Source organism: Hypanus sabinus, chromosome 14 (assembly GCF_030144855.1).
Source record: "Hypanus sabinus isolate sHypSab1 chromosome 14, sHypSab1.hap1, whole genome shotgun sequence".
Taxonomy (NCBI): Eukaryota; Metazoa; Chordata; class Chondrichthyes; order Myliobatiformes; family Dasyatidae; genus Hypanus; species Hypanus sabinus.
In genome coordinates, this window is record NC_082719.1 from 65,497,716 (window position 1) to 65,558,663 (window position 60,948).

The 60,948-nt window shown below is 40.8% G+C and overlaps 3 protein-coding genes across 6 annotated transcripts in view; all 3 read left to right on the forward strand.

Moving 5' to 3' along the window:
- elovl7a (ELOVL fatty acid elongase 7a) overlaps positions 1 to 244 on the forward strand; it is a 70,819-nt gene extending 70,575 nt beyond the window's left edge. For all 4 annotated transcript variants that reach the window (XM_059989350.1, XM_059989347.1, XM_059989348.1 and 1 more), the window contains one exon: positions 1 to 244. This exon is cut by the window's left edge and continues 1,879 nt beyond it. The gene's annotated coding sequence lies outside the window, so the exon portion shown is untranslated.
- Positions 245 to 8,454: 8,210 nt separating this feature from the next.
- Positions 8,455 to 60,155, forward strand: LOC132404830 (DEP domain-containing protein 1B-like). The gene is made up of 11 exons (XM_059989352.1): positions 8,455 to 8,541; positions 19,074 to 19,339; positions 21,372 to 21,498; positions 27,481 to 27,608; positions 40,257 to 40,387; positions 40,989 to 41,036; positions 48,203 to 48,343; positions 52,023 to 52,189; positions 53,215 to 53,391; positions 53,576 to 53,758; positions 57,179 to 60,155. Exons 1-11 carry the CDS (start codon positions 8,497 to 8,499, stop codon positions 57,338 to 57,340), a joined length of 1,575 nt encoding a protein of 524 aa, XP_059845335.1. The 5' UTR covers positions 8,455 to 8,496; the 3' UTR covers positions 57,341 to 60,155.
- On the forward strand, positions 10,264 to 11,607 carry LOC132404425 (transcription factor Adf-1-like). Its single transcript, XM_059988558.1, has 2 exons — positions 10,264 to 10,786; positions 11,120 to 11,607. Exons 1-2 carry the CDS (start codon positions 10,430 to 10,432, stop codon positions 11,528 to 11,530), a joined length of 768 nt encoding a protein of 255 aa, XP_059844541.1. The 5' UTR covers positions 10,264 to 10,429; the 3' UTR covers positions 11,531 to 11,607.
- Positions 60,156 to 60,948: the final 793 nt, after the last annotated feature.

The following is a 60,948-nucleotide window of genomic DNA, read 5'->3' on the forward strand; positions in this document are numbered from 1 at the left end:
TTTAAAAAATTGTTTTCAAATATGAAACCATAATTGATGGAATGTCTAATGCAGATGTAAATATTCTGAGGTAAAACAATGATGGGTCCAGAAAGTTGCACCTTGAAGTTTCTCAGATTTATTCTTGGCACATGAGAACCATGTTGTATTCCAAATTTGACAAGTGTTTCTTGTGAATGAATTATTGTAATTTTATGAATGGTAATACTTCCATGTCTTAATGTACATCCAAAAAATAACTTTAAAAATGTGATGGTGTTTTGTCTAATCATTTTGCATTGATTCAACCTTCACTAAACTCATAAGCTTTGAGTTTTCATGCATGCACCATTTGATGTCAGCAACCAGTGCGGGGAAAAAGTGTAACGTTTGTCAACCGTGAATGTTTTATATTTCCAATCTACTAATGGAAAAACACACTAATCCAGCCATTACATGGACATTTATGGGTAGATTTAAGTAGTCGTACTTGTACAATGTGGAAACAGCCTTCTGCCTACAGTGTCTGTGATGGTCATTAAAAGTATCTACACATGCTCCATTTCTTAATGTTGAAGCGTTTTGGCCACGTCTGAAGTGTTCATTCTAAATGGTTATTTAGATGAACACTTGAAGTATACTGCAGAAGGCCATGGGCCAAATGCTAGGCAATGTGGTAAGTGAGCCTTCCTTTACCAGACGCTCAAGCATTGCAATCAGATTTCAACTGCCCTCAAGGTGGGGACAAAAATGTTCCTCCGATCACCCTATAAATTTCCTACATTGAAGTCTATGTCCTTTTACAGATTCCCATGAGAAGTTTTATCTACCCCATCTGTGCCCTTTATAACTTTACTAATCTGGCCAAAATCTACCTTCCACCTTTTGGATTCTAATTTACCCAGTGTCTCTCCATAGCTATAATGTTTCATTGCAGACAGAATCCAGGTAAATACCTGTGAATGCAATCATGTATATCCTTCCCGTGGGTGCTGATTAGAAATGCAGACTGTACTTCAGCTTGGCTCAGTGTTTTGTATATAGCCTTATAAGCTCCCTGCTCTTGTACTCTGTATGCTTGTCCAAGCATACAGTCCAAGTTAATACTGGGGAAGTTGAAATTGCTGCTGTTATCTTGCCTTGCTTCTGTTGTTTGTGATTTACCTACAGCATGTATCTATCCCTCTCTCTCATGCCATATTTTTCATTTGGAGGCCTATGGCGTGTGTATATGGTGTGCCACTGGACCACTGTTGTCATTTGTTTTTAAGCTCAGTCTGTATGACTCGTTTGGAGAACCTTCTCAGATGTTTAGCTCTTTTACAGGTCCTGCCCAGCTTGCAAATACCTGACTTATAGACAACACGTATACACCCATGAGTTCTTGAGACCATCAGGATGTATTTACTGGCAGCTACGGTGATACACGCATCTTCTGCCAGGTGGGAGTAGGGCATTTGTGTGCCTTTTATTCTTCATCTCTTCTGGATAAATAAAAGCAAACTGGTTCTCAGGGCTTGGCTATTGCAAAGCAAACATTTTTAAGGTAATTAGATGAATGGTGGGTGTTTCTAAAATTTAAGGAATTTTTCAACTGACCACTTAAACCGAAAATACCAAGTCACTTAATTACAGATATTCTTACAGATTTCAGTTGTGGAGGAAGTATTTATATAACGCTTGATGATCACAGAGCTAGCCTTCCTGTTGGCAGAACTAACGAAACAGATAATTGGTGTTGAATTAAGGCCACAGGAAATCCTAAAAGAGCAAAATGCAACACTTAATCCACTCGTTGTTTCAAAGAACAATAAAGCTACTGACATTTTCCTGCAGTTTACTTCAAATGCCTGGATTTCTTTTACTTAAACACATCCATTTTGAATCTTTAGTCAGTTTTTGAGCAAAATTCACTCATTAATGCCCAATCTTTCCATTATCTCAGTAAAAGATGCAGTAACCCACAATCAATCCATTTAATGCGATAAACTGCACCAGTGTTACACCGCCAAGCCTGTACTCGTAAATCTGTTATCAGATACAAGATATTCAGTGATGTATCAGTTCTTTGAATAAAAAGGAAATGGTCTAGAGTGCCTAGTTGCGACTCAAGTAACAGCGGTACTCTCAATGGATGTGATTAAATATTCTTGTTTCAGCCTGATAACGGCTAAAAAGCACAACTGCTTCCAAGGTCAGTACTGTCAACGAAGATGTCTTAATGCATTTAAACAAACTATCGCTGCTTAAAACGGTCGGAAACAACAGTTTGCGGTCGGAAGTGCCCACATAGGATAGCATGCAGGAAACATGGGTGCAGAGTGGGGTTACAAGTGCATTTAAGGAAACGGGGTTTTACATTCCCAATACTATCTTGCTGGCAAATGTGTGGAACCTGGTGAATCAGGGACATTAGGATTGCATGTGTCCTGTGTTTCATGGAATCCTGGTTAACCCCTTCCATACCAGATGCAGTGATTCATATTGACAGCTTTACTATACACCGGTAGGATAGATCAAGTGTCTCTCAAAAGCAGAGGTGGAGGAGTATGCCTCATGATCAACTCTTCTTGGTGCACCAATATATCAGTGCTGTCCCAATTCTGCTCACCAGACCTGGAATATGTAACAGTGAAGTGCTGTCTTTTTTACCTACCACGGAAGTTTGCCGGGGTGATTTTGGTAGCAGTATACATTCCACCTCAGGCCAGTGTCAATGAGGCTTTCTGATGGGCTCAACATGCACAAAACAATGCATCCTTATGCCTTCACCATTGTTTAGGGAGATTTTAACCAGGCCAGTCGGAAAAAAAATCACTAAGCAGCTACCATGAACAGATCACTTGCAATACAAGAGGAAACAACACACTGGACCATTGCTACACCACCATCGAGAATGCTTACCATGCTATTCCACACCCTTACTTCAGGAAGTCTGAGCACCTGGCTGTACTTCTACTCCCAGAGTATAGGTAGAGACTGAAGACTGTAGCACCAGCAGTGAGGACCAAGAAAGTATGGGCAAGGGAAGCATAGGAGCACCTATAGAACTGCTTTGAATCCCTGGACTGGGCTGTATTCAGGGATTCATCTTCAAATGTGGATGACTATACTGTAGTTGTTACTGACTTCATTAAAACCTGTGTGGATGATTGTGGGTCTATAAAAACTTCTGTACATTCCCAAACTAAAAGCCTTGGATGAATCAGGAGGTACACTGTCTGCTGAAGGCTAGATCTGTGGCATTCAAGTCTGGCGACCCAGGCCTGTACCAGAAAATAGGGAATGATTTGTGGAGGGCTATTTCAAGGGTGAAGAGACAATTTTGAATGAGGTTGATGGCAACATTGGAAGCATGATAACTCTGGCAGGGTTTGTAAGACATTACTTCCCACAAAGTGAAACCCAATAGCATGAATGGCAGCGATGCTTCACTACCAGATGAACTCAACGCCTTCTATGCTCACTTCAAAAGGGAGAACACATTGTGAAGATCCCTGCTGCACTTGATGATCCCATGATCTCTGTCGCAGAGGCCAATATTAGGTTGTCTTTAAAGAGAGTGAACCCTTGCAAGGTGGAAGGTCCAGCTGGAGTATCTGGTAAGTCTCTGAAACCTGTGCCAACCAACTAGCAGCAGTATTCAAGGACATTTTCAACCTCTCATTGTATGGGCGGAAGTTCACATTTGCTTCAAACAGGCAACAATTATGCCAGTGCCTAACGAGCAGCCTTATTGACTATCGCCCAGTAGTACTCACATCGACAGTGATGTAATGCTTTGAGAGGTTGGTTAGGACTAGACTGAACTCTTGCCTCAGCAAAGACCTGGACCCATTGTAATTTGCCTATCACCACAATAGGTCAACGGCAGACATAATCTCAATGGCTCTCCACACAGCTTTAGACCACCTAGACAGCAGAAACACCTATATCAGGATGCCTTTCATTGACTATAGTTCAGAATTTAATACCATCATTCCCACAATCCTGATTGAAAAGTTGCAGAACCTGGGCCTCTGTACCTTCCTCTGCAATTGGATCCTTGACTTCCTCTCTGGAAGACCATAGTCTGTGCAGATTGGTGATAACATATCCTCCTCGCTGATGATCAACACTGGTGCACCTCAGGAGTGTGTGCTTAGCCCACTGCTCTACTCTCTATATAGACATGACTGTGGCTAGGCATTGCTCACGTACCATCTATAAATTTGCTGACGATACAACCATTGTTGGTAGAATCTCGGGTGGTGACGAGTGGGTGTGAGATATGCCAACTAGTGGAGTGGTGCTGCAGCAACAACCTGGCACTCAACATCAGTAAGATGAAAGAGCTGATTGTGGTCTTCAGGAAGGGTAAGACGAAGGAACAGAAACCAATCCTCATAGAGGGATCAGAAGTGGAGAGAGTGAGCAGTTTCAAGTTCCTGGGTGTCAAGATCTCTGAGGATCCAGCCTGTTCCCAACATATTGATGTCGTTATAAAGAAGGCAAAACAGCTGCTATACTTAGTTTGAAGAGATTTGTTATGTTAACAAATACACTCAAAAACTTCTATAGATGTACCACGGAGAGCATCCTGACAGGCTGCATCACTGGTATTTGGGGGAGAGGGGCTTCTTCACAGGACCAGAAGAAACTGCAGAGAGTTGTAAATCTAGTCAGCTCCATCTTGGGCACTAGCCTACAAAGTAACCAGGACATCTTCAGGGAGTGGTGTCTCAGAAAGGCAGCGTCCATTATTAAAGACCTCCAGCATCCAGGGTATGCCCTTTTCTCACTGTTACCATCAGGTAGGAGGTACAGAAGCCTGAAGGCACACACTCAGTGATTCAGGAACGGCATCTTCCCTTCTGCCATCCGATTCCTAAATGGGCATTGAACCCTTGGACACGCCCTCACTTTTTTGCATGTTTTTAATCTTCAACATATGTATACTGTTATTTATTTATTTTCTCTTGTATTATGTATTGCATTACACAATGCAATAAGTTAACAAATTGCACATCACATGCCAATTTCTGATCATTGTAAATACTGTCCCTTTTATTTTCATACATCCCCAGTAAATTGTAATCTGCAGGCATGAGTGCTAGAATCAGTCATGTGTGGACTGTCATATGAATACTCTGATTATGATAGAACATAGAATTCTACAACACATTACAGGCCCATGTTGTGCTGACCATGTAACCTACTCTAGAAACTACCTAGAATTTCCAGAGCTCATAGCCTTTATTTTTCTAAGCTCCATTTATCTATCTTACCTACAAAAGACCCTACTGTATACACTTCCACCACCGCCACCAGCAGTGCGTTCCACACACCCACCACTCTCTGTGTGGTAAAAATTACCCCTGACATCCGCTTGATACCTGTTTCCAACCACCTTAAAAACTATGCCTGCTCAATTTAGCCATTTCAGCCCTGGGGAAGAAAAGCCTCTGGCCATCCATGCGATCAACGCCCCTCATCATCTTATACACCTCTGTCAGGTTGTCTCATCTTCAGCTGTTCCAAGGCGAAAAGGCCAAGTTCACTCAACCTATTCTCATGAAGCATGCTCCCCAGCCAGGCAACATCCTTGTCAATCTCCTCTGCACCCTTTCTATGGCTTCCACATCCTTCCTGTAGTGAGGCGACCAGAACTGAACACAGTACTCCAAGTGGGGTCTGGCCCAGGTCTTGTATAGCTGTAACATATGATGTGATTTGTATGACGAGTTTGCTGACTGAACAGAACTGTGACTTCTGATGCAGATGCACATTTCAGCTATAGTGTTGAATATTGTTAATCATTTGCATCTCATGACCAAATAATCAATTGAATGGAAAGGAGAATATTAAACACACCTTTGGCACAGTGATCTGACTCAAATATCTGTAAGTGTGCGGATTGCAGTTGGTAAGTGTAACATTTGGTTGGAAGGTTTGTAATCACAAAGAATTTTATTCCTAAAAGTTGTGGCAAGTATTCAGGATGTAGTGGATATTATTAAAAGTGGAAGGCCTGTATGGATAGAGTTGGATAACCTTCACACTTGCATCACAGGGACAATATTTATTTAAGTTTTTATTGTGCTTTGTGTAAGTCCTACCTGTAATGTTTTGGTGAGATTGGGGATTAAAGTGGGAGCTTCCTTCTGCTGGTTATGGAAGAAAATACCATCATTGCTTTTTAGGCTTTGTAACTCCATGGAAATTATTGACAATTCCAGTTTGGGTGCATTGGAAATTATGGGTATCACATTGCTGAAGTCTATTCAAAAACACTTTAGCTTAAATGGTTCTGAAAATGTGCAAGTAATTTGGTAAGAAGGAAGATTTGATTGTAGACTGAGTAACTTGATCTTGTCTCCTCATAATCATTTTGCTGCATGTTTCCCTTCTGCTCTGCTGGGGTGGCTGCTGCTCTTTGCCTTCACAATGGGCAATGGTTGAAGTGAATTGATGGCAAAAGTACACATTTTACAGCAGAAATGCTGCAAAGAATGCTATCCTGACTACTAAATATCCTTAAATTACATTAAGATATTGACTCAAAATCTCATTTTCAGGACCTAATTTGTTCATTTCACTAATAGCCTAGTGTGATTATAACTCCCCACATAATGTGTTTCAAAATTCTAATTGGAAGGAGCAAGCAGTTGAGCAGGGGCTGAACTTTATTCTCCAAAACCCACCCTTTGTCTCAGCCTGGTCCCCAGACTGAATGATACATGTCCCAGAAGTGATTATTAGAAAAATGATCTACAATCAATTGCAGGCTGGGAGATGGTCTACTTGATCCTCCTAGACCAGGGAATGTTAATAATCTTAATGAAATCTGACACATATTAACAGTTGTAAGTAGCATGATCTTTAAGCTAAGAAAATGAGCACGATGATAAAGTTAACAGTGACAGCAGGAATAAGTTAGGTACATTTAAGACTTTTTTAAGGTTTTGGATGTTTGGCTCACTCTATCAATGCTGATCATTGTATACCATTCCCTTTTTCTAACACTGGCCCATAGCCTGATATAGTGATTCACCATGTTCATCTAGTTTTTTTGCTTCCATAATCCCTCTGTGTAATCGAGTTTACTTTATTGAAATGTTGCCTCTGCTCTCCTCATTTGTCAAGAATGTGACGCCATGTAATTGTTCGCTAAGAGGGTTTCAGTGATCAGCCCTGCTGCGTTTCCTGTCCCTTAGTCCCCAGTCTTGATGGACAATGAGCCCCTTTTCCTTTCCTTTTTACACGCCGTTTAGTTTTTTTTTATTTCCTGCCGTAATTTGTAGTGTTTTTAAAATTATCATTGCACTGTGCTGTTGCCGAAACACAACAGGTCACGACTTGTGCTGTGATATTAAACCTGACACATACTGATTCTCTATTGCGTGTCAGGTGGCGAGGCAAACTTAACCTTGCGGCAAAATGTCTGAAAGTGCAAGGAATGGTCATTATTCTGAGAGAACACCATAACCCTTTGGCAAGTAGAAAGAGGTTTAATGCCGTTCGAAATCAACAGAAGCTGGTTTTCCTGTGAGTCAAAAATAACCGTTTTGCAGATCAGCTGGTTGAAAATCTTGGCGTTCATTTTGATGTTATTTTCGCCAGAAACTGGCAACGAAGGTGAAAATCTCAACGGTAATATTACCAGCGCTACACCCGGAAACATGCACAAAATTACTCCACTGTCCGTTAACATGATTTTCTCCAGCACACTTGTGCTTCAATTGAAATTAAGAAGAATTGTATTACATGAGCAGTTCAGTTGTTGATTCTCTGGAATACTACCATCCGCCAGACAAAACTTTAAAAAGTGGATTAATGAACTGGTAGTCGTTTTTTCAAACGTGATAAGAAATCAATTTGAACTTGCAAAGAGGCGGCGCAAGCTTTTGGTTTGCATTTAATATTTTCAAAAGCTATTGGGTTTAGGGAAGCGTGTATAAACACCCAGGCTGGAGTTTGCAATCCAGCGCCGGGGCGGGGCAGCGCTTGCCCGACTGTCAATCACCCTTCCTGCTTCCTGATTGGTCGAACCCTGAGCACGAGGTTCCCAAACAAACCAGTCACCCCGTTACCTCTTCCCTAGAAGGGCGGCCCTTACGGTTACTATACCCAATCAGAGCGTGGTTTCTTCTTGTTCTGCCAGATTTAAACTGGCACGCGATAAATACGCGAGGTGTCGAACTTGGATGGAGGGTAACGGCAATGCCTGGTGCGCCGCCCGGGGTAGGGGTCGGGTACACGGGGGGCAGTGAGCCGCACCGCCCGGGGTAGGGGTCGGGTACACGGGGGGCAGTGAGCCACACCGCCCGGGGTAGGGGTCGGGTACACGGGGCGCAGTGAGCCACACCGCCCAGGGTAGGGGTCGGGTACACGGGGGGCAGTGAGCCACACCGCCCGGGGTAGGGGTCGGGTACACGGGGGGCAGTGAGCCGCACCGCCCGGGGTAGGGGTCGGGTACACGGGGGGCATCGCTACAGTTGGGAGTCGGAGTGGTACGAACTGCGGAACGTGAAGAGCATGGAGAGTCGGATCACACCGGGTCCGTACAGGGCTACCAAGCTGGTGAGTTGATCTGGAACGGGTATACGGGCCTCGATACCTCTGGAAAGATACAGTTTGAAAGTTGATTAAATTGGCCCTTTACTAGGAAGTTACAGGTTATATTTGCAAAGGCTTCTTCAGTGCTGCTTTAGTTTCCCAGCGTCCTGTGGTCAGAACAGTTGTTTGTAGAGTTCAAGTAATCGCTGTTTGTGTTTAAATGAAACCATGTTTTTCGGGAATTGTTTACTGGGGAACTCCTACAAAGAGCCAATTTGTGTTAAGGATATACTACATCCAAAAGGTTCATATAAATAATAATGGGCGTCAATGATGTGAGTGATAACTAAACTGAATTTGCTTTGGATCTTTAAAAATGTTAAAAGGCTCCAAACTGTTTGAAGAATCTTCAGTAAAATTGCATTGCGCGGAGACTCTGGTCACTGAAAAGGGTGCAGGGGAAGTTTAAAAGGACATAGCCGATCTATAAAATTTTTAAACGCTGAGGAAAGATTGCGTATGTTACGATTTGTGATTTCTTTGGAACGGGAGGAATTAATTGAATGGACATGTTTAGATCGAAAGGAAAATGTCGATTGTTAAAATAAGTGAGAACCAAACTAATTACTGTAAAGGGAAACGAAAAGAGGAAGAGAACAAATGGAAAAACAAAAACTGACACCTAATACGTATAGGGGAAATCCAAAATGCTGTTTGTGGGTAAAGTGGGAGTGATCATAGAAACATAGAAAACCTACAACACAATACAGGCCCTTCGATCCACAATACTATGCCGAACATGTATTTACTTTAGAACTTAGCTAGGATTACACGTAACCCTCTATTTTTCTAAACTCCATGTACTCCAAGGAGTCTCTTGAAAGACGCTATTGTAACCACCTCCACCGCCGCCGCCGGCAGCCCATTCCACACACTCGCCACTCTCTGCGTAAAAAAAACTTACCCTCGACATCTCTTCTGAACCTACTGCCAAGCACCTTAAAGCTATGCCCTCTCGTGCTAGCCATTTCAGCCCTGGGAAAAAGCCTCTGACTATCCACACGATCAATGCCTCAGTGTCACAAAAGAAAACCTTGCGAATGAAGTATTCAATTAGAACCTTCGTGAGGTTCCAATTGAATACTTCACGATGATCTTTGCTGAGGAACTTCGTGAAGATGATTAGCAAAAATATCAAAAGCAAATGAATGCGCTGGCCGGAAGAACCTCATCATTTGTGGCATTCAAGAGGGAGCTAGACAAGTATTTGAGAAGAGAATGTGTAGAACAATATCGAAGGCAGGGAAGTGGGATTAACACGTTTGCTCTTTACCAACTTTTTTGTGACTTTTTCTCCTGAGCTGTTCTGTCTGTAAACACTGGAAATGGATTCAATTTATTGGCGAGGGGAGGGTAAGACGGACATTTAGTGGGAATAAACCTGATTCTGAACTTTTGTTTTGCCCTGAGAGTGGCTTCAGATGGTTTGGAACTGATTGCCTCTTACCTTAAACAAATTAATAGGATGTATACTTTCAACGGTTTCAATTTGTGTACTTGGGAGTCATAAGACCGGTGAGTTTGGTTTGTAATGTTTGAAGGAGATTATGCAATATGGCATATTTCTGTTAAAATTTAATTTTTCCACCAAAATTAATATAAATTAAAATGCTGTATTGAGAATCTTCGAAGTGAAGAGATTGGGAGGCATTGTGTAAAGGCTGTTTTCTACTTGTGCGTAGAGTGAGCCGCGTAACCTACGCTGTACCTAAGCGCACCTCTCCAATAATGTAACTGCGCGTCTCGGCTACGCAGACCGCAACAACTGTGATTGGCTCGCTTGGTAGCATCGCATTTCCTCTTACGCATTTCCGGTTGCTGCCGCTTCTCCGCTATTTTCGAATTCAGAAAGATGAAAGAGGAGGAACATGATTTGAGCGTAAAAATTGACAAAATCGAGGAGAGGTTAAGTGAGGAAGTCCGGAAATATGTACATTTGTATGACTCTTCGTCGCCAGACTATAAAGACTGCCAAATGGCATCAAATTCGTGGAAAGAAATTTCCAAAACCCTCGGTCTGGACGTCATGGAATGTACAAAGAAATGGAAAAACTTGAGGGACAAGTACGTGCGCGTCCGGAAAAGACTCTCCAAGAGGAGCGGGGACCCAGGCGGAAAAAGAAAAGTGCCCGCGTTTTATTTTTATCTGTCCTGGCTGGCACCACACATTAAACACCGGGAAACGGAATCAAATTATGACGACAACAAGGTAAATATAACACGTTCTTTGTATCATAAACCTCTGTGTTGTAGTAAGTATTAGGCGAGCTAGCAATACTGTCTAGTTGTAAACACGGCATATTGATTTGCGCAAAGATAATGCTTCCGTGAAACAAAGATTTAATATGTAATAGGCTTTAACTGTATCTGGCTTGCTCATAATGCAAACTCTATAACCAGTATTTTGCTAATGTAGCCTAATGCCGTTTTCTCGTTTTCATAGCTCTGCCAATCCGTGCACAGACACTGAACTCGAACATTACCTGTATGTATAATTACAAAGACTAACTTAAACTATTTGCAGCTTCTTTCATAATCACAGGATGGAAATGATTCGGCCTCAGGGTTGTCCACCTCTTCAGTTGCTGAGGAAAACCAACCACCTGAAAATCCATCTTCACGTGCAGAATCATCATCAAGTCCTGAGTCATCCCCTGTGCACCCCCAGCCACTTCCTGTGCCCCCCACACCATCTCCTCTGACCTCCAGCCCAAGGATAGCACAGAAAAGGAAGAGGAAACAACATGATGTATGGTTTGAGAAGCAGGTCGCCCAGTGGGATGAACGTAGGGTGGAACTGCAACGTAGACTGTTGCAAGAAAACGATGAGCTCTCCAGGTTTGGACAAACAGTTGCAGACATGCTGCGGAGGCTGCCAGAGAAGCACAGACCACAGGCAATGTTCGATGTCCACAAACTGCTGTTTGAGAGGCAGCAGCAGCAGAAACAATGAACAATTGCATATTTTATTTTATTTATATAAAACTTTGTATAATATTGTGCACATTACTGCAAATAAATGACTTTATATGATAACGTCTTTATTTTTTTTATTTGCACAGCTACATGTTATTTATTGGTTCATTTATTTTATGTCCTTACAATTTACTGATTAAGTTGGCCATGGCACACTATGTTGTTCTGCCATGGTAAAATTCCATGGGGTGATTGAAAGAAGACCATCAGGTCATTCCGTACACCAATGGCAGCTCGGGTGGAATGGCACCTTGATAGGTAATGGGGATCTAGAGGTTCCTAAAGATCAGTGTGCCCTGCCACTCGCCCGGCTGAGGTGACCCTGTAGCATATGAGTCTGCAAAATTAGCAGGGACATACCTGCTCACAGGAGTGTTGACTTCATCAGTGCAGGCCAGGAGGTTGTGTAGAGCAAAACAAGCTTTGACAATGTCCACTGTTTTCTCAGGCAGAAATTGCAGTGGTCGAGGATTTTCCACCTTGCCACCAAAAGGCCAAATGTGTTCTCAATCACCCGCCTGGCTCTGGAGTGACGGTCATTGTACACCTGCTTCTCCATGGTCATGCTCATCACTACTTAGCAAAACGTAAAATGTAGAGTATTAATGTATAGGAAATCATTATGTGCCAATGCAGCTATGATCACTACAAACATTTAGGGGAATTTTTATAAAATTTATACAGTCTGTCCTCCTTATCCGCGGGGGATTGATTCCGAGATACCCCCCCCCCAATCCCGTGGATACCAAAAGTCACGGATGCTCAAGTGCCTTATTTAACCTGGCTCAATTCAGCAGTCTTTAGGACCCAGCGGAATCCTGGACTTTATTTAACATGTTCAGAGCGGTGGACATTAGGACCTGGCGGTGCAGCTCTGAATCTGCAGTGTTTCTGTTCACGAAAATAATCACGATCACGATTGAAAATAAAGTGGAAGTAATAAAGCGATCGGAAAGGTGAAATGCCATTGGTCATTGGAAAAGCATTAGGCTACAGTCGGTCAACAATTGGAACAATTTTAATGGAAAATGTGAAAGGCCCTGCCCGGATGAAAGCTGCAATTATTACTAAGCAACACAGTGGTTTAATTATTGAAATACGTATGTTTCTTAAGTGTTTTATGTGCATAGAAAGGTGAAGTATATACTATATACTAAGAAAAATGTTCAACTGACGCTAAATAATACTGGATGTACCTGTTCCGACTTCAAATCCAACTAAAAGACAGACTCAGGAATGGAACTCGTTCATAACCTGGGGACTGCCTGTACTTTTACGTAATTTCTATATTACTTATAGTACCTAATACAGCGTAAATGCTATGTAAATAGTTGTTATACTGTATTGTTTAGGGAATAATGACAAGAAAAAATAGTTTGTACGTGCTCAAATAACAAGTGCTGGAGAGAGAACTAGTGGGTTTTCCTGATCCGCGGATAAGGATGGCCAACTGTATATAAAAATATAAATTCACACAAAGCAAGCAGTATTACATGAAATTAATTTTCATTGAATTCGATGTCTGTGACGTACCTGGAAAGGGATGCATGAGGTTAATGTGTAGGGGGAACTCTGCATCACCAACAATTACATGTGGGATTTTGACTCCTGTTCCAGGAAGACTGGCGGTGGGGGCCGGTTCAGTTTGTGTTCAAGCAGCATAGAACCAAATCTGCTCTGCTTGAAGATGTGCCCGTCACTTCCCTGGCCGTATCCCCCTTGCATCCACCATGGTAAACCGATATCTGGCATCGCAGGTGGCTATCAGGACAATGCACCCTTGTGGTTGTAGTCGCTCCCGGCGCGCGGCGGTGCCTTGATGTTCACGTGTTTTCCGTCTCTGCTGCCGCCACAGTTCGGAAAGTTCCATAGTTGCCAAAAATCAGTTGCGATAGCTTCCCATTGGGCAACTGAAGGGCAGGGAAGGAACTCCGGCTGCAATGCTTTCCATAATGCTATACAGACCTCCAAAATTATGGAGGACACTGCTTGACCCCAGTTTGTAGCTAGCTGCTACAGCCTGCTGACTTCCACCTGAAGCTAAAACTTGATTGGTGATTGCCAGTCTCTGAGTAATGTCTATAGGCATACTGTGTGTACACTGATGCAAAATAAATAGTTGAAGACGATGAACCAAATTGCCAAATCTACCTGCCGATATCCGAAAATCTAAAAAAATATTTGTAATTCATTTCCTTGTCCATGTCTCTCAGTGGCCGGACAAGCACAGAAAATTCACCCTCCTGCCTCAATCCATTCAATGGTCGTACACACATTCTCCTCCGACGTCTCCTCTCTTTTCTGTGTTGCAGTAATTTCAATAAAAATAACTCTTGTTCAACATTAGCTCCAACTCCAGCATGACGCACTCAGTAGACGAAGAAACTACACAGTGGCATAGAAACCCCACCGCCAACTAGCATTTTGGTGGTGAGTTGCAGAGCGATGCAGACACCAACGCACGGGTATATAAATGCTCACAACGGCGCAGGCCACTTACGAAGGCTACTACGCAGAAGTACAAATCAGCCTTAACAAATGCAATGTTAGATGTGTATTTGTAGATCTTTGTTGGGTCAATAATTAATGGAAAAAAACAAGATGATTTGTAGGTTAGAAAGAGTGGCCTTCTGACCTTTTGTCAGAAAAATAAAGTTCATTGATATTGACAATATTTACTTGGTTCTTCCCTCCACCGCTATTTTCTGCCATGCAGTTTTAGCATTAATAATATTTCTATTATAAAGTACTTTATTTCTCTTTATTGTTAAAATAGTTCAGACTTTAGAAGTTTTTGTTTCTTTAATGCTTTAGGAAATGCAAAATTAAAATGAGAAAATTTTAAAAGTGGTTGAGGTAGGAGCTGCAAATGATTATGTAGCAGAAACCTGGGGAAGATGGTATGTATAATATTGCGATCAGCAATAGGATTTGTAGTTGAGAGCTGGAAGAGGAGAAAATACATGGAAAGAATGGGGGTACAAAAATAGGGCATTTGAGCAGTTAGGTTCATTCTACTATACCCATAACCTGTAGACTCACTTTCAAGGACTTGTCACCTCAAGTTGCTTATTTATTTTTATTATTTTGCTTTTTGTATTTGCACACTTTATCTTTTGTACATTGGTTATTTGTCCATCTTGTCTGCAGTTTTTCATCGATTCTTTTGTTTCCTTGTATTTTCTGAGAATGCCCGTAACTGTCCTAACCACAACTTGAATGCTATATTCAAGTTTGCTGATGACACCACTGTCGTAGGCCAAATGAAAGTTGGTGATGAATCAGCATATAGGAGGGAGATTGAAAATCTGGTTGAGTGGTGCCATAACAATAACTCAATATCAGCAAGACCGTGTGGTGGAGAGTATATTGACTGGTTGCATCAAAGCCTGGTATGGAAACACCAATGCCCTTAAATGGAAAATCCTACAAAAAGTAGTGGATATGGCACAGTCACTCATGGTTAAAGCACTCCCCACCATTGAGAACATCAACATGAAATACTGTTGCAGGACGACAGCATCCATCACCAGGCACCCCAACAACCATGTTGTGCTCTCTTCTCACTGCTTCCATCAGGAAGAAGGAACAGGAGCCTCTGGACTCAGACCACTAGGTTCAGGAACAGTTACTATCTGTCAACCTTAAGGCTCTTGAACCAAAGGGAACTTCACTCAACTTCAAAGGCAACAGAGCGAATCTGCAGATGCTGGAAATAAATAAAAACACAAAATGCTGGCAAAACTCAGCAGGCCAGACAGCATCTATGGGAGGAGGTAGTGACGACGTTTTGGGCCGAAACCCTTCATCAGGAGTTAGAGAAACCCTCCTGATGAAGGGTTTCGGCCTGAAACGTCGTCACTACCTCCTCCCATAGATGCTGTCTGGCCTGCTGAGTTATGCCAGCATTTTGTGTTTTTATTCACTCAACTTCACCTGCCCAATCATTAAAATTCTCCCACAACTAATGGACACACTTTCAAAGAATCTTCATCTCACGTCCTGAATATTTATTGCTTATTTCTTTCTTTTTCTACTTGCATAGTTCTCTTTTGCACTTTGGTTGGGCAGTCTTTCATTGATTCTGTAATGGTTATTATTCCATTATGGATTTATTGAGTATGCCCACAAGAAAATTAATTTCTGGGTGAATATGGTGATGTACATGTACTCTGATAATAAATTTACTTTGAACTTCTCTGAAATCTGTAAATTACTTGCATTGACAGAGTTTTGTAAGACAAAGTTGTATAGTGTATCATTCCTCTTGGATAACTGGGTAGGAGAAACAAAATTAAAAAAGGATTTGTTCCTACAAAAAAACCTCAAGCTTGGTCGGCTTTCAGTGTAAAGATTCTAGAATGTGACAGACATTAATTACATTAGTGATCCCTTCAATCCTTTAACTTTGTGGCCCTCAATCCTGATATACAAAGGAAGATTTTATCATGAGGGTAATTTTGACAGAGACCGCAGCAGAAGCCAGTGGCGACGATCTTTTGGAAGATCGGAATTAAAAAAAGTTTTTGTGGGTATGAAATAAATGGGGAACGGAGAGCAAGGGATGTACTTTTTTTTTGTTTGGGCATGTGGAGGGTTGCAGCATGAAGGCAGGCAAAGACAGGCAAAATGGTAGTGAAGTCATGCACTCTATCTGGGTTATGGAAAAGGAAGTACAGTATTATAGACAGTAGGTGTAGGAGTAGGCCATTCGGCCCTTCGAGGCGGCACCGCCATTCAATGTGATCATGGCTGATCATCCACAATCAGTACCCCGTTCCTGCCTTCTCCCCATATCCATTGACTCCACTATCTTTAAGAGCTCTATCTAACTCTTTCTTGAAAGCATCCAGAGAATTGGCCTCCTCTGCCTTCTGAGGCAGAGCATTCCACAGATCCACAACTCTCTGGGTGAAAAAGTTTTTCTGCATCTCTGTTCTAAATGGCCTACCCCTTATTCTTAAACTGTGGCCTGTGGTTCTGGACTCCCCCAACATCGGGAACATGTTTCCTGCCTCTAGCGTGTCCAATCCCTTAATAATCTTATATGTTTCAATTAGATCCCCTCTCATCCTTCTAAATTCCAGTGTATACAAGCCCAGTCGCTCCAATCTTTCAACATATGACAGTCCCACCATCCCAGGATTTAACCTCGTGAACCTACGCTGCACTCCCTCAATAGCAAGAATGTCCTTCCTCAAATTTGGAGACCAAAACTGAACACAATACTCCAGGTGTGGACTCACCAGGGCCCTGTACAGCTGCAGAAGGACCTCTTTACTCCTATACTCAACTCCCCTTGTTATGAAGGCCAACATGCCATTAGCTTTCTTCACTGCCTGCTGTACCTGCATGCTTACTTTTGGTGACTGATGTACAAGGACACCTAGATCTCATTGTACTTGCCCTTTTCCTAACTTGACACCTTTCAGATAGTAATCTGCCTTCCTGTTCTTGCCACCAAAGTGGATAACCTCACATTTATCCACATTAAACTGCATTTGCCATGCATCTGTCCACTCACCCAACCTGTCCAAGTCACCGTGCATTCTCCTAACATCCTCCTCATATTTCACACTGCTGCCCAGCTTTGTGTCATCTGGTTGCTATGAGGACAATTAAGGTGGATAAGTTCCCGGTGCCTGGCAAGGTGCCCTGCAGACTTTGTGGGAGGCTATTGCAAAAGTTGCAGGGGCCCGGGCAGAATTATTTAAAATGGCCTTAACCTTGAGTGAGGTACTGGAGGGCAGCAAAGGTTTTCCTGCTGTTCAAGAAAGGTCAAAGTGAGTGTGACATCACTCGTGGGTAAATTATTGGAAGGTATTCTAAGGGGTATAGAAGTATTTAGATAGGCAAGACATGATTAGGGATAGTCCACATAGTTTTGTGTGTAGTATGTTACGTCCAGCTAATTTATGGAGTTGATTTCAAGGAGGCTTGGAGGCTGGTTGAGGAAAGTTTTGTTGCTTGATATTCAGGATGAAGTAGCCAATTGTATCCAACTTTGGCTAGAGGGAGAAACCCGAGAGTGGTAGTAGAGGGTTGTCTCTGATGGAAAGTTTGTGATGAGTGGTGATCTATAGGGATCGGAGCAGTTTCTGTTGTAGTTCATCATCTACTGTATATTAACGACATGGATGACAGCATGGTGAATTGACTCAGCAAATTTGCAGATAACACCAAGATTGTGGGCCCAGAGGACAGGAAGGAGAGCTATCAAAATTTGCAGTGAGATCTTGACCAGCTGGAAAAATGGGATCAATAGTGGCATATGGACTTTCATGCAGACAAGTATGAAGTGTTGCACTTTGGGAGGACAAACCAAGGGTCGACTTGCACAGTAAATGGTAGGACTCTGAGTTGTGCCATAAAACAAAAGTCCTCGGAAAAGAGATCAATAAATGACTGGAAAAAGCTACTCTGCTTTTTCCACAAAGATGGGTGAGACTGGAACTAGAAGTCATAGGTTAAGGGTGAAAAGTGAAATACTTGGGAGGAGGTTGAAGGGAACTTGTTTATTCAGAGGGTGGTACAATTGTAGAATAAGCTGCTGTGGAAGTGGTGTATGTGGGTTTGATTGCAAAACTTAAGAGAGGTTAGAGTAAGTACATGAATGTGAAGTCTATGGTTCAGGTGTGGGTCAATAGGACTAGGCAAAATAGCAGCTCCATATGGACTAGATGCACGGAAGGTCCTGCTACTGTCTGATTGTATGAAGATGCAAGGCTCTGACAATGGGCAAAACATTTGGGAGGTATAGTGCCAAGAGTTTTGGGGATGCTTGGCAATCATGACGTTACCTATTGTAACTTGATGTCTTTGTCTTTACCTTGCCCTACAATCAGGCAAATGTGAAACCTCGACTGCAGTCAATTAATGGAAAATAATGTCTTCCAGATTGACCATTGGCAAGAATTTCTCTCCACTTCCACTCCAGATCACTGTATACAAAGACTAGAAGATGCAGCTTTCAGTTGTTTATTGGTCTAGAAAGTAAAGCTACATATCAACCAGATTTGTTAATGGCTGTTTTGTGCTGACCACATACATAGCAACACATACAAAATGCTGGAGGAACTCAGCAGGTCTGGCAGCATCTATGGAAAAGAGTAAACTGTTGATGTTTCAGGCTGAGACCCTTCATCAGGTCCTGATGAATCTTGCCACATTTACTGAAATGTGTTTGCATATTGAAATTTAGTCCTATCTCTGAATCTTGAACCAAGTGAAATTTAAGTTTTGGGTCAGTGTCCAATTTGCTGGTTGAAGGTACTGAAAAAGATGAAGTTAAGATTTGGATCATTCATTATTTAATTGAATGGGCTAGAAAGGTTTGCAAGGCTCCTGTTAAAGTTTATTAAAACTTTTAATTTTCAATCTGCACTCTCTAGATGAAGAAATCTGCAGAAAAAGAATATGGGCAAGATGAAATGTACAGTGCATAAGCTAACCTCAACTCTTAAAGATTAATAGATGACTACAATATTAAAAGTAAATGTTGCCTTGGTATTTTTTTTCAGTGGAATGAAATTATTGAGCTTTTTCGAGCTGGAATGCCTCTGAAGAAGCATCGTCTTCACTTCCGTACTTACGATCGCTGTTTCACTGCTGCACAAGGAATTGATTGGTTACATGAATTACTTAGAAGTAATCACAATTTTGGACCTGAAGTTACTCGTTACCAGACTGTACAGTTGCTCAAAAAGTTCCTAAAAAATCATGTTATTGAAGATGTAAAAGGAAGGTGGGGAAAAGAAGATCTTGAAGATAATAATCGATTGTACAGGTATGACAACATTGCAAAAGTTGTTTTGTGCCAGTGATTTCACTGTTAATTTTTTGAAAAATCCCTTCTTGTCCTTGTTTTGCAGGAAGGAGCCCAATGCATTTAGATTGATTGTTTAAAAACTTGGATCCTGCATCTCTACCAACCACCTACTTGCTTACACTAGGAGTAATTTACAATGGCCAATTAGTCTACCAACCTGCACATTTTTTTTTAGCATGTTGGAAGAAATTGGAGCACCAGGGAGAATGGGCAAACTGAGACCAGAATCAAACCATATAGCTGCTAGATCTAGCTGCTATCTATGCCACCATTTCCTTCAATCCTTTTAAGCCAACTGTCCCTTTTGCTCCCTGTGGCTATTTACTGGGCTTAAGATTTTCCCAATTAATCTGTCTTTGTATCTTGCAAGGTAAAACATGGCTTGACTATCAGTTTGGCTGCTGATTATTTTTATCTGTTCAGTGCATCAAATAGATGCACCTCTCCTCATGGTCAATCGTGAAAGCCTTATTTTCTGAGTTAAAGAGAAAGCTGTCAAGAAATTGTTTTGTATTTTCAGTCTGAATTGTAACTAGACATTGACATTTTGAATGGATGTATTATGAAATTTCAACTGCTTTTGATACTACTTGCAGCATGACTGCTGTTAGTGGACTGAAGGTATTTTGCAAACTTTAAACCTGTCAGCTCTGCAGTATATTCGGATAGTCCACCGGTGGACAAAAGTAACATCTAGGAAATTGCTGCCTTCCTTCTTTCCGATACTCTTGGGTTGTACACTATAGTGTGTAGCAATAAATACAAGAGGTTTAGATGCTGGAAATCCAGAGCAACACACACACGATGCTGGAGGAGCTCAACAAGTCAGACAGCACATACAGCTGGAATAAACAATCAATGCTTTGGGCTGAGACCCTTCACCCTGAAAAGGAAGGGGGAAGAAGTCAGGGTAAAAGGGTCAGGGGAGGGGAAGGAGTACAAACTGGTAGGTGATAGGTGAAACCAGGAAAAGGGCAAAGTAGGTGGACGGGAGACGGGTGATTGAAGTAACAGACTGGGATGTGATAGGTGGTAGAGTCAAATGGGTGAAGATGGAATCTGACGGGAGCACAGTATACTATGGGAGTAAGTGAAGGAGGAAGGAAACCAGAGGGATGGGTGGGTGAGAGCATGAGAAAGGGAAAGAGAGGAGGCATTGAATGGAAGGAGAGGCAAGAAATTACCAGAAATTATTGTTCATTTTACCATGGGGCTAACCAGACAGAATATGAAGCTGAAAGTGGCCTCATCATGACCAATATGTCAAAATGGGAATGTGTGATGTAATAAGTGCTTCAAGTTACTTCGGCATGTCTGGAAATGCCACTGTCCAGTTTGTTTGTTTTTGGATTAAACTTCATTTCCAGAAATATACTATTGAAAGTTTATTTCATTATCATGTATGTGTTTTGTTTCTGCAGAATGGGTAGTGTACAATTATTGTATATTGTATAGTGTATTGGTCCCAAGTATAGTCCATTCCTAAGTGAACTAGCATAATTTTGTTTTTATTTTTGGCTTGGGACCAATACAAAACATTTGGATTGTAAAATTTAATGTTCCAGGCCTACTTTGAAAGTCGAGCTAAATCCCACCAGGGTATATATATTCCTCATGGCATGCTTGGGGTTGCTTTTGGATGCAAACTACATTTGAACTAAACAAAGTGATTTTATGGAAGAAAATCATTTTATTCAAAGTTTACATTTGTAATATAACAAGTCTTTAGGTATATTTAAATCAGAGGTTGATAGATTCTTGATTAATAAGAGCATCAAAGGTTATGGGGAGAAAATCAAGAGAATGGGGTTGAGAGAGAAAATAAGTCATCTGTGATTAAATGACAGAACAGTGTTGATGGGCCAAATGGTCTAATTTGTTCCTGTCTATAACTTTTTGGCAAGTGATTCAAATTTTAAAAAGCACACTGCTATAGAATATACAATTATTAATTGTGGTATCAATAAAATAATTGCATTATATTTTGCAGATTTCCTCATTCATCTCCTTTGAAGCCATATCCAAAAAAATCACGTTATTTAAATTCCAAATTTTCAAATTGGAGTGACTATGATGTTCCAAACCCAGGTCCAGTCTTAGTAAGGCCTATAATTCTGGTAAGAACTTTATAAGTTTATTACATTTTCAACTTAGACTGTAGTAGAAGTTGCATATTAGCCATAAATTACTAAAAGTTGAAAATTCTTCATTGTAGCTACTTTGTGTAAATCTTGTTTCCAGTTGTATTTGAAAGTAGCGATGAAATGCAGACTTTAAGCAATGCGTTTCAAATGGTGGAGTTTTTTTTTTGTTGTTGATGAAGCAAACACAATGGTCTCCCCATGTTTGGAGGATATGTAATGTTAAAGTATATTTGTAGGTGTTGGCCATTATTCCCAACCTTTTAGAAACAAATAACAATTTATTCACATTCGATGAAACGAGTCCACCACCCTTGTCTTTTCCGTAGGTGCTTGTAAAATTGTGGACTGTTTTTATCTGCAAGGGATTGGATCTTTCCAGGAGCTAATTTGTTGAGTATATTTTAATTTGTAATGACACTGAACATGTAAAAAAAAACCTGTTGAAGCTTCCTGGGAATTGTTAGCACCCTCCCTTGTTTCTCCCCTAGGGGACTTGCATGCCACTGGCTGAGAACTACTTTTCTAGAATAGGGTAATTGGTAACCCTTGTCACCTGTACTCAGTTATAGTGAACAGATTTTGTTTGCATGCCATTCAAACAGATCATTCCATACATAAGTAATTAAGGTGGTAAAAGAGAAACTGCTGTGCAGGTTGACAAAAGTGCAAGGGACGTGATGAGGTACATTGAGATATCAAGAGTTCATCCTTATCTTACAAGAAGTCTGTTCCAGTGTCTTCTCAAAACAAGATAGAAGCTATCTTTGAACTTGATGGTGCGTGCTTTCAATCTTTTCCATCTTCTGTCCAATGGGAGTGGGGGAGAAGAGAGAATGTATGTACTTGGAGGGATACTTGATTATGTTGGCTGATTTCAAGGCAGCAGAAAATGTAGATATTCATTGGAAGGGATGCTGGTTTTCATGATTGTCTGGGTGACATTTGCAATTTTCTGCAATTTCTTTAAATTTTGGGCAGAGCAGTTACCATAGGAGGCAAGAGGTAGGAAATTATAGGCCAGTTAACCTGACTGGCAAGATGTTAGAGCCCATTATTAAGGATGAGATTTTGGAGTATTTGGATGTACATGATAAAATAGGCCAAAGTCAGTATGGTTTCCTTAAGGGAAAAAGCTTGCTTGACAAATCTGTTGGAAAGTTTTGAGGAAATAAAAGACAGGTGCCACACATAAGGCTACCATACAAGATAAGAGCCCATAGTATTATAGGAAAGATGTTAACATGGAGGGAAGGTTAACTGACAGAAGGCAAAGGGTATGAATAAAGAGGGTCTTTTCTGGTTGACTGCCTGTGATTATGGTGTCCTGCAGGAGTCAGCTACTTTTTATATTGTACATTAGAGACCTATATGACAGAATTGATGGCTTTGGAGCCAAGTTTACAGATGATACAAAGATAGATTGAAGGGCAAGTAGTGTAGAGGAAACATGGAGCCCTCAGAAGGACTTGGGCAGATTAGGAGAACGGACAAAGAAATAGCAGATGAAATACAGTGTAGTTAAGAGTATGGTCATGCACTTTGATAGAAGAAATAAAGGTGTAGGTTATTTTTTAAATGGAGAGCAAATTCAGAAATCAGAGTACAAGGGCATTTGGGAGTCCTAATGCAGGATTTCCTAAAAATTAACTTTCAGGTTGAGTTGGTAATAAGGAAGGCAAATGCAGTGTTAGCATTCATCTTGAGAAGACTGAAATATAAAAGCAATGATGTAATGCTAAGGCTTTATAAGGCATTGGTCAGACCACATTTAGAGTACTATGAGTGGTTTTGGACCCCATATCCAAGAAATGATGTGTTGACATTGGAGAGGGTCCAGTGTAGGAGTTTGAAAATGATCTTAAAATGAAAGAGTTAACTTGTGAGGAGTGTTTGGTTCTGGGCCTGTGCTCACTCACTAGAGCTTAGAAAAATGAGGTTGGATTTCTTAATGAATCCTATTGAATATTTAAAAACCGAGAAAGTGGATGTGGAGAGGATGTTTCCAATAAAGGAATATCTCGGACCAGAGAACACAGCTTCAGCATAGAACGTTGTTCCTTTAGAATAGAAATGGGGAGAAATCACTCTCCCTAGAGGGTGGTGAATCTGTGGAATTCATTGCCACAGATGGCTGTGGAGATGAAATCATTGGGCATATTTAAAGCAGGGGTTGATAGGTTCCTGATTAGTGAGGGTATCAGCAGTTACGTGTCAGGGGAATGGTGTTGAGAGGGAGAATAGATCAGCTAGGATTGAACGGCAGAGCAGACTCTGGTCTAATTCTGCTTCTGTGTCATTGATTAAAGAGTCTGTACATTTGCCTATTTACAAGTAGCTCAACAGAGTCCGGTAAGATGGTTGCACAGTTAGTCACAGTGGCCTCTCTGGGTCCAACAAATAATGCAAATATTTGTCTCATGTTTTTCTTGTGATCACAAGAGCCTGTTGAACATGGGTAGTATAAAATATTGCAAGTCTTTTAATCTCTCCCTCTCCCAGTGCAGAGTGCCCTCCTGCTTCAAAACATCCACCATTTTCCTGTACCTAAAAAGACCAAAGTAACATGGCTAAACGATTGACATCCTATTACACTCATTTCAATAATAAGCAAATGCTTTGAGAGGCGGGTCAAGGGCCACATCTGCAGCATGCTACCACCTCCAATGGACCCCGTACGATTCGCCTACCGACCCAACTGATCGACAGATGACTCTTAAACTCTGTCCTTAATACGTCTGGAGAAGGAGGATACTTTTGTGAGAAAGCTGTTCTTGGACTGCAGTTCAGCATTCAACACCATAATTCCCTCCAGCCTCGACAAGCTCAGAGACAGCCTTCACCCTGCCTTGTGTAGCTGGATCCTGGGCCCCCTATCAGATCGCCAGCAGGTAGTAAGAGGGGGCTTCCTCACCTCTGACACTCAGCACAGGTGCCCTAAGCCCCCTCCTTTACTTTCTACATACCCATGACTGTGTCACCACCCACAGCTCCAATTTGCTGATTAGATTTGCTGACAATACTACATTGATTGGCCTCATCTAACATAATAACGAGGCAGCCACCCAGCGATGCCAATAAAACAACCTCTCTTTCAATGTTGCATAAACAAAGGAACTGGTTGTGGACTACAGGAAAATGGAGACAGGCTAACCCCTATTGACATCAATGGATCTGGGGTTGAGAGGGTGAACAGCTTTAAGTTCCTCATCATAAACATCACCGAGGATCTCACGTGGTCTGTGCGTACTGGCTCTGTGGTGAAAAAACCCCACAACAGTGCCTCTTTCACCTCAGACAGTTGAATAAGTTTGGTATAAGTCTCCAGATCCTGAGGACTTTCTGCAGGGACACAATTGAGAACATCCTGGCTGGCTGGATCACTGTCTGGTATGGTAACTGTACCTCCCTCAATCACAGGACTCTGCAAAGAGTAATGTGGACAGCCCAGCGCATCTGTAGATGCAAACTTACCACTATTCGGGACATTTACAGAGACCGGTGTGTAAAAAGGGCCCGAAGGATCATTGGGGACCTGAGTCACCCCAACCACAAACTGTACCAGCTGCTACCATCAGGGAATGGTACCGCAGCATAAAATCCAGGCCCAACAGGCTGTGGGGCAGTTTCTTCCACCAGGCCATCAAACTGGTGCAATTGTATTTCTATTATTAACTGTCCTGTTTTAGATACTATTTATTACAAATTAATACAAACCCCATTTCCAGAAAAGTTGGGATATTTTCCAAAATGAAATAAAAACAAAAATCTGTGATATGTTAATTCACATGAACCCTTATTTAACTGACAAAAGTACAAAGAAAAGATACTCAATAGTTTTACTAACCAACTTAATTGTATTTTGTAAATATACACAAATTTAGAATTTGATGGCTGCAACACACTCAACAAAAGTTGGGACAGAGTTAAAATAAGATTGAAAAGTGCACAGAATATTCAAATAACACTGGTTTGGAAGACTCGGTATCATGACTGGGTATAAAAGTAGCGTCCATCAAAGGCTCAGTCTTTGCAAGCAAGGATGGGTCGTGGCTCACCCCCTTGTGCCAAAATCCGTGAGAGAATTATTAGTCAGTTCAAAAGGAACATTTCCCAATGCAAGATTGCAGAGAATTTAGGACTTTCAACATACATAATATTGTGAAAAGATTCAGAGAATTCAGAGACATCTCAGTGTGTAAAGGGCAAGGTCGGAAACCACTGTTGAATGCGCGTGATCTTCGAGCCCTCAGACGGCACTGCCTAAGAAACCGTCATGCTACTGTGTCAGTTATAGCCACCTGGGCTCGGGAGTACTTCGGAAAACCATTGGCACTTAACACAGTCCGTCGCTGCATCCAGAAATGCAACTTGAAACTGTATTACGCAAGGAGGAAGCCATACATCAACTCTATGCAGAAACGCCGGTGAGTTCTCTGGGCCCCGAGCTCATCTCAGATGGACCGAAAGACTGTGGAACCGTGTGCTGTGGTCAGATGAGTCCATATTACAGCTAGTTTTTGGAAAAAACAGGAGTCGAGTTCTCCGTGCCAAAGATGAAAACGACCATCCTGATTGTTATTAGCGAAAGGTGCAAAAGCCAGCATCTGTGATGGTATGGGAGTGTATCAGTGCCCACGGCATGGGTGAGTTGCATGTATGTGAAGGTACCATTGACTCTGAGGTGTATATTAGGATTTTAGAGAGACATATGTTGCCATCAAGGCGACATCTTTTCCCGGGATGTCCATGCTTATTTCAGCAGGACAATGCCAGACCACATTCTGCACGGGCTACAACAGTGTGGCTTTGTAGGCACAGAGTGCGTGTGCTTGACTGGCCTGCTGCCAGTCCAGATCTATCTCCTATTGAAAATGTATGGCACATCATGAAGAGGAGAATCAGACAACGGAGACCACGGACTGTTGAGCAGCTGAAGTCTTATATCAAGCAAGAATGGACAAAATTTCCAATTGCAAATCTACTTCAAGTAGTATCCTCAGTTCCAAAACGATTAAAAAGTGTTATTGAAAGGAAAAGTGATGTAACACAATGGTAAACATGCCTCTGTCTCAACTTTTGTTGAGTGTGTTGCAGCCATCAAATTCTAAATTTGTGTATATTTACAAAATACAATTAAGTTGGTCAGTAAAACTATTGAAAATCTTTTCTTTGTACTTTTGTCAGTTAAATAAAGGCTCACGTGAATTAACATATCACAGATTTTTGTTTTTATTGCATTTTGGAAAATATCCCAACTTTTCTGGAAATGGGGTTTGCATAAATTGCACATATAGACAGAGACGAAAGAAAGACTTTTACTCGTGTATGTGAAGGATGTAAGAAATAAAGTCAATTCAATTCAACTCAAGTCCGGTTCATTGGAGAAACCAAGCTCTCATGCCGTGGCATTGCCTGTAGCAGCCGCTCAGGAGAGGACGTGATGGAGGCATTGTGGGAGAGGACAGAGGCTCATCTGGTGTGCTGGAACTGTAATCCATACTGGGTTGGCGGCTGGCCCCTCGCGCTGGTTATGCTTTCCATGGTTCTCCGCTAGAGGATAAGTTGGATTGCCTGTGGCTGACTCAGTGCGAGACAGGCTGATTTGCCTTTGCTGAACCAGTGCAAGATGAGGAAGGAACTGTTGCGTACTTGTTCTTGCAGAAACATGGCTCCAGGACAACATCCCATGCACCATCAATCTTCAGACCCTGCCACTGATGGTCTTGTGCTGAGATTATTTTTCTGATTATGTGTTATTGTATCTATATGTGCTGAGTGTGACTGTATGTACTGAGTTTTTCACTTGGTCCCAAAGGAATGCTGTATTAATTAACTGTATACATGTGTATGATTGAATGACAATTAAACTTGAATTTGAACTAGAGTTTGAAATTAAATCTTCAAGTTTAATGTTTTGATTGTTCATCACCACTCTCGTCGTTAAATCTATTGTAGAATTCTGAAATGTGGCACAAGCGCCATAGTATTGCAATAGGGGAAGTAGCAGAATGCAGAATTGTACGTCGGGAAGAGGTGTCCCAGGCGACTGTGGAAGGAATCTGGAAATCAATGACACTCGCACAGTATGTATATTTTTTGCTTCCCCTGTCTGGTTCGTTCTCCAGCATTCCTTGCACCCACCCTGGAATTTCAAGAGGCCCTATTCTCTCCCTAGCCACCCTTTTAATATAGTTATGGAACATTTTAGGATTTTCCATTATCTGCCTGATCCATCTCATGCCCTCTCTTTGTCCATCTGATTCCACTCAAGTGTATTCTTACTATTTTTAGTTAAAGGGATTCACTTATCACTGACATGCTAAACCCAGTGTATGCCTCCTTTTACATGACCAGAGCCTTAATCCCTCTGTTTGCCAAGGTCTCCAAGCTTGCCAGCTTTACCTTTCACCTTTCATGCTGCTCCTAGACACTTGCTATTACAATCTTGGAACAAAATCAAAGTAAATTTATTATCAAAATGCAGTATGTATATGTTACCATTACTACCTTGTGATTCCTTTTCTTACCAGCATTTACAGGACAGTTAGGAAATATAATAAAATGTATGAAAAACTATGAATAAAGACTGATGACCACTATGCAAAATATGACAAATTTGGAAACATAACTATTAATAAATATAAATAATACTGAGAACATGAGTCATTATGTCCTTGAAATCGAGTCTATAGATATGGAATCAGTTCAGAATTGTGTTGAGTGTACTTAACCAAGCTAGTTTAGGGGCCTTATGGTTGTAGGATGATAACAGTTCCTGATTTGATGGTGTGGGACCTAAGACTCCTGTACTTCCTTCCTGAAGGTAGGAGCAAGAGAGCATGGCTTATATAGTGAATGTCCTTTATCGTGGATACTGCTTTCTTGTGGTAGTGCTCCATGTAAATGTGCTCAATGGTGGAGAGGGATTTTCCTGTGGTGTACTGGGTTGTATCCACCACTTTCTGCAGTCTGTTCCATTCCTGGCCATTGCTGTTTCATAGAAACATAGAAAATAGGTGCAGGAGTAGGCCATTCGGCCCTTCGACCCTGCACCGCCATTCAGTATGATCATGGCTGATCATCCAACTCAGAACCCTGTACCTGCTTTCTCTCCATACCCCCTGATCCCTTTAGCCACAAGGGCCATATCTAACTTCCTCTTAAATATAGCCAATGAACTGGCCTCAACTGTTTCCTGTGGCAGAGAATTCCACAGATTCACCACTCTCTGTGTGAAGAAGTTTTTCCTCATCTCAGTCCTAAAAGGCTTCCCCTTTATCCTTAAACTGTGACCCCTCGTTCTGGACTTCCCCAACATCAGAAGCAATCTTCCTGCATCTAGCCTGTCCAATCCCTTTAGAAATTTATATGTTTCAATAAGATCCCCCCCCCCCCCCAATCATCTAAATTCTAGTGAGTATAAGCCTAGTCGATCCAGTCTTTCTTCATATGAAAGTCCTGCCATCCCAGGAATCAATCTGGTGAACCTTCTTTGTACTCCCTCTATGGCAAGAATGTCTTTCCTCAGATTAGGGGACCAAAATTGCACCCAATACTCTAGGTGCGGTCTCACCAAGGCCTTGTACAACTGCAGTAGAATCTCCCTGCTCCTGTACTCAAATCCTTTTGCTATGAATGCCAACATACCATTTGCCTTTTTCACCGCCTGCTGTACCTGCATGCCCACCTTCAATGACTGGTCTACAATGACACCCAGATGTCGTTGCATCTCCCCTTTACCTAATCGGCCACCGTTCGGATAATAATCTGTTTTCCTGTTCTTGCAACCAAAGTTGATAACCTCACATTTATCCACATTAAATTGCATACCAGGCTCTGATGCAATCAGTTGGGATACTCTCCACTGCGTATCCATAAATTTGTCAAAATTTTTTGATTTGGCATATCACCGATGCAAACTTGAAATTAAGTAGAGGTGCTGATGTGTCTTTGTGATGGCACTTGCATGCTGGATGGAGGACAGATCCTCTGATATAATACTGAGGAATTTAAAGTTACAGACCCTCTCCACCTCTGATCCCCTAATAAAGAATGGCTCATGAACCTTTGGCTTCTTCTTCCTATAGATGATAATCAATTAATTGGTTTTGCTGATGTTGTGTTGTGGCACCATTCAATCAGATTCTTTTTCTCCCTCCAAATGCCAACTCGTCACCACCTTTAGTTTGGCCAGTAGCAGTGGTATATCAGCAAACATAAATCAGGCATTGGAGCTGTACTTCAAAGTTTAAAGTAGATTTTATTATCATAAGTTAGTCATCACCGGCTTCTGTTGTCTCTGCCAAAATTATTCTAATGATAGAACCATCCTTTGTATCGCAGGTTTGAGGGCCACAAAGTTAAAGGATTGGTGAGATCATTGATGCAATCAAGTTTGTCACATTCTAGATTCTTTATCTTCAGTGAAGGCTACCAAACTCATGGTCTTTTTGTAGGAAAAACCCTCTTTTTATTTTGTTTCTCCTATGCCTTTATCCAAGAGGAATGTTATGGAGTTAGATACACTATACAACTTTATTTCACAAAAATCTGTCAATGCAAGTAAAGTAATTTACTAAAAGTTTGAAGTAAATTTATTATGAAAGTACATATGTCACCTTGTGGGCATACTCAATGAATCTATAGAATGATAACCATAACAGAATCAATGACAGACAGTCCAAGTTGGGTGTTCAATCAGAGTGCAGAAGACAACGAACTGCAACTACAAAAAGAAGAAAAAGTAATAACTAAATAAGCAATAAATATTGAGAACATGAGATTTAAGTCCTTGACAATGAGTCCCTTGGTTGTGGGAACATTTCAATGATGGAGCAGGTGAAGTTTTCCCCTTTGGTTCAAGACTTGATGGTTGAGGGGTAGTACAGTAACTGTTACTAAACCTGGTGGTGTGAATCCTAAGGTTTCCTGTACCTTCGTCCTGATGGCAACAGTGAAAAGAGAGCATGTCTTGGGAAGTAAACATGTAGAGTAGGTCAAGCACACAGCCTTGTGCAACTGTGCTGATGGTGATTGTGGAGGAGATGCTGTGGCCATTCTGTACTAACTGGTTAGAAAAATCAAGGATCTGGTGCCACAGGGAGGTATCAAGGTCCAGGTCTTAGAACTTAGTTTTGAGGTGCTGGTGGTGTTGAATGCTGAGCTGTAGTCAATGAAAACCATCAGTATGTAAGCATATTCAGTGTCCAAATGTTCTTGGGTTGAGTAGAGCCAATGAAATGATATCTGCTATTGACCTGTTGTGACGGTAGGCAAACTGGAGTGGATCTAGTTCATTCCTCAGGCAGGAATTGATTTGCTTCATGGCCAACCTCTCAGACTACTTCACAAGTGGATGTAAGTGCCACTACACTGTCAATGAGGCAGGTTAATATGTCCTTCTTGGGCACCAGTATAATTGAAGCCTGCATGAGGCAGGTGGGTACCTCAAATTGCCAAAGGAAGTCATTGACATTGCCTGTAAAAGTCCAGCACAGGCGTTCAACACTCCTTCTGGGCCAGATGCTTCTGTGGGTAAACCCTCCTGAAGGATGCCCTCACGTTAGCTTCAGAGATCGAAGTCACAGGGTCATTGGGATTTCTAGCGACCATGGTCTGTTGGACAAAGAGAGCATAAAAGGCATAGTAGAATTATGCTCACTAGAGCCAAAGAACTCCCTGACTTCCACTTCATTTACTTGTGCTTCTTTCCCGAAGAGAAGGACACTTCTGGACCTTCCTGAGTAGGGTCCTCAATATATTGTTTCAGGAAGCTTTCCTGGACATATTTCATACATTGCACCCCATGTAGTCACGACACTTTGGTGGCCCAATCAATTCGGGGGAATTAATTTCTCTCACTAATACATAGAAAACCTACAGCACAATACAGGCCCTTCAGCCCACAAAGTTGTGCCAAACATGTCTCTACCTTAGAATTTACTAGGCTTTACCCAGAGCCCTCTATTTTCCTAAGCTCCACGTACCTATCCAAAAGTCTCTTAAAAGACCCGATCGTATCCGCCTCCACCACTGTTGCCAGCAGCCCATCCCACATGCTCACCACTCTCTGAGTAAAAAAACTTACACCTGACATCTCCTCTGTACCTACTCCCAAGCACCTTAAACCTGGCAATACTTGTGAGCTGCCCCAGTACAATCCTCACTGATTTGAATTGACACAAGCAGCGCATTTCACATGACAGATCAAGCTAATCCATATCTTTAGCTAATCTTTATAAAGCTAATTTTTACTTTCCCACCTAGCACTAGGATATTTCCTTGCAAGGATATTGATCCCTCTCTGGTTTAAGAGCAACCCATCCCTCGTGCACAGGTCACCTCTACCCCAGAAAGGATCCCGGTTATTCACGTACATGAATCCTTGCCCCATCCACCAGTTCTTCAGCCACACTCTGGTTTTGTCTATCCTCCTGGGCTCACTAGCACGTGGTATCAGGAGTAGTCAGAAATCATTACCTTTGAGGACATGCATTTTAATCTGTTGCTTAACTTCCAACACTCATTCTGCAGAAATTTGACCTTTGTTCTGCCAGAATGTACAATAACATCTGGTTGTTCATCCTCCCCCCTCATACTTTTTGCAGCAACTCGGATATATCCTTGAATCTGGAAGCAATACACCATCCAGGTGTCTCTTCTGCAGCTACAGAATCTCCTGTCTGACCCTTACGGTCAAATCACCAATCATTATCACACATCTGCTCTGAACCTTGAAACCATGGGGGAACCTTCCATTGACTGCCGACTCCTCTTTCTTTTCCTGGTTATAACCCCTTTGCTTGTAGCCTGTACTTTAGGTGTGATTACCTCAGTACAAATTCTCACTTGTGAACTTCCTCAACTTCCGGATGATCTTGAATACATCCAGTTTCTTGAGCTGTTCTGTCAGAAGCTTCAGCTGGCTACACTTCTCACAGATGAAGTCATCAGCAAGACCTGAGGTTCCCCGCCTTCTCGCAACTTGGAGGAGTATTCCATTGCCCTAACTATGATCATGCCTACATTGAATCAAATACCAATACTGAACAACAAAAATGAAATCAGAAAGGGTAAGATGAGGGAGCACACACTCATCCTCATTAAGGGCTCAGAGGTGGAAAGAATGAGCAGTGTCAGGCTCCTGGATGTCAACATCTCTGAGGATCTATCCTGGGCCCAACACACTGATGCATTGCAGCTGCAAGGAAGGCAAGACAGGGCTGTATTTCAAGAGGAGTTTGAGGAGATTTGGTATGTTGCCAGACAGTTGCGAATTTCTACAGATGTAACATGGAGAACATTCCAACCGGCTGCATCACTGTCTGGTTTGAGATGGGGAGGGGGGGGGGTGGAAATGGAGGCTACTGCACAGGAACAAAACAAGCTGCAGAAAGTTGTAAAAACAGTCAGTTCCATCATGGACTCTAGCCTGTTAACTCATAAACAGAATATATGTACTTTAATTTACAGTTTTTATTATGTACTGCTGGTGCATAACAACAAATTTCACGACATATGCCAGTGATATTTATTCTGATTCTGAAATCCTACCAGTGTGCCTTCACCAATGTCTCTCAAGCTGAGGGCTCAGCCCCTCACTTTCACTATCACTGTCGTATAAGGAAACTTCACTAAACTTTGCCTTCCTTTTAGTGGATAAATTGCCCTCCAATTAGCTAATCAATGATACTTGTTTTTCAAAGTTCCTGTTTTCATTTCCAAGCACGTGGATTACTTGCTCACTCTCTTGACACACCGAAGTCTTTTTAGCCACAACTTCCCCCATCCCTTTACCTGCTCACTCTCATAATGGCAATTCCTCCCCCCCAAAAAAAAAACTCAAATAATATCTAATGTATGGAACTGCATTTAAACAATATATTGTATGCTGCAGTGTTTCTTGACAAGTGCATTCCCTACAACGCCAGTGTCATGCATATAAATTCTGAACAAGGAATTATTAAACCTAGTATATCCAATATATAAACTTGTAAGCATAACTCCTTTCCTCCTTTTATACCCACCTCCCAGTTGAGTTCCCCCCTTCCTCTGAATTTTGTATAAATACCATCCTTTCTCTTCCTTATCCCATCTTTGTTTCCACAGTGATTGAATATACTTTATCGTTATGGCTTTCACCTCCCCTTTATGCAAAAGCACCACTATATTTACATCAAAGGCAACACGAGTGAATCTGCAGATGCTGGAAATAAATAAAAACACAAAATCCTGGCAGAACTCAGCAGGCCAGACAGCATCTTCCTGATGAAGGGTTTTGGCCCGAAACGTCGTCACTAACTCCTCCCATAGATGCTGTCTGGCCTGCTGAGTTCTGCCAGTATTTTGTGTTTTTACTATATTTGCATCCTTGATTTTAAGTGATTGCATGGCTAGAACATCTGCCAGCTTGTTTCCTTCAAACCCAACATGTGCAGAAAACTGTAAGAAACGGATACACAAGCCAAGACCCTGTAGCCTATCAGATGTTGCCCAATCTCAAAAAGAACGTCTGGCCTACAATTTGAAATATCCTGTTTTAATACATGTCAAAACTGATGATGAGTCATGCTAATGCACTACCAAGGTTAAAATGATAGCAACAATCTCAGATATGAATACTGATATTTCATTTGATAATGTTTTCTTATGAGTCACCTGAAGCTCAAACAAACACCTGAGCGACCTGTCACTGGATCATTTAAACCATCTGTATAGATATACTCAAAGCCATAATATCTGCCTTACATTTATTGCTAAATTACCGGTGCTACTGATGTACAATCTTATCTTTTCTTGAAGGCTTAAATCAACCACAGGCAAAGGGAAAACCGTGGAGGAGCAACAGAAGGGGATACACTGGGCCCATATTCCATATTAAACAATACAAGCTTTTAGGCCCATTAATTTCACATCCACCTAGAGCTGAGATCTTATGAATGCACAGCTTCCAGTACTCTATTAATATAGCCAATATTGGATGACCAATTTTATGTCCTCACATTAGCCCAATAAACCATTGCTAACTGTAACCTGCATCCATTTCTAATGCGGAAATTGGGGTGATTTAATAGCATCACAACATAATCTCAATTCTTGAGAATGAACTTCATCCAAGGGCTTTAAAACTGCTAAAGGCTGACCCATAAGCAACATGTCCATAATCAAGGACAAATCAGATTAAAGCTATATATGTTTGTTTAAGTGACCTCCTACTCACACCCCAATCTCACCAACTAAACACATTAAGGACTTTTTTACACTTCTCTAGAATTCTGTTCACATGCACTATCCATGTTAGCTTTGTGTTGATGTACCTAGGAACTTTACACCTACTCTTGCTAAAAGATTTACCATATGACTTGATCAATTGTGAGTGTAATGTTCTTTTTAGAAAAACAAATAACTTGAAACTTTGCAACAGAAATTTTAAACCCCCACTGATGTACCCATTCCTCTACTTCATTAATAGCTGCATGTGTTTTCCTAACTACATAAATTATATTCTTGCCTCTCTTCCACACTGCACTATCATCAGCATACAACAATTTGGAAATGTTTGGGTCAATATTTAAGAAAATATTAATCATAATATTAAAAAGGAATGGGCTACACATACTCCCCTGAGAAATCACATTCTTTTTCCCATATTCCTTAGAGAATGTCATTCCCAGCCTAACTTGTCTGTTCCTGTCACATAAAAATCTTTGAAACCAATTGAACATGCCTATTCTCATGCTTACAATTTTAAGCAGCAATCCTTGCATCCATAATGTATCGTAAGCTTTCTCTATATCAAATAGAATTGCTACCACTGATACTTTATTAATTGCGCCTTAAGTATATCAGATTCTAAATGTAACACTGAGTCAATGGTTATTTTTCCCTTGCAAAATCCAGATTGGTATACAGCTAATTTTCCACTACTTTCCACAAAATAGCGAAGCCTTGCTATGACCATTTGTTCCATTATCGTTAGTGGAATAGGTCTATAACTGGAAGGATCTGATTATTCCTTGCAAAGTTCCAATACAGGGATAACAGCTGCTAATTTCCAGGAAGGAGGAAGCGGCCCTTCAATCCATATCGCATTAAAAAACCAAAATAAGTTTTGAATCCGATAACATAATATATCAAATGCCATCTTTTCCCGGTGATGTCTGACCAGCACCATTTATAGCCCTTTTAAGTTAAGACAGTAGAAGTTAAACGTCCAAGCAACAACTAGAACATTTTGTTTTCTCAGTAATCCAAGGACTGCTTGTCAGAACCGTTTCTCGATAAGCAAGCAGAGACCCTTCTTCAGTACTGAGAAGGAAGGGGGAAGATGCTAGAATAAAAGGTGGGGGAAGGGGAAATAAACTAGGTGGAATGTGAAAGGTGAAGGGCTGGAGAGGAAGCGATCTGAAAGGAGAAGAGTAAAGGGGAAGTAACAGGCAGGTGAGAAGAAATAAAAGGTCAGAGTAGTGAATAGTGGTAGTGGGGGTGGGAAGAATTTGTTTATCAGGAGGAGAAATTGATATTCATGCCATCACATTGGATAGTACGCAGAAGGAATACACAGTAAGGTGTTCCTCCTGCACTCTGAGGGTGGCCATGGAGCAACGCTTCGGAGTGGGAATCGGGCACCAGGAGGACCTGCTTGTGGCGGATGCTGTAGAGGTGATTGGCAAAGTCGTCCCCCAATTTACAGCAGGTCTCACCAGTGTAGAGGAGGCTGTATGGGAAATATCAGGACCTCTGTCCTTTACGTAAAGTGGCCAAACTATGTACACTGACATATGTTTTCGCCAATAATTCTGTTTTTTCAGTCATTAACTGCAACCTTCTCACCTTAGAAAACTGGTAATGCAGCAAGTGTTCTATCTCTCCCTGTTTTCTGTATCATACTCCTTACTTCCCCTACCTGAATCTTTTTCCACAATACTATCACAGTACGTTCTCCAATGCATTTTCTTTGCCCTACACTACTTTTCTCACTATAGCTTGAACTCTTTTATATTGTATGAAAGATGAATAGGAGTAACACTGTCTAACTTTCCTAGAAGTACTATTCAGCACCTTCACATCTCTATTACATTCATCTGTCCACAGGGCACAGCTTTCCTTTTATTATCTCCCAACAATCCGGGAATTGCTTTCTTGGCTATTGAACTGAGTAAGAACACATGGAATTATTACTTAACTCAATATCCTCCAAAACCAAATGATCAGGAAATGTACTTTCACACAAATCAAGTACATCCTAATTTATCTTTCTAAAATTCCAAGTGGAGATATTAGAACTTTTCTCTGATACAGATCTATTCCCATTCTACCGACATTACTCCCCACTGTTGTATCATTATACACATCCCAGTTACACTCACTTGCTATATCCTCAGATACCAGCACAAGGTTTATAGCAGAAACGGTGTTATTAAATAGGTTTATCCTTGTACTCCTACCATCATTCAAGCTCACCAAACACTTTTCTTCCTCTGCTGTCCTATTCACACTTCCACCCGCACTTTCCAGTATATCAGGCGTTAACCTTTCACTAGAGTTATAAAAAAATCATCTGCACTTTGCCATTCTTTCCTCAAATTTCAAGCACAATTGACTCATGACCAACTTCAATTTCCATAACTCCGTGCTATCCCATTTTTGACAAAGGTAGTTGAGGGGTGATCGTATAGATGTGTATAAAATGGGGGACATAGAATGTACATAGTCTTTCCAAGGGAAAGAAGACCAAAACGGTTTAAACTGTGTATCAGACAAGGTGCTAGTAAAAGTAGTTGAGGCAGGTACAATAATGACTTTTAATAAAGGACATTTAAGTGTATGGATAGGAAACGTTCTTGGGCTTAGCTGGGCTCATTGGCTGGCATGAATGAGTTGGGCTGAAAGGCTTGCTTCCATGTTGTATTTTGCCTATGATTGGTAAGTGGCTGACAAGGGAAATTAGGGATAGTATCAAGTCCAAAGAAGAAACATATAAATTAGCAAAAAAAAGCAGCACGCCTGAGGACTGGGAGAAATTCAGAGACCAGCAGAGGAGGACAAAGGGCTTAATTAGGAGAGGGAAAAAAGATTATGAGAGAAAGCTGGCAGGGAACATAAAAACTGACTGGAAAAGCTTTTATAGATATGTGAAAAGAAAAAGATTGGTCAAGACAAATGTAAGTCCCTTACAGTCAGAAACAGGTGAATTGATCATAGGGAACAAAGACATGGCAGACCAATTGAATAACTACTTTAGTTTTGTCTTCACTAAGGAGGACATAAATAATCTTCCGGAAATAGTAAGGGACCAAGGGTCTAGTGAGATGGAGGAACTGAGGGAAATACATGTTAGTAGGGAAGTAGTGTTAGGTAAATTGAAGGGATTAAAAGCAGATAAATCCCCAGGGCCAGATGGTCTGCATCCCAGAGTGCTTAAGGAAGTAGCCCAAGAAATAGTGGATGCATTAGTGATAATTTTTCAAAACTCCTTAGATTCTGGATTAGTTCCTGAGGATTGGAGGGTGGCTAATGTAACCCCACTTTTTAAAAAAGGAGGGAGAGAAAAACCGGGGAATTATAGACCGGTGAGTCTGACATCGGTGGTGGGGAAAATGCTAGAGTCGGTTATCAAAGATGTGATAACAGCACGTTTGGAAAGAGGTGAAATCATCGGACAAAGTCAGCATGGATTTGTGAAAGGAAAATCATGTCTGACGAAACTTATAGAATTTTTTGAAGATGTAACTAGTAGAGTATATGGGGAGAGCCAGTGGATGTGGTATCTTTAGATTTTCAAAAGGCCTTTGACAAGGTCCCACACAGGAGATTAGTGTGTAAACTTAAAGCACATGGTATTGGGGGTATGGTATTGATGTGGATAGAGAATTGGTTGGCAGACAGGAAGCAAAGAGTGGGAGTAAACGGGACCTTTACAGAATGGCAGGCAGTGACTAGTGGGGTACCGCAAGGCTCAGTGCTGGGACCCCAGTTGTTTACAATATATATTAATGATTTAGACGAGGGAATTAAATGCAGAATCTCCAAGTTTGCGGATGACACGAAGCGGTGTTAGCTGTGAGGAGGATGCTAAGAGGATGCAGGGTAACTTGGATAGGTTAGGTGAGTGGGAAAATTCATGGCAGATGCAATTTAATGTGGATAAATGTGAGGTTATCCACTTTGGTTGCAAGAACAAGAAAACAGATTATTATCTGAACGGTGGCCGATTAGGAAAAGGAGAGATGCAATGAGACCTGGGTGTCACTGTACACCAGTCATTGAAGGTGGGCATGCAGGTACAGCAGGCGGTGAAAAAGGCAAATGGTATGTTGGCATTCATAGCAAAAGGATTTGAGTACAGGAGCAGGGAGGTTCTACTGCAGTTGTACAAGACCTTGGTGAGACCGCACCTAGAGTATTGTGTGCAGTTTTGGTCCCCTAATCTGAGGAAAGACATTCTTGCCATAGAGGGAGTACAAAGAAGGTTCACCAGATTGATTCCTGGGATGGCAGGACTTTCATATGAAGAAAGACTGGATCGACTAGGCTTATACTCACTAGAATTTAGAAGATTGAGGGGGGATCTTATTGAAACATATAAATTTCTAAAGGGATTGGACAGGCTAGATCCAGGAAGATTGCTTCTGATGTTGGGGAAGTCCAGAACAAGGGGTCACAGTTTAAGGATAAAGGGGAAGCCTTTTAGGACTGAGATGAGGAAAAACTTCTTCACACAGAGAGTGGTGAATCTGTGGAATTCTCTGCCACAGGCCGGATCATTGGCTGTATTTAAGAGGAAGTTAGATATGGCCCTTGTGGCTAAAGGGATCAGGGGGTATGGAGAGAAAACAGGTACAGGGTTCTGAGTTGGATGATCAGCCATGATCATACTGAATGGTGGTGCAGGGTCAAAGGGCTGAATGGCCTACTCCTGCACCTATTTTCTATGATTCTATGTGGGTCAAGGTATAGGATGTACCAATGAAGAAATTGATCCCTTTACCAAGATCTGCAACATGGAATAATAACAATGGATGAAATAAGACTGCATAAGTTTGTATGCAGTGGGAGTTTTTTATTTTGCTAGCAGAGTGGAAGTTAAGAGTACAAAACAATTGAGTAGCGCCTGTAATTTGTAACACCTTAACAAATTGTAAAATTCTTGGCCCTCATTGCTTTTGGAATGCGTAATGGAGAAATAAATATTTAGTTTAACTGCAGTATTTAGAATTAGGATTTTGTTAGTATGATTAGGTTCCTGGACAATTTATCCAGAGAAATATGACTACTCTTGAATGCAGTTTCAAAAATTGAAATCATGTGTTAATAAAAAAACTTACCGGAATTGGTATTAAAACCCTAAATGTTCCCTATTCTTTAAGTTACTCTTTGTTCCTATCTGGACTATCATGCATGGGATTTTCTTTTGTTTAATTGTTGTTCATAGTGACTTCACAATCTGCTCCATAGTTTCGAGCTACTGACTGTTAGTGATTGCAGATGAGCTATTCTGTCCCATGTGGAGTCGGCAGACATGCTGGTCATGCTAGTAATATCACTGTCTTGAGAATAGATATTTAAAAAAGAAATGATATAATCTATAATGTTTTCATATTAATCAAGTTGTTACTGGAGTTATTGTGAAATGTTTATTGCACAGACTATAAGGTATGAACATAATAGCTGTTCATATAGTATGTCCCTAAGAGAAGAGTTAATATATTTTGTATTTGCCAATCTTCCAGTTTGCAGAAAATTCTGGGGCTGGCTACCCTGGAAGGTGTGTTGGATCCTAAACACCTCAACCCTAAGTATATCATCTACAATGTTCATCATGTAAATAAGCAAGGAGTGGTGTTTCTAGAGAATAAATTGGGTATGTATATTGAATATTTTAGAATCTAAAGGCTAAAATGACATTGAGAAATTATTTTTTGTAATTAAAGTTTAATTTGAAAAACAAATTTCAACTTGCATTTTTTGGTTTTGAACAATTTTTACCTTTCTCTCAATTTTGGTTGTTGTTGTGGGAATCCCAATGCTGGGTCACATTTTTTGCTTCTGGTGAATCGACAATAAAGTTTTCTGTGTGCTACCGTAAAAATTTCCGTAAAATATGTGCTACACAGCTAAATAGATCTGATATCCAAATATGCATCCTCCCTGTTAAAACTCCTATGTGGGAAGTAAGAACAAAAGTTAAAGTGTTTTTCCCCTTGTTCCTTGCCCAGTACATTAAGACTAATTGAAGCACATATAATGTTATTTGGATAAGATCAAAAAAGGCTAGTGATCAAATTTCAAGATTCTCTGGATCTCTTGTTTAACCATGTACCTGTGTGTGTCTGCTGCCAAACACAAAGTCTGTGGAAATTACAGAGAATATCTTTCCGAAAAAAAGGGTAAAATTGTTTAAGGTGGTGCTAAAGGTTAAAATGTTAAGAAGAGTACTAAAAACATTTTCTTTTTTTAAATAGATGAGCTTCCACATTGGGTTCTGTCAGCTATGAGGTGTCTGGCAAACTGTAAGTATACATGTAGTTGCCCATAATGTTTTGACCTTTTTAAAATAAATTTAATGAATCAATTAGATTTATAAATCTTTCAGTTGCAGAAATTTGATGGAACTTGAAACAGAGAATGTACTCACTCAAAATGTCTGGTGTTATGACACTTCCTACATTTTAAATAGGTTTGCAAATAAAAGTCTGCTGGGAGCTGCTGGAGAATGATTGTGATAGACCTGAGTTTACTGTTACTGTGTAGCTGATTGTTGGCTCTGGTGATGGGAACTTATTGAAATGTTCTTAAAATAATCGCCCTTTAGCATGCAGAATTGTGCAGACTGAGCATGAACTCCAAATCCATTCTTTAAAATTAAAAAGTATATTGAGTGCAAATATATTCATTGACTATTTTCCTTTATGCTCTTACATTAGTGCTCCAAAGTATATTTTTTAAAATGTAGATTCAATTCACCATTTGAGGGCAATTGTAAAAATTAATTTGATCTTTTAAAGTTCAAACCTTTCCTCCACCCCCCCATCCATTTAGCAGTTTTAAATGTATGAAGGAAATTCATACAATGAAGCAAATGTGACACGCCCAGTTGTGCTGGTCTATGCCAGATTTTCTATTTGATGCTATCTTGGAAACTTGAATGGACATATTTGCATTGGAGTCTTCCTGGGTTCAGCTTTGCTATGATGCTGCTGATAGGGATATAGTGTTTGCTATTTTTCTGTAGTTTGGCAATGGAGTGTGACATGACCTCTAGCATTTTTCTGAAAAAACTGCACAAGCTAGTGTGTAGCTAAAGATGATCTCTGGAATAGCATGCATAGCAATGAGACCAGACTAACTTGGTTATCTGTCCATTTAATGGGAACACAAAACTCAAGCTGGATCAATGTTTTGTTGAGACAACTGTTTGGTCGACAAACGTAACTCAAGGTTCCGGCTGTCACGTTAGCACTCTCCTTCTATCCTGGTCTCCTGCACTTCCAACGAAGTTTGGTGCTAGCATGAGGAACAGCACCTGGTCTTTCATCTTGACATATTACAAGCATTCAGACTACGTTGTGAGTTCAACAATTTGGGGCAATGCTTACCTCCATCATTCTTATTTACTCCTGGTACTCCTTCCAAATTGAATTTGGTGGTTTGGTGCAGCAGAATTTGAGTTTGCTTCAGTACGAGACCCGGGATCAAAAGTCCTCTTTTGGGCAGCTGCTCAGGATGAAGCTTGAAAGGGAATGCTGCATGCTTTTCCAGACCACATCTTCAATCACCAGAGAGGTGAGTGATTGTCTTGGCCTCAACACAGCTGTCCCAAGAGCAGCGTTTATTGGGAGAGAGACACTGACCATACAGAGTGGATCCAGTGCAGAGGGCCCTTCTCATTGCTAGTGAAATGGGTAGTGCTTATTAGTGTGTTCTGGTTATATGTCATTTTGCCAAAAGGCTCTGACAGTCTGCTTCAGGAACCCACCTGCAGGATGCACTGTGTCCTTACCTGTGCAATGTCCTGTGCTTTCCCTTGCTCGATTGATTTGATGTGTTTTTCTGATAGAACATTGCCGCAAGAGGGTTGTGCAGCAATATCCACCTGAACGAGACGTTGCTCAACTGTGAAACAAGCCCATCCTTCAAAACTGTGGCCAGGTAGTGTCTCAGCAAGTGCTGACACTTGGCGTTTGCCTACTTTGGTTCTACACATGACTTGATTCAGCCATACACAAAGATGGCCATCAGAATGAGGACAGTGTTTGATGGATTTCTCCTCCCCCCCCCCCCCCCCGCCCACTGTATCTCCTGATGTCGGTCTTTACACCCCCCCCCCCCCCCACATGTTATCTCTTAAATTTGAATGATGCTTTCTTCCTCATGGATTCTGACATGCTGCTGGTCAGAAATGCGGCATTGTACACGTCCAGCAGGTTTGGCCCTATCCTGTCTGTCAGACTTGGAGCATCTTGGCTGGTAAGCCGTTGCTTCTGGGAGTTTTATTTACCTAACGGGTATAGGTGGAGCCCGTCAGCTCCGCTAGGCTTGGTGGCTAGTCTCCTGCTTGCTGCCATCTAAGGTCCTTTTGATAAGATAGGAAGTTCAGAATTAGGTTCATTATCACTGGCTTGTGTCATTGGATTTGTTAACTTAGCAGCAGCAGTTCCATGCAATACATAATATAGAAGGAAAAATAATAAATAAATAAGTAAATAAATTGCAGTATATGTATATTGAATAGATTAAAAATCGTGCAAAAAACAGAAATAATTTATATTAAAAAGGTGAGGTAGTGTCCAAGGGTTCAATGCCCATTTAGGAATCGGAAGGCAGAAGGGAAGAAGCTGTTCCTGAATCAGTGAGTGTGTGCCTTCAGACATCTGTACCTCCTACCTGATGGTAACAGTGAGAAAAGGGCATGCCCTGGAAGTCCTTAATAATGGACACTGCCTTTCTGAGACACCGCTTCTTGAAGATGTCCTGGATACTTTGTAGGCTAGTACCCAAGTTTGAGCTGACTAACTTTACAACCCTCTGCAGCTTCTTTTGGTCCTGTGCAGTAGCCTCCCCATCTCCCCTCCTCTCCCCCGTACAAGACAGTGATGCAGCCTGTCAGGATGCTCTCCACGGTACATCTGTAGAAGTTTTTGAGTGTATTTGTTGACAAACCAAATCTCTTCAAACTCCTAATGAAGTATAGTCGCTGTCTTGCCTACTTTATAACTGCATCAATATGTTGGGACCAGGTTAGATCCTCAGAGATCTTGACACACAGGAACTTGAAATTGCTCTCTCTCTCTCCATTTCTGATCCCTCACTGAGGATTGGAAGTTCTGGGAGGCTGTGCAGTCTGTGGCCTTGCAGTTACACAGTTTGACAGAAGTGTATGTGGAGCATTAATGTTTGTCTGCGAGGATGGTACTGAGTCTTTAAGGTTGTGGATCAGAATCCCCCTTTGTGAACCTTATGGAAGAAGTAACATGACCACATGGTCCTGAATTGGAAGATGATTTTACGAGGCAAAGAGAGAGTCTTGCCACCTCTTTCCTTGGAGATCCTCCCTTGCATCCACCCCTTTACCGCAGAAAAGGAAAATTCTGCAAGTTGATCTGAATTGATGTGATCCCCTCTGATACTGTCTTGGTTTCTGAGCTGCTGTTGATGTTTTCTTTAGTTGCTTACCAGCACTGCAGTGGGGAGCTTTCTGCTTCTCCAACCTGCCCCATCCCTCTTCAGTTCTTCAAAGTTTACAGGGGTCAGCAACTTCAATGTTCCCCTCTCTGCCTTCTAATCTTCCTATAGGTGAAAGTTAGCTAAGAGGAGGATGTGGCGTAAAAAGCACACCAGCATGACATCAATGGATCTGACTGTGCCTGTCTTTGACAGAAAGCCCTGTTCAGAACTGGGCTGCATCTCTTACCATTTCTACCAGTCTTGAAGAGCTTTCCAGCACTGCCATATTATTCAGTTGAAGTCAGCAGCCAGAATGGTATGTCACCAGCAGCAGTGGAAACTGCTGGAGCCAGGGGTCACCAACCTTCTTTGCACTGCAGACCGGTTTAATATTGACAATATTCTTGTGGACCGGCCAGTGGGGGGTTGGAGGGGAGTGTTAATCATGACCAGAATATAGGTGATAAGTCAACTGTAAGTGGCTAATACACTCAATTTTGTTTCTAAAAGGGTTTATCTAATGAAATTAATATTAAACACACAGCACATATTTTCCTTGCATGAATACAGTGATAAGTCAATTATAACTCACTTATAAGTCAATAGCATCATAATATTTTAAGTAACGTTTGGATATTAAACACACAGCGCATATTTTCCCCGTATGAACATAAAATCATTGCAACACACCAATATCGCTGAATCAGTGGGAGCCCTGGGCTTGTTTCCCTGCAACAAGACAGTCCCATCTAGGGATAATGGGAGACAACGATACTTAAAGGGGGTTCCTTATGTCCAGTCTATTCTGCAATTTAGTTTTCATGGCTCTCAGCACTTTGTTCTGTCCTGCTTGCTCACGTTTTATTCACTCAAAAAATTCAACAGGTTTGTCTTTAAATGGAGGGTGCTTGGACTCAAGGTGCTGAAGCAATTTTGAGGGCTTCATTGCCTCATTAGACAGCCTCCTGCCTGCCCACCGTCAGACGCCTTGGCCAGGTGTGGCTGGTCGTGGGTGGGGTGAGAGGACAAGGTAAGGGCTGGAGGTCCCCGTGCCAGGGCTGCGGCGGTCACAGTCCGGAGAGGCCGACCGCCTGAGTGAGGACTGTGACAGGGCACGTGCCTACCCCTCTTGTAGGTAGGTAGGATCTATTGGCCGACAAAAAGTTTGGCTCGAGGGATGACTTTCAGTCGATCACAGCGAGGTAGCTGCTGTGCTACTTACTAAACCCTGAGCCCAAATTAGATCGTCTGCGAATATTTTAGCACTGGTTTCCCCACAGACATTTGGTGTGCTTAACAGGTTTAGAGGCGACACCCATCTGTCCGTGCTCAAGGCCAGTAGCAAGAGCACTTCTCGCTGGCCGCATGAGGCGGCCGGTTACCCAAAACCAACCAGTGATCCCTGGCGCGAGGTTATCACAGTGTTTGGGCGACTGATGATCTCGCGTGCGTTCAAGTTCAACAGTGGGCGAGACAGGGAATGAAGTAAGGTGCAGCTGACTCATATCATTTCATATCGCCAAGCCATATTTTTTCCTTGTGGCCCGTACTTTGTGGCCTGGTGGTTGGGGACCACTGTGCTAGGGAACATCCAGCTGCTTGCTGTGCGATGGAAAAGTGTGCACATGGATTAATCTGAGCAGAGTGTTTATGTTCATTACATCCATGGCAGGGATATGCCCTCCAAATGTATGTCAATGATTTGGACTACAGGATTAATGGATTTATGACTAAATTTGCCGAAGATACAAAAATAGGTGGAGGAGCAGATAGTGTTGAAGAAACAGAGAGCCTGCAGAGAGATTTAGATAGTTTAAGAGAATGGGCAGAGAAGTGGCAAATGAAATACAATGTTGGAATGTGTATGGTCATGCACTTTGGTGGAAGAAATAAAAGGGTTGATTGTTATTTAGATGGAGAGAGAATTCAAAATGCAGAGATGCAAAGGGATTTGAAAGTCCTTGTGCAAGATACCCTAAAGGTTAACCTCCAGGTTGAGTCGGTGGTGAAGAAGGTGAATGCAATGTTGGCATTCATTTCTTGAGGTATAGAGTATAAGAGCTGGAATGTGATGTTGAGGCTCTATAAGGCACTCATGAGACCACGGAGTATTGTGTGCAGTCTTGGGCTCCTTATTTTAAAAAGTATATACTGACATTGGAAAGGATTCAGAGAAGATTCACAAGAATGATACCAGGAATGAAAGGGTTACCGTATGAGGAATGTCTGGCAGCTCTTGGGCTGTATTCCCTGGAGTTCAGGAGAATGAGGGGGGATCTCATAGAACCATTCCAAATGATAAAAGGCCTGAATAGATTAGATATGGCAAAATCCCCATCCTAGGAGATCCTAGGACAGATACGACTTCAGGATTGAAGGACATCCTCTTAGAACAGTGATACAGAGAAATTACTTTAGTCAGAGGGTGGTAAATCTGTGGAATTTGTTGCCATGAATGGCTGTGGAGGCCAAGTCGTTGGGTGCATTTAAGTTAGAGATAGATAGGTTCTTGATTAGCCAGGGGATCAAAGGGTATGGGGAGAAGGCGGGGGAGTGGGGTTGACTGGAGAAATAAAATCAGCCCATGATTGAATGGCGGAGCTGGCTCGATGGGCCGAGTGGCCTACTTTTGCTCATATCTTATGGTCTTAATTGGTGACAGAACTTGCCTCGCCACAGCAAGATACCCAGACTGGGAGCTGGAAGTTTCCCTGACTGTACTGACTGTATTGCTAATCCAAGGTAATGTCCTTACAATCAGGTCTGATTGTTGCAGTAGTCTACAGAGAGAAGGAAGAATTTTTCCTCCTGCAAAGTCTTGCTAAATGCTTACGACTATTGCTCTAGGATGCACTGGCACCATTATTTTTTTAATTGTGCGGGTCTGCACAATATCTGCAGATGCTGGAAATCCAAGCAATACTGGATCCATAAAATACTGGAGGAACTGAGCAGGCCAGGCAGCATCTATGGAAAAAAGTACAGTCGATATTTCGGGCTGAAACCCTTTGACAGGACTGGGGGAAAGAAACTGAGGAGTAGATTTGAAAGATGGGGGAGGAGAGAGAGAAACACCAGACGATAGGTGAAACTTGGAGGGGGAGGGATGAAGCAAAGAGCTAAGAAGTTGATTGGTGAAAGAGATAGAAGGCCAAGGAAGAAAGAAGGAAGCCGGGGGTGGGGGATGGGGGTAAGGAGCACCAGTGGGAGGTGATGGGTGGGCAAGGAGATAACATGTAAGAGGGATGACAAGGGATTGGGAAATAGTGAAGGGGGAGGAATGGAGGCACTACTGGAAGTTTGGGAAATTGACATTCATGCCATCAGGTTGGAGGCTACCCAAACGGAATATAAGGTGTTGTTCCTCCAACCTAAGTGTGGTCTTAACCCAACAGTGGAGGAGGCCATGGATGGACATATAGGATTGGGAAGTGGAGTTAAAATGGGTGGCCACTGGGAGATCCCTCTTGTTCTGGTGGACAGAACATAGTTGCTTGGTAAAACGGTCTCCCAATCTACGTTGGCTCTCACTGATATACAAGAGGCCACACCGGGACCATTGAACACAGAATATGATCCCAGCAGATTCAGAGGTGAAGTGTTGCCTCACCTAGAAGGACTGTATGGGGTCTTGAATGGTAGTGAGGGCAGAGGAGTAGGGGAAGGTGAAGCACTTGTTCCACTTACAAGGATAAGTGCAGGGGGGCGAGTGGACAAGGGAGTCATACAGAGAGTGATTCCTGCGGAAAGCAGAGAGTGGGGGGGAGGGAAAGATATGTTTGGTGGAATAATTCCTTATTCATTCATTTCCACACGTAACCTGGTACATTGAGAGGTGTATGGAGGGATATGGGCCAGGTGAAGATCAGTGGGACTAGGCAGAAAAATGGTTCGGCACAGCCAAGAAGGGCCAAAAGGCCTGTTTCTGTGCTGTAATGTTCTGTGGTTCTATTGTGTGACTATGTGGTCCAAGCTGTTTTTTTATGACTTGTTTTCTTTTTCCCTTTCTCAGGGCCAAACGGAAGTGAATTGAACCAACCAATGTACCCAGGGTTTGAAAGAGACGTGTTCAAAACAATAGCAGACTATTTTCATAAACCAAAGGAGCCTTTGTTGACCTTTGAGTTCTATGAACTTTTTATTAACACTTTAGGTGGGTGTTTAATAATATGCACAGCATAACTCTAAATAAAAATAATATGTTTCTAATTTTACTGAGTAGGCTTCTTCGCTTGATAAGATTGAGGCAAGAGAATTTATGAGGCTAAAAATCTTTTATTGTTGCCTATTTAGTAATCTTGACTTCCAGTTTAGCAAGAACTTGTCTAGTTCCTCATAAAACAAGTTTTGCAGTGGTAATCTACACAAATGCAGCTATTGAATTAAGTTATGAAAAACTCTGTTCTGGAGTTGCCATCTTTGGACAGAACACACCATTATTAAAAAGTGCAATGATCTTGTTATTACAGATGTTTCATCCTAATTGAACGTTAAAGTAAAAATGTCTTGAATTTATCATGTAAGCAACTTATTGCAGAATGTCTTGACATTTGATAATGAATTAGACCATAAGACATAGGTGCAGAAGTAGGCCATCTGGCCCATCAAGTCTGCTGCACCATTCAATCGCAGCTGATCCTTTTTAAAAATCTCCTCAGCCCCATTCCCCGGCCTTCTCACTGTAACCTTTGATGCCATGTCCAATCAAAAACCTATTGATCTCAGCCTTAAATACACACAATGACCTGGCCTCCACAGCTGCATGTGGCAACAGCATGTATCCTGAAGCTGTGCTCTCTTGTCCTCGACTTTCCCATCATGGGAAACATCCTTTTCACATCTACTCTGTGTGGGCCTTTCAACATTTGAAAGGTTTCAATGAAATCCCCCCTCATCCTTCTGAATTCCAGCGAGTACAGACCCAGAGCCATCAAATGAATTGCAAGATACGATAAATTAAAGCATTGAACTGTTCAGCGTAGGGACAGGATCTTTGATCCATGATGTTGTACCCTACTCATCAAGCTAATGACACCTAATCCTTTCTACCTAGACATGGTCCACATTCCTCCAGTCTCTGTACTTTCATGTTTATCTAAAACCCTCTTGCCTCGATTATATCTGCCTTCATTACAACCTCTGACAGTGTATTTTAGGTACCCACCATTCAGTTTCTTAAATAAAAAACTTGCCCCACACATCTCCTTGAGCTTTCCCCCTCTCAGATCTCAGGGTTTGTATAATTTATTCATTCTTTGACAATAAATGTACTTGAATTTTGAAATCTTAAATGCATGCCCTCTAGTATTTACCATTTCAACCCTGAGACAAACATACTGGCTGTTTACTCTGGCTATGCCTCCCATAATTTTATAGACCTCTGTCAGGTCTTCCCTCAGCTGCAGAGAAAACAACCCTAGTTCGTCCAATTTATAACATGTACTCTCAAATCCAGGCTGCATCCTCATTAACCTCTTTTGCAGCCTCCACGTCCTTTCTATAATGAGACAACCCAAAATGAAATGTAATACTCCAGATGCGGCTCAACCAGTTTTATTTCCTGGTTCTTGTACCTAAGGTCTCAACTACTTCATGCTGGTGCATGTCATAAAGTGGTGCTTTACCACTTTATTAACTCATGCATCCACTTTCAGGGAAGTATGATCTCTCTGCATTTATGTTGTTAAGGGTCTTGCCATTAGCTGTGGATTTCCTGTTTGCAGTTGATTCCCAAAGTGATGTTGCCCAGATTAAGCACCACCTGTTAATTTTCTGGCATATCTGCAACCACAGCAACACCAATCTTTTGCCATCTGCAATCTTACTATCCACATTTTCATCCAAGTCACTGTGGAGATCCCTGCAGAACAGCACTAATCATGGACCTCCAGCCAGAAAAAAGACAAATTGACTACTAGCCTCTGGCTTCTATGAACAAGCCAATTTTGAATCTAAGAGAATGCTTACTAAGATCTGTATATTCAACATCCTTTGTTCTACTTTAACAATCACCTTTGTCATCTCCTCAAAAAAACTCCATCAATAGTGACTTTGCTGTATTATGATCTGCCCCATACAGAACCATGTTAATTCTACCTATTTAGGCCATGCTTTCCCAAATGTTCTTAAATTCTGTCCCTAAAGTTCTTCTTGAATAGCTTCTAGATGATCTATAATATCATCTGCAATGACAAGATCGTTACCCTCCTTGAACAAATGAACAACATTAGCTACTTGCCAGTCCTCCTGGACTTTGCTTGTAGCTAAAAAGGAAATTTGGTCAAGGCTCTGACAATCTCATCTCTCGCCTCTCAATAACCTGAGGTAATCTCGTCAAACCATGGGAACTTGTCTACCTTAATTTCTTCAGTGAGCCCATCACCAGTTCTTTCTTTATTTCAAAATGACCTAGCAGATTAACATGCTCTGCACAGATTTCATCATCCTCCATGTCTTTCTCCACTGACACAAACTACTCATTTAGAACCTCGCCCACATCATCATCTTCAGCACATGTTCCCTCCTTTATCCTTGAGTGGAATTGCTTTGCCTGTGACAAGAGAGAGTGACTTAAAAGCGAGATCACTTGCGGACAAGTTTGAAGTATCTGTTTTGGTTAATTGCCATTGAGTAATAGATTCATGCAACTCTAGGAAAAAGATATGCAAGGTTTCATTACACATTATTAATCCTAAATGGCCTACCCATTATTTGGATGTAGTGAGCCCGACTCTTGTGAAAAATCAAAGAACTGCAGATAATCTGAAGTGATAGCAGAAACAACTTGAAAAGGACCCATTTATTCCTGCTCTGTTTTCTCCATCCATGCCAGTGTATATCCAAGTTCTAGGTATTTCATTTAATGGAGTTCCTTGAAGGACCTTATCAAGATCCTTCTAAGAATCTAAGCCTACCAGATTTACTAATGTTTCTGATGTATCCGAATTAGATGCTCAAAAAAAATGTAGATAAGTCAAATCTGATTTTGCTTATATAAATCCAATTCAACTTGGTTAACGATAAGGGTTTTTTTAAAGTGCCTTAATATCACCTTCCTTTTTATTGATTCTATCATTTTCCTGCCTACTGCTGGCTGGCTAGCAGTTCAGTAGTTCTGTTTTCTCTCTCCTTTGTGGAATGTAGATCACGTATGCTTTTCTCAGCAGAGTGTTCTCCCAAACCTATATAATTTTGGACACGAAGAGCATCTAATTTCTCAATAGCTGTGGGGAATGTTGATCGTTCGATTCCTGGGCATTATAAGTTTTCATGGCCATTTAATTTCTAAAGAAATCAAGTATTTAATTCCTCCATTGTTTCCTTATATCTCATTATAAATTTCTAAAAAGAACCACATTCTCTTGCTAAATTTTCCTTTTTTTTTACATATCTATAGAAGCTCTTACAACATAACTTTATGTTCCTTTCTAAAAAGATTTGAGCACAAAAATAAAAATAATAAATTCAGAAAATGTTAGAAATACTCAACAGATCAAAAGCATTCGAGCGATTCAGAACATGAACTGTTCTTCCTTTCATGGATGCTGTTGACCTTTTGAGTACTTTCAGCATTTTTGGTTTTTATTACAAATTTTCAGCCTGTGCAGGTTTTTTAGTTTAAACAAGAGTAATTTGGGAAGACACTTAATTTAGTTTGTAGTTTGATTAAAATTGCCATATTACCTCAGCTTTGAGTAGTTTGTAGTATAGCAGCAGCTGTAACAATGTAGTTCAATCAGTTGATTTCTTTTAAGTTTTTAATACCAAGTTCAATTTGACTAATTTTAATTGTAGTGGCCTTCAGTTTAACTTTATATGTTTTCGAAAGCCAGGTCTTCTGCAGCAACAGCGAATTGGTATTGAAGCACTTCAAGTTTGCTGTCTTCTTTTGCCCCCTGAAAATCGGAGAAGACTCCAACTGTTAATACGGATGATGGCACGAATTGCTCTTAATGTTGAAATGCCCGCTCTTCATGATGCTATAGCAAGCAGAACATTGGTGAGATTTACACAGTTGATTCAATTGATATTAAGTCCTTTGTAAATCCAATGACAAATAACTTGTAATCAAATAGTTGTAAACTTTCAGTTTGGTTTTAAAAATCTTAATTTTTGGATGAAACCCATTGTATTTAGCTTTAAAGAAAATGCATTTAGATAATCATCAGCCAATGAAAACTATTTGTTTGACATTCAACATGTGAAGTATATCTCCGACTTTAGATACAACACTGTCAACTGCAGAAATTCTCTGATGACTCAGCAATGGTTGGGTGTATAAAGGGAGGATGGGAGGATAAATACAGGACCTTGGTGGAGGACTTTGTAGCATAGTGCAAGCTGAATCATCTGCAGCTCAACATCAGTACGTAAAATGAGATGGCGATGGAGTTAAGGAAGACCAAGCCTGCACTGCTCCCTGTTACTATTGATAGTGAGGACCTACAAGTATCTGGGGGTGCACCTGGATGACAGACTTGACTGGAGCACTAATACCGCAATACCGCAGGTTTCCCTGCTGAATTATATTTGTGTGCACTTGAAAGTTTGTCCTTGAATAATGTTTAGGTTGACATTGTGTATCATATTCTATGTGCAAACACGAGGAGACCTGCAGATGCTGGAAATTCAAACAACACACACAAAATGCTGGTGGAGCACAGCAGGCCAGGCAGCATCTCTGAGGAGAAGCACTGTCGACGTTTCGGGCTGAGACCCTTCGTCAGGGTCTCGGATCGAAACTTCGATGGTGCTTCTCCTTATAGATGCTGCCTGGCCTGCTGTGTTCCACCAGCATTTTGTGTGTTGTTCATATTCTATGTCTATGTCTTTCCTTTCGGACTCCATTGCAGATTTTGTAAAGTGAGAGCAGAGTGGAAACGGGCGGGGAGCAAAAACATATTGCACAACTTTGTTTCAGAGAAATTTGCTTCACTCCATATTATCAGAAAAGCTAGGAACTTTTCAATTACCCTTTCCATTAAATGTATATTTTTTAAAAATCCTTTTCTTTTAAATTTGAAGATGATTCAAACCTTCTCTCGCTGTATCCTGTGCTCAGAGGATGAAGTGGATCTTGATGAATTATTTGCTACAAGACTAGTCAGTTTTATGATGGATCATTACCAGGATATTCTGGGAGTTCCTGAACACCTGCAGAGTGCTGTGGAGGAACACTTGGCTCACCTCCGAAGAGTTCAGGTATTTTGAAGACTTTGTGGTTTCAGGTGGAATGCAAAGCAACAGGACTTTTTCTGTTTGTAAGGAATGATGTTACAAAATATCCCCTTGTAATTTATTGAGAATTTGAGATTTATAGTCTCAAATTAAATACTCAACAGGCAGAGTTCTTAGCCGCATCTTTATCTTTATTTTCCTTCCCTAGATAAAGTATGCAGGTGCCGATGCTGATGCTACACTATCTTCCTGCACTTTTTGCCATCAGATTAGTTCTGAAGATTTTAAAGAGCCGCAGAGAAACATTCAAACTGCTTTAACAGCACAGCTGGAGGAAATGATAATTGATAAAAGCATGTCTTTTAAAGTGAAAAAGAAGAAATTAAAACAGGTAAAACAGCAAGATTTAGATTCTGTTACCCATTTCAGAATTTTATTACTTATTTAATGGAATACTTTGAAGCTTGTGTGTTGGTATTTTTTTAAGTAATCAATAAAAGGTATTTTTTTCACTCTGCTGTAAATTTCCAAGCTAAAAGAGGATGCATTACATACGATATGAAACAATAGTAATCTGACGTAAGGATGTACTGTGGAGAGCATTCTGATAAGCTGCAATACTGTCTGGTATGGGGGTGGAGCTACTGCAGAGGGTTGTAAATTTAGTCAGCTGTATTTTGAGTACTAGACTACAAAGTACCCAAGACATCTTCAAGGAGTGGTGTCTCAGAAAGGCCACGCCCATTATTAAGGACCTCCAGCACCCTGGCATGCCCTTTGCTCACTGTTACCATCAGGTAGGAGGAACAGAAGCCTGAAGCACACACTCAGCGATTCAGGAACAGCTTCTTCCCCTCTGCTATTCGATTCCTAAATGGACATTGAACCCTTGGACACTACCTCACTTTTTTAATATATATTATTTCTGTTCTTTGCAAGTTTTAAAATCGATTCAATATACGTATACTGTAATTTATTTATTATTTAGTTTTTAAATTCTTCTATATTAGGCATTGAATTGAACTGTTGCTGCTAAGTGAACAAATTTTATGGCACATGCCGGTGATAATAAACCTGATTCTGATCAGCCATTCAATCTGTTCATGGTGGATTGATCAGATTTTAGAATCCTATTCCTGCTTTCTTCTCACACTTTATTTTTATTTTAGTCTTTGGTATTATCTCAGATCCTTTAAGTTTGACTGCCTTCTGTAATAGGGAACTCTGTAGGTTCACCACTCTTTGGATAACAAATGTCTCCTCATTTTCCTCCCGTAATGGCGCATCATACCATCCTTGGGTTTTCACCCCTTAGTTCTGAGCTTCTCTATCATAGGAAAATCTTCCTTGCATTTAGTTGGTTTGCTTCCAAAGTTTCATTCTTATGTTGTTTGACTCTAGCGAATGCATATCCAGTCACCCCAATCACTTATCCAGTGTCAGCTCTGACATTACAGGAATCCATGTGATAAACCACCATTGTAGTTCCTTCATAGAAGAACATCTTTTCTCAGACAAAGAAGAAAACTGCACACATTAGATGTGGTCACATCAAGGCCCTTTGCAATTGCTGAGAGACATCTCCGCTTCTCCATTCAAACTCCAAAGAAATTGTGAATTGGCCTCCAAATCATTCCCTGTTTCTTGAGCCAGTTCCTTAAGTCCTGGAATGTAGACTATTGGGCCCCGAGGATCAATTCGTCTTCATTCCTATCAATTTCCCTTGTTCAACTCTGGTCTCTAAACGTTTCTGTGAGATTAGTTTATGTCCCCTTTTGTGAAGAGAGACCAGAAATGCTCATTCAATTGGCATGCTTTTTCTTTTTTCCCCATTATAAAATATCCTGTCTCTTACTGAAATGGTCTTGCATTAATCTTCATTTTTTTTCTCTCTTCCCCATACTGTAGGAGCTTTTACATTCTGTTTAGTTGCTTAAAGTTTGCTTGTGTACTCAGTTTTTCCCATTCCTAATTAAATTAAATTTTATGTTCTTCCTTGCTGAGTTTTAAACTATTCCAAGTTCTTTGGTTTGCTACCTTTATTTTCAGGCCAATTTCTATGTCTCTCCTAAAATCTAATTTTAATTCCCCTCGTTAGTCACAGTTGTCATCTTTCCCCTTCTGTTTTACTGCTTTAGACAGCTACTTCATTATTTGCGTATTTTCCAAATTTAGCAAACACCAAGCCTACAGCTCCCAATACACCCAGACCCTGCTTAACTCTGAGGATGAGTTCCTTCGAGGTGGAGTGCTATGTGGAATCATTATAACATTAAGTAAATAGACGTGTGCCTGATTTTTGAAAAATCAAACCTGAGATATATGATATATTATGTATACACTATAATTTGTGGAGTAACAAACACACAAATAGGCCTAATCTGTACATCAGTGGAGCAACAACAGGGAGAAGTAGCTGAGGGGCCTCCTCTAACTTTGGCTTCTTCTTCAAGTAGGCGTTGAGGTTCTTAACTTTCGTATCATGAAGCTGTCCTCGGAATCAGGAAATCATATTGAGAACGCCTCTCTTTGCCTTATTGTTTTGCTCCCAGTCAGGGTCATTATCGATGAACTGATCCTTGATTTGTGTAGTTGTGGCGATGCTAGTGCTGAGGAATTTTGCGGTGAGCTTTCTTGCTGGTGTTCCCTCTTCTCCATCCATGTCCTCAGACTCACCCAGATGTTGCTCGGCCAATTCTCGAAGCTCTTGGTTATTAAGGCTCTCTCCATGTGAATGCGGTAACTCTTCAACATCGCCATTATTAGAATCCTCTAATCTCACTTCATTGGCCAGTTCAACGATGTTTTGGATGACTGGTTCCGCCTGAAACCTAGGATGAAGTTGCGTAAGGCAAAGAGAGATGTTCTTTATACAATTTCCTGCTTCTGAGAGCAGCTTCATGAGCATAGTTCCATCTCTTACCAACAGAGCCATACCAACGCCTATTCTTTCGATCACAAAAATATATCCTTTGATGTTAAACTCCCAACTATGGCCTTCTTTCAGCCATGACTCAGTGATGCCCACAGTGTCATACTGACCAATCCCTAATTGCGCCACGCGTTCATTCACCTTATTCAGAATGCTATGTACGTTCAAGTACAGCACCTTCAGACCTGCATTCTTCATCAGTTTGAATTTTGCCTCTGTAGTACAGTTTAACCATATAACATATAACCATATAACAATCACAACATGGAAACAGGTCATCTCGGCCATCCTAGTCCGTGCCGAACTCTTAATCTCACCTAGTCCCACCTACCCGCACTCAGCCCATAACCCTCCACTCCTTTCCTGTCCATTAAACTCTATGTTCTGTCTGCATTTGCACCCAATCATTGCCTTGTCCTTGCTTACATTCAAGTTACACCCATCATCAACTTGTAAACACACTGGCTCATCCTCAGCTCTATCATCCTGGTTCCCATTCCCCTGCCATATTAGTTTAAACCATACCCCAACAGCTCTAATAAATCTACCCTCAAGAATATCCATGCCCCTCGAATTCAAGTGCAACCATTTTGTAATGGTCCCACCTGCCGAAGACGAGGTCCCAATTATTGAGAAATCTGTATACATCCTCCCCCGCCCTCCCGCTCCAGTTCTTCAGCTATGCATTTATCTGCCACCTCATTCTATTCCCATCCTCACTGTCACGTGGCACAGGCAGTAATCCTGAGATTACAAACATGTTTGTAATTTGTTTCATTGGAAGTTGCAGATTGCTTTAGCATGTTATGAATAAACCATTCATTATATTTGTAAAGTTATTCATCCTTGGATTATCTCATAAGCTATTTCATTTTTCAGTTTCAGAAGGCCTATCCTGAAATTTATAAAAATCGTTTTCCAACAACAGAGAGTGAAACGATGCTTTTCCCTGAAAAATCAAAGCTGAAAACTCACCTGATGTTCTTCACGATGAAGAAGTCATTCCAACCATTTCCTAGAACCCGGAGTTTCCGGATGTAATTTCCATTTCTCACCGGTGCTACTGTTATCGTGAGGATTTCTAGATTAATATCCTCATGTTTTCTCTGGAATTTGGGCATAGTTGCTAAGAATATTTTTGTATAACTTCTGTTGTTTGTAGTAGAATTTTCTAGATTTTGTTGTAATGTAAAACTGATTCTAAAATTTAGAAGACATTTATTCTACATACATTTCCAATGAATGAATTTATAAAGTTTCAATTTGATAACTGAGTGTTCATGTTGGACACAGTATTATTTAAAAAGTTATTGTGCATTTAGTATTGATGGTGAATAATGTTGGCACACTTTGAACACCACTTTCAGTGTTAATTTTTATGTTTGCTTCAATGGAATTGGAAAATTACCGGTAAGTCACCTCTTTAGGTGCACAGTTACAAGTATTTTTGGTATAGGATTGGCAATCTAGAGGCTGAATTGTAAATGTGAGTTTGAGAATTTGGTAATTTATCTGACACAAGAATATTTTACATGAAAAATATCAGATTGCCATTTCCTAAGTTTATTTTTCACTAACAGTCCTTAGGGAAGAGAATCTCGTTGCTGTGATTCCAGTTTATTGGAACTTGGGTAGTGGACTCGATATGTGCAGCTAAAGATGGCAATAAATGTTGCCTTGCAAAAATAAAATTAATGCAAATTTACTTTTGCAATATTTGCTGAAATTGATAAATATTTACATTGTGGATTCAAAGCACTCTCTGTGATTGTTATTTACGCATTAGCTTTCACGGGAATTATATTAGTAATCTTAGCTCTGTTGAAAGTAGATTGATTTGAATGGATTACTTATCCTTCCGGTCATATTACGTACCCGAGATAGATTCCACTCTTCTGTTACGGAAATCAATTGTTTAAACACAAGCAATCATTGTTTTGAGTTATTAACAGCAAATGACTCAAATTAACTGCAAAAACTGCTCCTAATCTGTCAAACAGCAAGGGTAAAATACAGTGGATGCTGGAAATCTGAAACAAAGACTCAAAATCCTGGAAAATAATTTATTTAGAAAGCATCTGCAAAATGAAATGAAATGTTTGGTTCAGTGAACATTTTGTCTGAACTGTTTTGATGAAACTTGTCCTTGTGCAGTTGTTGTTCATCATTTGACTACCAAGTGGTCAATGCTGAATGAATTGACATTTTAAATCCTTACCCTTGCTTTCCTCCTTTGGAGAAGCATCTACTTTACATCGTATGATGCTGAAAATTTCTCAAGTGTGCAATCTACAGTATTTAAAAGAGCTGCTGACAGTGTTTTAGTGCATTGCTGTGCTGTGCCATTTGATCTTCTTATGGTTCCATTTGGTAAAGAGAGTTGAAAATATTGAAGATCTGACAGCAGTATACCAATGTTGGTACAGTGGTAGAATTAATGGTAAGACCACTGATTATCTTTATTTACATAGTCTTTGGGCAGCAACTTCAGATGATCAGATATGAGTTGTTAAACTGATACTTCTCTAAGGTAGTGTCATATTGCTTTCTACTCAAGAATATTGATTGCCCTGCCAGTGTTGTATTTGCCTTACAAGTAAAGGGGCACAGTGTGGAAACAGGTCCTACAACCACCAAGTCCATGCCAAAGTATGAACTAAATTTAACTGGAGAAGTTTGGATTGGTCTTTTTCTCATTCTAAATTCTGGAATGAACATTAATGTAGGTGTGCAGGCTTGTTACTATAGAATTGCTTTTGGAAACGTAAAGTAAATTATTCTAATTTTCTGTCTCTTTTTAACCTCTCCTAAATTCAATTCCTTCCATAACTTTGTACAAGTAAACCCATGAATTCAATATTTTAATGGCTTTTTCAGATTCTGTGTTTATCACTAGCAATTCCTCAACCTATCAAGTGATAAAAACACATTTTAAAATTTTGATTCTGATTCAAGGCACCAAATACTTAAGAAGTGCTGTGCTTTTTGGCAGTAATTTGCACAAAAGCTCCATAAAAAAGCTGAGTGGGCAGGTGAAAAGTGCTGCGAGTAAAATCTGTCTCAATATATATTTTCCCTGCCTCTTTGTTATAGGAATCTGAGTGTCACAATGCACTGCCAACGTCCAAAAGGTTTGGTCCTACACTGGGAGATTCATGCAGAGTAACTGAAAGCTAAAATCATTACAATACAAATGAAATTCTGTGTAGGAAAAAAAATCTGCAATTACCAATTGAGTGCACAGACTTTGCTATGTTTTGCACAGTTGGTAAAAGTTATTACATAGGAATAATTTTACATGGTGCGATCTGATTTGGTAAACACTGTATACTGAAAGCTGCTGTTCAAGTCCTTTGTCTACTGTCATAGGTCAATCACTGAAGATATTCTATTGTTACATTCCTTTTTTGTTATATTTTGTATAAATGTATCCATTGTTTTATTGTTACTTCAAAGCTTACATGAAATTGTCCTCTAAGTTCTTTATCCATTTTTGTAAATTGCAAATATCTACTTTTTTCCTTAAGCTGTGCTTTAGCCATGAGATGGCATAGCAACTTCCTTCCAATCTTCTGACAATGTTCTCTGCTGCTGCTGGTCAGCGTGAAACGGTGTTCTACTTTAAACAAAATGCTCTTTTTAAAAATGAAAAAGAATTCTCTCTGTTGGGAACGTCTTCTTTGGAGTGTGCAAATTTACTTGTTTTCTGCTACTTGCTAAGTGTAATCTGTTAAAGTTCAATACTTATTAAAAAAAAGTATCGCTGCAAAAAAGTACTGTAACTATTGTTACTTTTGAGATTTTAAACTACTGAAACCTATGTAACCACCAAATATGTAATTAAATTTGTTTTCTAATCATTTACAAATCTCTGCACAACTTATTGTGTCCAATCATTATTGTTAACCAATGGCCTGAAGATGCATGGTTTCTGAAGACATATGGTATTGTTTATTTGTTTGTCTGTTTTTCCCCACTGGTTAAATTTTAAAATTACTTCCCTTTTTTTTTTGACTTAATTGACTCTAAAATGTCACAGTAAGCCATACAAGGGCTATGAGAGTCAGTTAATAAATGCCAGCGATGCCCATATCTTGGAAAAAATGCAAATAGATCAGGCACCTTCCATAATTTTGTAAACTTTGATCTCACAAAGAAGCTACAGAAAGTTGTAAAATTAGTCAGCTCCATCTTGGGAACTAGCCTCCGTAGTATACATAATATCTTCAGGGAGTGGTGCCTCAGAAAGGCAGTGTCCATTATAAGGACCCCCATCATCCAGGACATGCTCTTTCTCATTGTTACCATCAGGAAGGTGGTATAGAAGCCTGAAGACACACACTCAGTGATTCAGGAACAGCTTCTTCCCCTCTGCCATATGATTGCTAGATGGACATTGAACTCAAGAACACTACTTCACTTAGATTTCTGTTTTTACACCACTATTTTAACCTATTTAATATACAGCACATGTATGTACTTCCTGTAATTCACTTGTTTATTTGTTCTATATTATATATTGTGTTGTACTGCTGCCACTAAGTTAACAAGTTTCATGACTATGCTGATGATAGTAATACTGATTCAGATTTAAAGCAGTTATCTAGTAGCAGATTCCTGGCTGTTTTCTAATTCATGATGACGCAAGG

Bases quoted from the DNA above. Each gene is read 5' to 3' on its own strand.
- LOC132404830 (XM_059989352.1), top strand. From the start codon at position 8,497: ATGGAGAGTCGGATCACACCGGGTCCGTACAGGGCTACCAAGCTG. The intron at 27,609-40,256 runs GTATGTATATTT...CCAATCTTCCAG, and splicing joins AAATCAATGACACTCGCACA to TTTGCAGAAAATTCTGGGGC. The intron at 48,344-52,022 runs GTGGGTGTTTAA...TTCGAAAGCCAG, and splicing joins ACTTTTTATTAACACTTTAG to GTCTTCTGCAGCAACAGCGA.
- LOC132404425 (XM_059988558.1), top strand. From the start codon at position 10,430: ATGAAAGAGGAGGAACATGATTTGAGCGTAAAAATTGACAAAATCGAG. The intron at 10,787-11,119 runs GTAAATATAACA...TCATAATCACAG, and splicing joins CAAATTATGACGACAACAAG to GATGGAAATGATTCGGCCTC.